A 70,179-nucleotide genomic window follows, 5' to 3' on the forward strand; every position below is an offset into this window, starting at 1 on the left:
GGAGTCCTCGGTGAGTGGAGGAGCTCCCTCCGCTCTGAACTAATTCTGAAGCAGGGAGCTGATGGTTCCCCGCTTCAGAATTAGTTTGACAGCGGGACATACCCCCAGGTGCTCGGGACAGTGGCACACCGCTTGGAATAAGGGACTGTCCCGCTGAACCCGGGACGGTTGGGAGGTCTGCCTTTATGACCGCACGATTGCAGGTAAACAGCCATTTTACATGCAAAAATGTGCGACCATTAACTACTTGACAACTGTGCCGATGCAGCTGTCGGGCACATACTGCCACTTTGTGGGGCCTTACCCTCGTAGTCCACAGAATTTGTCAGGTGCCATTGGTGTCAGTCATGTGGTGGATCCGGCACTGCAGTCATTTTTGTTCTGACAGTTGTACAACGGAAATGAACAACGCAGATGTAAACCGAACCTTAAACTTGTTGCACCATTTTGTTTCCTAGGTGATTGCGGGCATTACTGTTACACACCATTGGACAACAATTATCGCAGTTTAGTTTCCACCTAGTAGCGCAGACATGCCCATACCTCCCAACCGTCCCGGATTCAGCGGGACAGTCCCAGATTCCGGGCAGTGTCCCGCTGTATGTCCTGCTGTCAAACGAATTCTGAAGCAGGGAACCATCTTCTCCCTGCTTCAGAATTAGTTCATAGTGGACGAGCGGAGGGAGCTCCTCCGCTCGCCATTGGCTCCTCGGGCACAACGCTACTTTAAGCGCTGTGCTCGGGGAAGCCCTTGACATTACTGTCCATATATGGACTGTGGCTACTCCTGGAGCAGAATCCCTGGCCAGAGTCTGCAAGGGGACTTTCGCTCAAGGAGTAGCCACTGACGTCACTAATATCAGAGCTTCCCTCTAGAAGGGCTGGCTGGGGATTCCACTCCCAGAGGGAGTCCCAATGGCACTACCTACAGGGGGTGTGGGGGTGGCACTATATATGGGCATTAGCTACATGGGCACTGTCACTAGGGGGGCATTATACTGTATGGGGGGGGGGGGATTTGTTTGGGCATTATACTATATGGGGGCATCTGTGTTGGCTTTATATTGTATGGGTGCATCTATGGGGCATTATACCGTATGGTGTCCGTTATTTGGTATTATACTGTGTGGGGGGGCACTATGGGAGTGTGATACTGTGTGAGCTGGATCGGGTGTGTATGGGTGGGATTAGAGGCGTGGTTTAAAAGAAGAAGCGGTTGTCCCTCTTTGCGATACTTGAAAGTTGGGAGGTTTGGCCGTGCTTATTTTATATATCAGTAGATCCTATATTGTGACTCGTGTTTTTTATTAGGATAGCATGTAGCGGCAATGCAGCCCTAAGCATAGCCATGGGAATAGTTATCCATACACGGTAGTTGCCCTTTAAATGCAGCATTTCAGCCGTTTTTGGGGACTATACTTTTGTTAGGCATTTACAGGGCGGAGCTGCACCCGACGATATTAATTTACGTTTGCCCTATTTCAAAATGGTGACCTAATCTACTTGGTCATGTGACCTGCCCATTTATTATACGTCACCAGATGCGACTGGTGGGTGTCAGGCTTCTGATTGGATGATTTGAGGCGTCAATCACAGCCTCTTCCTGTTACTCGTACGTTCCTTGGAATCAGTTCGTTATTTGCTTCCTAGACTGTCAGTCTTGGGCGGTGCTCGCGGTGATTGGCTGAGAGGGCGGGCGCTTGACACGTCACAGCTGATCAGACGGGTGGAAGCAGCGGGACAGAGCGGACGGTAAGTGGGTCTTTACCGGGGTCAGAGTTCGAGTGTGAGCGCTTGTTTTGCGGAAAGGAGTTGCTGTGCGATCCCGTCCAGTAGGAGAATCTTCGTTTGAGCGCGAACGTGCATTTAGGGTGTTTCCCGCCTATGTGTCACTTGACGTCACTGGAACAATACATGACGTCAATGCCGGGTCTGAAAAACGTAAAGAACAGGATTGAGAGGCTCACTATGAAGGAGATTACTCGTTTAGGAGGAAACAATGTTATGCTAAATTTGTGTAGCGTTAATGACGTCATGACCTGTGGGCGGGGCTATACATCCAGAGGGTGAAGTTGTAAAATGATGTCCAAATGAGTTGCAGGTGACAATTTATACACGTCATCAGCCCTCAAGTCACACATAGTACAAGATGGCAGCCAGGAAGCAGTTGACATGAAGCCGTGGGCTACAAGTTTGGTGGCCAGGGCGTTACAGGTGGTTTAATACACTCAGGTTATCATAGGAGCTTAGCAAAGCTGTTAGGGGTGTGTCTGTCAACACGTTTGTTGGCTGTTTCCAATGACAACCAGCAGAATAGTGAGTGCAGCTCTGGAGTATAATACAGGATGTAACTCGGGATCAGTACAGGATAAGTAATGTAATGTATGTACACCGTGACTCCACCAGCAGAATAGTGAGTGCAGCTCTGGAGTATAATACAGGATGTAACTCAGGATCAGTACAGGATAAGTAATGTATGTACACAGTGACTCCACCAGCAGAATAGTGAGTGCAGCTCTGGAGTATAATACAGGATATAACTCCGGATCAGTACAGGATAAGTAATGTAATGTATGTACACAGTGACTCCACCAGCAGAATAGTGAGTGCAGCTCTGGAGTATAATAAAGGATGTAACTCAGGATCAGTACAGGATAAGTAATGTAATGTATGTACACAGTGACTCCACCAGCAGAATAGTGAGTGCAGCTCTGGAGTATAATACAGGATGTAACTCAGGATCAGTACAGGATAAGTAATGTAATGTATGTACACAGTGACTCCACCAGCAGAATAGTGAGTGCAGCTCTGGAGTATAATACAGGATGTAACTCAGGATCAGTACAGGATAAGTAATGTAATGTATGTACACAGTGACTCCACCAGCAGAATAGTGAGTGCAGCTCTGGAGTATAATACAGGATGTAACTCATGATCAGTACAGGATAAGTAATGTAATGTATGTACACAGTGTCTACACCAGCAGAATAGTGAGTGCAGCTCTGGAGTATAATACAGGATGTAACAGGAGCAGTACAGGATAAGTAATGTAATGTATGTACACAGTGACTCCACCAGCAGAATAGTGAGTGCAGCTCTGGAGTATAATACAGGATGTAACAGGAGCAGTACAGGATAAGTAATGTAATGTATGTACACAGTGACTCCACCAGCAGAATAGTGAGTGCAGCTCTGGAGTATAATGCAGGATATAACTCAGGATCAGTACAGGATAAGTAATGTAATGTATGTACACAGTGACTCCACCAGCAGAATAGTGAGTGCAGCTCTGGAGTATAATACAGGATGTAACTCCGGATCAGTACAGGATAAGTAATGTAATAACTTTACAATGTGACTACTTTTTATATAACTATTCTCTATACATAAACACTCATTTACCGCTTTGTGGTTTATGTACAAACCTGAACACATGTAAAAACGTATAGATGTATGAAAATATTATTTACTAGTTATACAATCGCAACCAGCGACCGTGCGGGAGCGACTATAAGCAATGACCTGATGGGTGTAACATCCTCTACCTTTCATTCTCCCCCAGAAATGGCTGCCATACGTAAAAAGCTTGTGATTGTGGGTGATGGCGCCTGCGGTAAGACTTGTCTACTCATCGTATTCAGCAAAGACCAGTTTCCTGAAGTCTACGTGCCGACCGTCTTTGAGAATTACGTGGCTGATATAGAGGTCGACTCCAAGCAGGTAACAATCGTGCTGAAAGATCACACAAGGATATGCCCAGGAACCCCGTCCCTTTAGTGTGTGCGTGTGCGTGTGCGCGCGCCCTTATAAGTAAAAGCTAAGAGTCCCATCCAAACTCATTTGCGTTCAGTTTTCCAGTGTTATGCTCCATCGTAGGGGCAGAGCGTGAGGAAAACGAAAGCGTGACGGCAACAAACAGCGCACGACGGAACTTATTGACTTTAATGGGTTTAAATATGACATAATCTCCGGCGGAGTCCCCTAACGGATCCTATGACGCTGATGTGAACAGAGCCTTAGAGATGTTCTATGTGTATTTAGTACCAGGATCTGCTCATTTATGACATAGGTGGTACCCCAGCCATTCTAGAAGGTCACGTGGGTGGGGGTCCTGGAATTGGGACCCCACCAGTATTGTGTGAATATCCCTTTAAGAATACTGGACAGATTATAGGGTTGTGGGGGGGGGGGGGGGGTCCTGATAGTGTAAAACCATTTCATAATAGGGGGGCTGAATGCAGACCAACAATAGATTTGTCTTTTTGGCAGGTGGAGCTGGCTCTTTGGGATACAGCCGGCCAGGAGGATTACGATCGTCTCAGACCCCTGTCCTATCCTGATACTGACGTCATCCTCATGTGTTTCTCCATTGACAGCCCTGACAGTTTGGGTAAGTAATACCCGTTATTTAGTGCATGAGTCTTTAAAATACAAGATTTATCCTCAAGTCTCCTCACATCAGTGGCCAAGAGGTTCTTTCTGTCATAACGACCTTATTTCTTATACTATTTAATATCACAGAGTGTAGTGACCATGGTATCACCAGTAGGGGCAGTCTAATTTATTTATACTGGACATTAAAGGGGTTTTCCAGCTATGACAACCAATGACCTATCCACCGGATCTGTACATGATCCGTGGGGATCCGACACCCAGATCAGCTGGTCCAGTGCCTCCATGCACCAGACGTACAAGCCGGAAGCAGTTGGCTCCGGCCACTGAATAGCGGCCGATCTGCAGTACTGTGAATAGTAGCGGGTCTGCAGCACGGCCGCTATGCTATGTACAGAGCCAACTGCTTCCGGGCTCCGTACATAGCATTTTGTGCCACAACATCCGGTGCCCGCAGGCCACCGGAGCGGCTTATCAGTGTCCAGGTGTCAGACCCGCACCGATGACATACTGATGACCTATCTGGTGGATAGGTCATCAGTTGTCAGAAGGTGGACAGCCCCTTTAAGAGCCCCTTTTTTGTGCTTCTAAAGAAAGTTCGATCTATTATACCCTTAAAGCTATTTTACGGCTTTCCTTGCCCAGTCACTCCTATGCTGTTGCCTGCTGTTGTTTTGTCTGGTTGCACAGAGAGGTGAACGGTGACAATCCATAAGGATGAACCTAACCACAAACTGTTGCAAAATCGTGCAGTAAATAAATTAAAAGGGGTTGACTCCTGAAGACCATCCTCTCCCATACACTATTAGGCCACATGGAGGTCATCGAGGGACACCAGAGCAGAGAGTTGCTGACAGAGGGTGTTTTTCGCTCCAGCGGACGTGGCCTGTCCATATATTTTATGGTCGCCCACTCAGCGTGTAATAATACATTTCTCCTATAAGTGATTTGAGGATGGAGGCTACTCCCTAAGGTTTGGTAGGTAGGGATTCTGCTTTGGGTCAGCCTAGAGTCCAAGTTACTGTCCTCCTTATTCCTTACACACCTTTAGATAGTTTTGTAAGACTTGGTGGATCTTGGGTTTCTATGATAAAATAAAATGAACTTTTTAAAAAAAAATTCTTGTTTCCAGAAAACATCCCTGAAAAGTGGACTCCGGAGGTGAAACATTTCTGTCCCAATGTGCCCATAATATTGGTAGGAAATAAGAAGGATCTAAGGAACGATGAGCACACTCGGCGTGAGCTGGCCAAGATGAAGCAGGTGTGTGACGCGGGACCTGCTCTGATATATGGTCTGGGGGCTGGAGGTTTTTCAGGGTATTTTATGGGAAGGGGAGGTTCTGAAGTTGGGAATATGGGAGATTCGGTTGTGTAGTAAGACGAAAAGGAAAATTACGTACATTAAAGGGGTCTCTGTGTTTGTACTACTTGTAAAGAGCGCGGGAGGTAGTCACCGAGAGCAGATCCCGGGCCCCGCAGTTATTACTGAGCAGTTTCTATCTATCCAGTGCCAGGTGTGGATATGTAGATCTCCTATAGGTTTATCCCTAATCCTGGACACTGAAAACAAACTTATTTCTCATACCTGGGGAAGCCCTTTAAATATAGAGTTCTTAAAGGGGTTCTCCAGGTTTAGAAAACACGGCTGCTTTCAGGTTGCGTGCGCTATTGTAGATCAATCCTATTTACTTTAATGGAGAAAATCTGCAATACCAGACACAACCTGTGGACAGGTGCGGCACTGTTTTTGGAAGAACGCAGCCATGTTTTTCTAATTCTGGACAACTCCTCTAACCCCCCAATGCATATTACCAGACCTCCATATGTGGTCCCTCAGATGGCAAGGCCTGACACTAGGCAGTCTCTCAAACTTTTGGGTACTGCCCATCAAGTTCGGCACCTGCAGATATTATTCTTTGGGGAGTGTGAAGGTCTGCGGGGTTCCCCTTTAAGGCATGGTTGGTGCTAGAAGGGATCAGCTAGTGTAAACCTGTGTAAGTGTGTCCCTGTTGCTGACGTTGTTTCCTCATACAGGAGCCAGTGAAGCCAGAAGAAGGCAGGGACATGGCAAATAGGATCAGTGCATTTGGCTACCTGGAATGCTCCGCTAAAACAAAGGACGGTGTGCGGGAAGTGTTTGAGATGGCGACAAGAGCTGCATTACAGGCCAAGCGAGGTCGCAAGAAGAACACGTGCAATCTCCTCTAAAGTGCGGCCGAACAGCAAAAGAAAGATAACCTCCCCCAACGCCCCCTCCCCATCCTTCCTCACGCATTCCGTCTGCTCCCCTCTTTGCCCAAAAGGCTCCAGGTCCGTTCTGTACCTTGGGCTGACGAGGGGGCCCGTGATGAAGCTGTGTACCACTCCTATATCAGCCACACTGCCTTATTGCGAAGGACCTTTCAAGAGGTCAGCGGGGGAGGCAATGCCAACATCTGCCGGCCCTTACCACCTCCATCATTCGTGGTCGGTGCCACGTTCTACATGTCCCATCCACAGGGACAGGACCACGTTCTTTAGGAAACTTTCAAGATAATGTCGGGCTCAGGTGCCATGCTGTCTAGAACTTTTGAAGGAGTTCTCAACATGGGGCGACGGGCAGTGCCATGTTCTCCATGACCTCTATGAGATAACCAGCGCTGGTTTAGGGGTACACGGTAGCAGAATTTTGGGGGATTTTATTCTGCTTCACAAAAACTGATTTTCCCTTTCTCTATATATACATATATATATGTCTCAGATGTTTGTACACGAGTGAGCCGGGCCGAGACGGGCAATTCGCTCTTCAGCATTTGTGCTACTGCAAGCCCAAGCGAGCCCTGCTGGGATCTGTAGTTCCACAACACCAAGAGCTGCAGGACGGTCCTCTCTGCCTGACAGAGAGGATCGTTCGGCTGACCGGCCCCGGTGCTGTGGGCCTAGAGCTTCTAATGTCAGGATGGGGTTAAGAAACAGGAAAAGGAAGCGGTCTTGCGGAGTTCCGAGCATCGGCTCTGATTGTTTCTGCGCCACATCATCTCCCCATCCTGTGTCTCCCTGATGTTTGGGCCCAGCCCTCGCTTTTTATTTCCTGTGTGTTTTTAAAGATGTCTAATTTTATTCCCTCTTTTTAAGGTTGATACTATCTTTTTTTTTTTTTCCAAAAAGATTTACACCCTTTCTCAGCAAGCAGAATTTCACAATAAAACTGTGTAGTCATGTTTAGTAAATCGCCTCCCGCCTCTATAATTACGGATTCTGTTTTATTTAAGGTTACAGTGTCCTATATAGAATGTAGATGGAGAGACTAAAAGGTTAAAGGTTATCATCCAGGAAGAAGAGGTACGAGGCACCACAGGAGGTTGTGTTCCCAAACCACTTACCTTATTAGAACGAGGTGACGTGCAACGGGTATGTGCGCATTTTTCTATCTTCTGATATTTTGTAGAGCCCTGATAGAAAATAGTATTTTTGGGGGTGCTGGGACCCGCCGCTAATCACAAGAATTAGGGGTTTGTGGTGCTCTACTGAGCATGTGCACGAGAATCATTGAAGTCAATGGAAATCTCAACAGCATAGCTTAGGCTTCAGATTTCTGTTGCTGTGCTCTAATAGGCGCAGAACAGCAAAAATACCGGAAACTCGGGATCCGCTGCATGACGGAAACCATCGGCACCCAACGGAACGCATTGGGTTTAACGGGTTCCGTTGGGTCTTTGACGTGGTTTCCGTTATTTTGATTGACATAATAGCGCAGCATGCTTTTGGAGTCAAGCAATTTGTCAGGCGAAAACCGAATTTGTAATGCCCCCTCCAATGCAGATGTGAACAGCCCCATAGAGACACCAACGTATGAATCCAAGAGCTATAATTTATAAAAGAGCGCCTTGGGTCCCTTTAGTCATGTGACCGTGAGATCCCCAGAAATCCACCAATCCAACCTTTGTATAAAATTGGATTCTCCCCTTGATAAAATCTGTTAAACCATCACTACTGTATGGCTATAATGTTTGGATCATTTCCATTTACGACCGTTGCCCCGACATTGGACTTAGTGGCCTCCCTTGGGACTTGGCAGGAGGACCCCCTATAACCAGACATTAGCAGGTGGGACCTTTTTTTAATATTAAGAGTGTTACATAGAAAACAATTTTTGGGCAGAAAAGATAATCCTAATACTAGAATAGTTATTAAACCTACTGGTATGTGACGGCACGATCAGAATATTTGTGGTTCAGCTCTATTCTGTACTTTTGTCACTGATCGAGACAGTAAAGTAGCTCCTCCTGTCAGCCACACCGTCTATTGCCAGGGAGCTTACAACAGGTCAGAAGCAATGCCAACATCTGCCAACCATGCAACGACTATAGGCTGGATTCATGGGGTATCCCAGGACAGTCAAATATACCAGTGAAGCTGTCAAGCACGAGCAAATCTTACAAGCGACCCCACGCGTTTGGTAGATGTTGAACGATTACATATATAGATCACTTCTGACCTATTTCATAGTAAAATATTGCTGTGGATTTCTGCTGAACAATCCATGAAACTGCAGGCTTCAAGTCTTCTGCAAACCTCCTTCTAACCGCTTCCTGCCTGCCCCCTTACAGGATCATGAAACTTCCTCATATGGTGCACGCTGAAGCTGCTTTACACAGAATGCTTGATCTCTCTAGTGATATCATTACAGTAACTTCTATATTATGACCGCAACACCGGAACACCCCCCCCCCCGCAGTTCAACTGAACCAAACCTAGGTCACCGGAAAAACCTCTTCTAAATTCGCTTCAGTAGAACCATGGAGGTGCGGGTCTTGCAGCTGTCTGAAACTGGTCTCGTTTGTGGTACTCTCAACGATGACTTGACGATGGATAAGTGTTTTCTAGGTTAGGCTGCGTTCACATCTGCGTTGTGGCTTCCGTTCTAGCGCATCCGTCAGAGGACCACAAGAACGGAAGTTAACGTTTCCATTAAAAAAAAAAAACTTGATTTCAATGGGTTTTATTTTTGCATCAGTTGTGCTCAGCTAGGCTTCGTTCCATCAGGTTTCCATTTTTTTTTTGGACAGCAGAAATACCGTATTCTGCGCTCCTGGTTTCCGTAAAAAATGACGTAAAACCTGACCGGAAGTAGCTTTCAGTATTTTGTTTTTTTTAACATTGAAGTCAACAGCTGACGGATACAAGCTGATATTCCATCTGTTTGTATTAGTTAGGCTCTGTTCACATCTGCGTTGGGGTCCCGTTCCTGGCAGGGCTTAATAGATGCCTGTCAGAATCCTGATATACTGCAATACATTAGTATTGCAGTATATCGTGCAAGCGATCTAACGATCGCTGGTTAAAGTTAAAATAAATGAAAAGTTCAAAAAACCCCCCCTTTCCCCCTAGAGCACCTTTGGCCATACATTTATTGACAGAGACAGAGGAGAAAAGGAGAGATGAAAGAGGAAGCCGAGAAGGACGTGGCAAACAGACACATGGGAAGGAACAGAAAAATATAAGCAAAAAGGAGCTCCCAAAAAAAGATGGAAAATCTAAAAGGAAGAAGAAATCCAAGCCGATGGGTGAGAATCTTGAAGGGAAGTCCGTGGAACAAAACAGAGGGCCGGCTCAATAGAAAAGAAGATAAATGATGAGGACAATATAAAGAGCGGAACTCGAGAAAAGAAAGATCTAGAGGAAGTTCTAGCTCCATCTTATAAGAAAAACTGATGGAAAAACACCAGATGTAGAAGAAAAAAAGGACTCCGACAAACGAGATAAGAAAGTGACGTCACTTCTGTCACAAAAAGATCAAATGAGCAACTCGATATTAGCAGAACTGATTGAAAACACAGTCAATCTAACCAAAGAAAATGAAAAGCGATGTCCGTGACATCAAAAGTTTTAAGAAAGGTCAGATCATATGGTCAGAAAAAAAAAGTTTAAAAAAGTGAAACCTGTGCTGTGGCTCCAAAAGACAGAAGAAGACCTCAACCTGCCCTCCACCAGCCAGAGGGCAGTCCCTGTCCCTTTAATTGTGGGCACATTTAGATATCACGTACTGGGGGAGGGCAAAGTGATGTTAGAAACAGATGCCCTCCGTAAAGAGCAGGGGGCCATTAAGATATTAAAGAAGTCAAAGTTAATAACAAACCAGGAGAATATTGCGGAGGAAAGATGTGCTGGAGTGGGCCAACCAATGCCCCTTCCTGGTCCACGGTTATGGAGCCTTCCACACAAGCCGCCACGTATTCTATGTAATGGAGCTGGCCAGCGGTGGAACTCTTTTTGACTACGTTGTGAAGACAACCGAGATGGACATTAGCACCATCAACTGGCTGCTGAAATAGTTTGTGGACTTCAATTCCTACATTCGAAGTGGATTGTCCACCGTGACATAAAACTGAGAAACATCTTACTGAGCCGAGAGGGGCACGTGAAGATTACGGATTATGGTCTTTCCCTTCATAACATGTTCGAAGGTATCAAAGTAAGTGGAAGATGCGGGACTGCAGGATTTGAGGCTCCGGAGATGATACAGGGCAGACTATACAATTCTGGCGTGGACTGGTTTGCTTTTGGCGTTACATTATATACGATGCTGACAAAAACCTATCCTTTTGACGGTCAAACCAGAGAAGAGAAACGGAGAGCAGTCATAGAAAACGAACCATCATATATCGGTCTTGGGCAAGAGAGCACAGGACCTATGGACTTAAGGACCTATGACGAAAATGAACGTCATGGTCGGCTGCTAGATCGTGTAAACACACGGTGTCAGAACTGTGCCGAAAGCTGATCGTCGCAGTCAGCGGCTGGGGGACCAAAGTGGTCCCAGCCTGGCGATGGCTGTGATTGGTCAGTCACTGACGACAGACCAATGACCGCTATCAATGTAGCAAAGGCAGGAGAAAAAGCCGGTACACGGCTCTGATCTCACTGCTGTCAGAGGTTGTGTCAGCCTGTCCTTCAGTTGAGTCAAAAAACAGATTTAACCCCTTCATATCTGCCCCTGTGATCCCTCCCCACCCATCCATATAACCCTCCTGTCATTTTGTGTGTCACAAATCAAATAATTTGATTATATATAGAGTTTTAGGTAGGGTTAGGTGTGGGGTGTTAGGTAGGGTTAGGTGTAGAGTATTAGGTAGGGTTAGGTGTAGGGTGTTAGGTAGGGTTAGGTGTAGGGTGTTAGGTGTGGGGTATTAGGTAGGGTTAGGTGTAGGGTATTAGGTAGGGTTAGGTGTGGGGTGTTAGGTGTAGGGTATTAGGTAGGGTTAGGTGTAGGGTGTTAGGCAGCATTAGGGTTGGATGTTAATTTGCGTTCGCTAGGTGTAGGGTTTTAGGTAGTGCTAGTAAGGGTTACGTTATTAGGGTTTCGGATAAAAAATATATATAAAAAAAATAAATATGTTAATATAGTTATAAGTTAGTGTATGTATATATATATCCACAATGTCTCAGCGGTTGTAATAGCTGAGGAAGCCTTTGCGATAATGTGTTCAGACACAGACAGTGCTAGTGCGGCTGATGAGCAATTTTTATTGCTGTCGTCATCCAGTGACAGCGATGAACCGGAAGCAAGATGGGGCCGGCTGAGCGAAAGTCAGCCTAGCACAAGCGCTAGTGAGCCCGATTGGCTGTCCACAGCCACATATAATCCCCAGATTCCTGATTTTACTTCTGTATCAGGGATTAATATAGATACCACCGGATAAAGTGCGGCAGATTTTGTTAAGTTCTTCTTAATTAGCGTAATGGTTATACAAACCAATTTGTATGCCCAACCACTTATGGCAAGTAACTCCACGTCTTTTTATGCCAGATCCAACATCTGGTATCCAGTCGACCAGGCAGAAACGCTAAAATCTTGGGGCCTTCTTTTAAATATAGGCATTGTAACAAAGCCCACTATAAGGCCATATTGGTCGACTGATGTCCTGTACGATAACCCCATGTATCGTGCAGTGATGAAACGCATACGTTTTTAGGCCATAATGTGTTTCATTCACTACATGGACAATTCCCAATATCCACCAGAAAGTGCCCCCAGCTATGATCGGCTCAATCTAAGTGGACGAATCATCTGGGACCTAATTTACCCACTACAAGACAAGGGGTACCACTCGTATATTGACAATTTTTATACAAGTGCTCCATTGTTTAAAATTGTATAAAAAAAAAAAAACAACGTGTCTTGCGGCCTGATTAGACGCAACAAGAAAGGCCTTCCAAAGGCGCTGGTGAACCTGAAGTTAAAGGCCAATGAAAGTCGGGGTCTTTGTCATGAGGACATCATGATCGTTAAGTACCGGGATAAAAAAGATGTCCTCGTGATCACCGCCATCCATGCTGATGAAAGGAGTCCTGTTTCTGTGCGAGGGACGAAGGCCACCATTACTAAACCGCATACAGCAGTACAATATACATATGGGAGGGGTGGACCTTGCCGACCAAATGCTGCAGCCCTATAGTGACGTTAGAAAGTCCAGGGTCTGGTACAAAAAATTGGCCATCCATCTTGTGCAAATGGGGCTGTATAATTCATCTACTATATACAGGAAACCAGGGATCTTACCTGAACTACCTGGAAAAGGTCATACAATGTTTTATTTTTGGAGACCAGGGTGGGAAGACCACGGCTAGAACCTCCAGCGAGGCCAGCAGAGTCGTTCCGGGACAGCAGTTTCCATCCCAAGTGCCCCCAACTGCTAATAAGAAACATCCCCAAAAAAGGTGTCGGGTGTGTTTCAAAAATGGAACAAGAAGAGACAGCGGCTACCAGTGTGATACTTACCCAGACAAACCGGGCCTCCGTATGCACGAATGTTTTCACATGTACCATTCGTCACTAGATTATTACATTTTTTATGTTATTTGTACACGCGTTTTGTCCCGTCAGACATTTGCATCACTTTATTCATTCTCGACTTAATTTTCACCCCATTTCTCATTACCACATTGGCCACTTATAATTTGGATTTCAGCAAAAGTCTAATCAAAATTAAAAATTCTCATCATACCCCTAGATGAATATCTTGAGGGTTGTAGTTTTATCCACTACTTGAATTATTTTTCTTTTGCCCTAGCCCCTCAAAGACTCGGCAGACATGAAATGGCGCCAGTAAAGTATTCAAGCTAGAATGATGCCATGAAAGCCCGGCGTGTATCGAAACAGCAGATTAGGGCCTCATTGGGTTGTTTTTTTTAGCACAGAAGTACCAGCGCAATAAAATGTGGGGCGCATTTCCTCAGTTTACTTTGCTTTGTAGAAAAAAACAATTCATGAAAGTGGCACATCTGTGAAAAAAAAAATACCTTGAGGGGGTCTAGTTTTCTAAATGGTGTCGTTTATGGGGAGTTTCTATCGTTCTGGCAGCTCAAAACCTCTCCAAATGTGCTGTGGGGCCTAAAACATTTTCAAGCAAAATATGACTCCTGAAAGCCACTGGGTGCTCCCTTCCTTTTGGGCCCTGCCGTGTGTCCAGGCAATGCATTAGGGCCACAATGGGGGTATTTTTGAAGACCGGAGAAACAGGGCGATAGATTTTGGGGGGTGTTTCTTCATTCTCATGGTCGCTTTACAAAGAAATCTGTCCTCAATATGACACATTTGTGAAAAAAGTGGAGTTTTATTTTTTTTCATCTCCTTTGCATGAATTCTAACAAAAAAACTGTGGGGTCAAAATACTTACAACAACCCTTAATAAATACCTTAAGGGGTGTAGTTTTAAAAATGGGGTGATTTATGGGGGTTGCCAACATTATGACACCTATGAGCCTGTGAAAACTTGGCTTAGTGCAGGAAAACCAAATGTACCTCAAAATTTATAAAATCATGAATAAATTTGTAAGTCTCCTAAATGCCTCAATTTATCTATTTTTTTCAAACATTCTGCCAAAATAGAGTAAAGAGATGGAAATATATATATATTTTCAAAAAGTGTACAGTATGTATATACATATGTGACATATTGCAGTTCAAAATAGGGAAAAATTTGAACTTTTACAAAATTTCATAAATTTTTGTATTTTTATTAGTTTATGCAAATCGTATCAGTCTACATTTACCACCTAAATAAAGTCTAATGTGACGAAAAAACAATGTCAGAATTACTTGGATATGCAAAACTATTACAGGGTTAGTCTGCGACAAAGTCAGACATACCAGATTTGAAAAATCAAGCCCGGTCATTAAGGTCCAAACAGGCCCGGTCCTTAAGGGGCTAAAGACGCTTTGGTGCACACGGGCTTCCCTGAGGCTGGGTGGGAATGACAACATCCGTCAGCACACGTTTTTTTCCACTATTAACTGGTCATAACTCGAGGCTGGGAGAACAGAGTCCCCAGTAAAAGTGCCCGCAAATCGTCTTAATGACTATCTGACCAAAGACTTTCCTGTGTCCTACATTGAAGAATTCAAGAGTCACATAGCGGAAAAAGACCAAGCCCACTTTAAGCACATCTGCTTTGTTAGACTTACACGATTATACAAATACATTGGACACTCTGATGTTATACCTCCAGCTCTAGCCCAGTAAATCAGGTAAAGATGTGGCTCTTTCAACTGCTGCATTCCACCATCCAGCAACTTCGTTCCACCATCCTGCAACATTTTTATCATGTTTAGGTGCACCATCCAGTAAAATTTTCCATCATACCTCGTTCCCGCATTCAGAAAAGTCCTACTTAGTTGTACCATCCAGCAACATGTCCATCATGCTGAATTCCACCATCCAGCAAAGTTATCCATCATTCTTCGTGCCAGCATCCATAAAAGTCCTACTTGGATAAACCATCAAGCAACATTTCCTTCATGTTGAGTTCCATCATCCAGCAAAGACGTCCATCATACTTCATTCCACCGTCCAGCAAAGTCCATCATACTTCATTCCACCGTCCAGCAAAGTCCATCATACTTCATTCCACCGTCCAGCAAAGTCCATCATACTTCATTCCACCATCCAGCAAAGTCCATCCTACTTCATTCCACCGTCCAGCAAAGTCCATCCTACTTCATTCCACCGTCCAGCAAAGTCCATCATACTTAATTCCACCATCCAGCAAAGTCCATCCTACTTCATTCCACCGTCCAGCAAAGTCCATCCTACTTCATTCCACCGTCCAGCAAAGTCCATCATACTTAATTCCACCATCCAGCAAAGTCCATCCTACTTCATTCCACCGTCCAGCAAAGTCCATCCTACTTCATTCCACCGTCCAGCAAAGTCCATCATACTTCATTCCACCGTCCAGCAAAGTCCATCCTACTTCATTCCACCATCCAGCAACATTTCCATCATGCAGCAAAGTCGTCCATCATACTAAGTTCCACCATCCAACAACATTTCCATCATTGTCCACGTCCATCATTCTGATGTGCCTATTTACATCCTATGGCTTCTCTGGCCTCCATCATCACCACCAGTTTCTCATCTCCTGCACGATGGACTCCAATGAAACCTCTCATCTTGTTAGATGGCAGTAGCTATATCACTTCTACCCTCAGGTAATGTAATATAATACAATCTATGCTTCTCTGTAGCGATAGTCCAACTGTTGAGAATATAGACGTTCTACTAACCCCATATTTATAATGACATCCCTATAAATAGAACTGACGTATGTTTTTTTTATCCACAATGCTTGTACAACACCTGGATGGCTCCACGAGCCTCATACGGCACAAGCTGGGCTTTCATCTTCTAGGATTCTTCTAAGATCAAGACATCCGAGAGGAGACGAGTCAGGACACAGATGTCCCAGGTATCGGAGATTATTCTGTTCCATTTAGTCTAGTTCAGGACAGTCTCCCTCATCCTTCCACCCCTCAGAATGTGTCGATATCTAAGATTAACCAGTATTCCCTTAGGCCTCATGCACACGGCCGTGCCCGTGATCACGACCCGCGATTGCGGGCACGCATGGCTGCAGGCCACAGCCTGCATTCTCGGCCCGTCCTATGGGAGCATCGACCGTAAAACGCAAAAGATAGGACATGTCCTATCATTCGCGGTACACTTCTACGGCACGGCCACCTACTCGTAGCGATACGGAGAGGTGTCTGTGGCAATAGAAGTGGATGGGTCCGTAATTAGAGAGAATTTTTACGGTCGTGTGCATGGGGCCTTAGTCCTAACAGCAGCACAAGCTTCCGGTCCATATTAATGCGACTACTTTATAATAAACACAAGGGGGCCAAACGTCCTTTTATAGTGAGGGGATCAAGTTAATTAGTGTTTAATTTAATTAATTAAAAATGCCATCTGTCCTAGTAATGGGGCAGAAATAAACCATTATTGTGCGGCTGGTAGGACGTAAGGGAAATTATTTTTACCACCACAACTGAACGTCTCCTTGAAGGCTGCACCTCTAACCTCAAATATGGCTGCTGACAACGATGTAAGAGGCGGTTTTATTTCCATGTAGCGTATTATCATTTCTCCTGATCGTAATCCTTCTTGGTAATTTTCTAGCATTTCCTCGATCCACAATTACGGAGCAGCTGAACATCCATCTGACAACCAAGCAGTCCACATACTCCTCCTAAGGCCCCATGCACACTGCCCGTAATCACGGCCCGCAAAATGCAAAAGAACGGACATTATTTTCAGAACATTTCTACGGCACGGACACCCATCCGTAGCGATACGGAAAGGTGTCCGCAGCCAATAAAACTGAATGGGTCCACAATTTTTACGATCGTGTGGATGGGGCCTAAGTGAGCAGTTGTCAGATCCGCTCTGATAATTCCAGGGTCTTCGTAGAAATACACAAGTAAGGAAGACGCCTACTCATCCAGAGATGTCCACGTTTCCATCCATTGTATGAATAATATGTCTCCTCATTGCACTCTCCGGGGTATGAAGACCGATCCTTCGCGCAAGATGAATGTCTCAGAGACACGTTTAATGCTCCTCAGACGCCTTCACTGTTTCTCCTGAAGAAGCTCACAACTTCTGTGTATTTTATTAACGCAGACAATAAAATCTATAATTCAATCATATGTGAGTGTGATGGAGTGGAACGACAGAAAGCACTAGGAGACCCCACCCATGAGTACTGACCACACCCCCATATCAGCCATAGTGCCTCCACTACATTAACAGCACTTTCAGAGTGACCCCCATTAACAGTGCTGGCAGACTACACCCAGAAACAATAATGCCAACTGAGTGCCCCCAATAAATAAATTGTGTCTCCATTCATGCAGACATAGAATTCAGCCATATATTTATAGCTGCCTGCAGTCGCCACTAGGAGGAGCTCATAACATACAGATGTATACACGTTCCACTAAAGTAATAAAACAACTGAACTTTTAACAATTCTGAGTCTCTGACATGTCATAGTGACATTTCAGACGTTTTGATGAGTGGGGGCTCAATAGAAAGCCTATGAGTCGGTACACTGTTTGCTCAGCTTCCGAGGACAGCCAATCAAAAACGAAGAGGCACAGCACTCAGTGCGTGGTGAGAACTTGGGTGACATCTCGAAGACTTTGAAGCAGAGTTGCACAGCGTAGCGGGAAGTTTGGCAGCCAGCAATGGATGACCAAGACCATATAATAAATTGACCCCTTCCAGGAGGTATGGACTTTGCCGGTAATATTCCCAGGTCGCGGTCTTTTGTATAGTCCCCAGTAGACGGTTGGCCACAGATCTCGGATACTGAACTGTCTCGTAGTCTTACAGATATGGGTTGGCAACAGGCGTGTCCAGTACACGGTATCAGGAGACCACGTCAGGTATAGGCCGGAGGTCAGTACACGGATAAATTATATCAAGTCGAAAGCCGGGTCAAATACAGGAAAATCAAATGGAGGACGTTGTGTCGGCCGGCGGCTGACGCGTGAGAGCTTCTTGTCTCAGAAACGAAAGGACTTTTTTGATCTATTTAAGAAACCCCTAAAGTTTGCTCTTTCGACGGGAAGGTAATTTTTGTCTGATCGTGAAGGTGTTAATAAGGTTACGAAACACGTAATAAAAACGGGCTCTAAACAAAACCATCTGTCATTCTTATCGAGGTATAAACAGCCATACAAGGTCTTCATGTTTCATGTCTGTAAAGGATTCCTCCAAATATCGAGACAAGAAGACGACGATGACATCTACTCTGAAAGTTTTGATTCTCTGGTTGGTGACAAGTTTGGTCCGTGCCAATGACTCATGCCCGGGTGAGTGATATGATATATTTTAAGATACAACTAAAGATATAGAACTTTACACGCAGGTCAATATAGTTTTGGCTATAAAAAGAATTGGATTGCAGTAGAGGGAGGAAAGCAAACCTTTACCCATAGAGACTATAGAGCCGAAAAACAGATATGTAAATGAGCCCAGAGGGAAAAGGGGTGAGGGGCGAACACAGAAAGCAAAGGGTCCCAGAACAAATCTCAGGATGGGCTGACTCCCCAGAGTCCTGTAACGTTAATGTCCGCCATTAGCGCTACCAATTATGTACGGATTAGTTTTAAAATATATCTGTATAGAGGCAACGTTTTTTCTGACCTGATTTTAACCCTTTATGACGTATATATGGGTCACGAGCGAGTTACGGATATATACGTCACAATGATCTTGTGGGTACTGCCACCGTACCCACGAGATTAGTGGAAGGAGTGCGGCTGTTATACATAGTCGAGCTCCTGCCGCAAGATTACAATGATCCCGGCAGTTTAACCCCTTAGATGCCATGGTCAATAGTGAATGCGAGTTGCGATGGGCTACTATCGGGTGCTTAGGTGACCTCCACCATCCCCACCTCCTGCTGCTGAATTGTTTTTGTGCCATTTAAAACTGCAAAACCGACCAGAGGCCGATCACTACCAACCACTAGTAGTGGAGGAGCTTTAATGATGTCACGGTCACATGATAGTACATTGGATGTAATACAGAGGTCCTGCACGCAGGGGGCGCTACTATCCGGGACATTACAAGACAGAGAAGGATTCACACAAGTAAGACTGAGTGTGTGAGGTTTAAAAGATATATGTGCAATTTCTTCTAAGTCAAAGTTGACTTGGGTGTAAAGGTGCCGATAGCCACTTGCGAGACCTGTAATGGCGGCCATATTGTTTGTCACCCAGCTTTCTCAGAAGGTGAATGTTATAATCTGTTATTGCCTTTTATAACCTACTCTCCTAGAGGTGAACATTGTGGGAATCGGAGGATCTGACAAGTTGACCATCATTAGAGGTTGTCCCGGGTTTCCAGGACCACCTGGACATAAAGGAGAACCTGGAGCAGCAGGACTGACGGGTAATTGTTATTATTTTTCTTTTTGTAAATTGTGTGATTTGCATGTGGTCTGTCATGTGGAGGTTCCTACTTCAATGTGGGAGGGGGGGCTACATAGAAACAACAGGGTCGTGACTGTGGGAGTAATATACCCAAGATTGACAGACATGAACAGTGAGAGGAGGCGTTGGCAGGGAAGATTCTACATACACTTGTATGCAAGTGGGTGACCAGGTGACCAAAAACATCTCTCTGTAGCCTCCAAAATGGCTGACCATTGTTTCAACATCATGACCCCAGTTACAGTATAAAAAATCAGTGGTCCTGTTGAGGTTTCCATCACTTATAACTGTGAATAGCGCAGTATGAAACGCTATACTTGCTGTTAAAATCACGAAAAACCTCGACAGAACTGCGTTATTGGGGTCTGACAGTCACAGTTTAGATCTATCATGGTATTATAACCTCCGTTATAACAGAAGACTTGACGCCAGTGTGAACATGACCTAAAAGAGCAAGAACATTTATGAGCACAAGAATAGAAAAATATAACTGCAGAGGAACCTGGAATAGGTGAGCGCGCATAGAATTCAAGCAACGTTTTATGTTTTTCAGGAACAGAGGGAAAGCCAGGAAAAGCAGGACCCCCAGGAGAAAAAGGTAAAATGCAAAGATTTCAAGGTCATCTTAGAGCGGTGGCTTTCCAGATGTTGAAAACTACAACTCCCAGCATGCCCTGGCAGATTCACAACAGCTCAAGAGCCACAGGCTGCCTGTATCAGGGGTCGTATTCTGAATCTGTACAACATGGATCTATAATTCTGTCGAATGCATGACACCGTGGGCTACACAGATCATTTATTGCGACAGGATTTTGGATTCTTTTAAAGGTGTTTTCTGGGAGTATAATATTAAAGAGTAACTAAACTTGCCAAAAACTTTTGACAAGTCAGAAGTTTTGATCCGTGGGGGTCCGAGCACTGGGACCCCCACCGATCGCTAACACAAAGCAGCAGAAGCGCTCAGGTAAGCGATGTGCCGCTTCGTTTCTGATCGTCTTTCCTCGGGAAGCTAAGCGAGCGGTGTACGGACTCGTAGGCTTTCTATTGAGCCCGTACACCGCAACGATGAAAGACAATCAGAAACAAAACGGCACATTGCTCAACCACGCGCTTCTGCCGCTTTGTTTTAGCTATTGTGGGGGTCTCAGTGCTCGGAGCCCCACCAATTAAAACTTCATAGTGACGTGTCAAAAGTTTTTGGAAAGTTTAGTTACCCTTTAATGGCCTATCGTACGGATAATCAGATCGGTGGAGGTTCGACTCCCGGATGCTCAACGATCAGCTGACCGAAGGGGCCACAGATCTCCAATGAGAGCCACGTCCCCTTTGTTGCTTACCAGGCACAGCGCCGTACATTTTGTAGTGGCTGCACCTGGTACTGCAGCTCAGCCCCATTCAAATGAAACCGGACCTCCTTCATGCGGCTGATTGACGGAAGTTGGACCACCACCGATCTGATATTGATGGCCCATCCTAAGGCTAGACCATCAATATTATAGTCCCGGAAAACCCCTTTAAATAAGTACGACTTCTATAAACACTCACAAGTCACTGCGCCATATTAAAATTATTATTCACATTTCAATTTGCTTGGACAGGTGAAGCTGGAAACACCGGAGCCAGAGGGGAAAAAGGTGCGTTCAAAACACATAAAAAGAGATAATGAATCATTCACCTTTTGTCTAAAGTCATTTACTCACATCTGATAACCCAGCGCTCTCATATGGTAGTGACTTAGGCCCCATGCACACGACCGTAAAACCGCGGACTGTCCGTTTTACGGACCCATTCAGTTCTATTGGCCGCGGACACCTTTACGTATCGCTACGGATAAGTGTCCGTGCCGTAGAACCGTGCCGGGAATTATGGAGCACGTCCTATTTTTTGTATTTTACTTTGTATGGGAGCACGGACCGAAAATGCGGGCGGCCGTCAGTGGCACGCTTGTGTGCATGGGGCCTTAGTCGGTGACCACTAACTGTCAAGCCACAGTGCCAACTGCCATCCTACGCCCATCTCCTACCATTGAATATAGATCTGTATCAATATCACTGATTATTTCTTGGAGAAGACGGAGTCGTTGGTATGCAGCAAGTATGAAAAATGAAGGAAAATAATGACAATGAATATTTTTACACCGGCCTCGTTCCCCAGGTGGTAAGATCCATCCATGATTTAGTCGTCTTCGTGTGATCCTTGTGTCTCTGGTGAGTGAAGGTCCGATTGTTAATGGAAAATAACTGCTGGGAGTTATATTACCAAATCTCACCATAAAATAGTATTATCTAATACAGGTCCAAAACAAAAGATCGGCTTGTGATATTATTAAAATGATTACTCATATTTTAATTCATTGCAACAGGTGAAACTGGTGTCCTAGGAATAAAAGTAGGAAATGGTGAGTAGAGACAAATAAAAGCTATGATCAGGGACTCTACTTATCTGCATTGCCTACTAGGAGTCTGCAATTCACCTCCTGCCTCATCAGATCCTTAGACCATTGCTCTGTCCCTCCCCCATGCTTTATACTGCAGCTCCTTTCAAATTGACTACTGTGTATAATGTTAGGTACAATAAGCGGAAGCTTGGAGAAGTACTTCAGCAACACAGAGTAAGGCAATGGACGTGTGATTTCTTATGTTTTTTAAAATATTAACTCTTTATTTGATTTATTTTTTTATTCTTTTTTATACTATTGCAGGTGCCCGGGACTGTAAGGAGCTGCAAGAACAGGGAGAAGTATTAAGTGATTGGTATACAATATTCCCTGATGGAAAGACCCCCCTGAAGGTGCTGTGTGACATGAGCACTGACGGAGGAGGCTGGATTGTAAGTTAGTAGATTGATTACTTATTGTAATGGTGCTCAGTCAGAAACAAGTTTAAAGGGTAAGTAAACTTTTAAAAAAAACTTTTGACAAGTCAGAAGTTTTGATCGGTGGTCGTAGGAGCACTGAGACCCCACTGATCGCTAAAACGAAAAGCCAGAAGTGCTTAGGTTCTGCCACTTTGTTTTAGCGATCAGCGGTGGTCTCAGTGCTCAGACACCCAGCAATGAAAACTTCTGACATGTCACTATAACATGTCAAAAGTTTTTTTATAAGTTTCGTTACCCTTTAAGGGTCCACAAAGCCCTCATCTATTAACCAGACTGGAGAGTGGCTACAGTGTCTTTCATGCTGGAGGACCTGAAACATTCTTACAGCAGCCCATTGTTTTAAATGGAAACTGTAATGCTTCATTTTCCCCAGCGGTGGCGCTGCAGAGAAATTGAACACTAGTGACAGCTTCCACCACCGATTACAGCCGATCAATGGGATTCCAAGCTTATAGTGAGGGGACCTGTCTAACGTAAAGGGATTGGTTTAAAGTGGACTACCCCTTTAAGTTACTGGGTTAGTAACGTACTGGAGAAAGATGGGCAATGTTACCAGAGCAAAACCAAGTCCAAGGAAACATCACATAACATGGCTGCCAAACCAGAATTAGAACATCAACCTGTCCCGAAGTAAGGCTTCATGCACACGGCCGTGCCCGTAATCACGGGCCGCGATTACGGGCACGGACGGCCGTTCGCATTTTCGGCCCATGCTCCCATACAAAGTAAGGGAGCCTGGACTATAAAAAGCAAAATATAGGACATGTCCTATCTTTTGTGGTACACTTCTACGACCTGGACACCTTCCCGTAAATAAATTTTTACGGTCGTGTGCATGGGGCCTTACAGAGATGCCAAAATGTGAAAAAGATGGTCAAGAGCGGGTCAAGTGGACTAGATAAAAAACATGGACTGGAGCAAGGGGAGGTCAGAGCACCAAAAGGTCAAGAGAACAAGGACAGGAATAAGGAGGGGAGGAGAAGAGGCCATATTGGTAACAATCTTCTAAACTTGGGAATAATGTCCCTTTCCAAACAAACTTCTGATCCTCCGTGTTCCTATCTAGGTTTTCCAGAGGCGCTGCGATGGGTCGGTGGATTTCTATCGTGATTGGTTTTCATACAAGATTGGATTTGGAAACCGCATGAATGAGTTCTGGTTGGGCAATGAAAATCTTCACACATTGACTTCCTCAGGTATTTCAGTTTTCTTTGTGCTGGTTGCGCGTGAGACGGCCCGTCTAGTGTGCCGGGGTAAAGGCCTTTCACACATTGTATATTTACCAGCTGTTACTCAGCGTTAACATTTTTCCATTGCTCATTCAGTTCTTCCTATACTCAGGTCTCCACTGTAAGGCCTCATGCACACGACCGTATTTTTGTCCACCCGTAAATATTGGCGTAAATACGGGTCATTGGTCACACGTATTCGACCCGTATTGCACCAGTATTTACAGGCAAGTTTTCTCTGCAAAATTACACTGCACTTCTCGGCAGCCCCTTCTCTCTATCAGTGCAGGATAGAGAGAAGGGACGGCCCTTTCCGTAATCAAAGTAAAAGAAATTCATACTTACCCGGCCGTTGTCTTGGTGACGCGTCCCTCTCTTGACATCCAGCCCGACCTCCCTGGATGACACGGCAGTCCATGTGACCGCTGCAGCATGTGATTGGCCTGTGATTGGCTGCAGCGGTCACATGGGCTGAAACGTCATCCCAGGAGGCCGGACTGGAGGAAGAAGCAGGGAGTTCTGGGTAAGTATGAACGTCTTTTTTTTTTTTTTTACAGCTTTATCTATATTGTGATCGGCAGTCACTGTCCCAGGTGCTGAAAGAGTTACTGCCGATCGTTTAACTCTTTCAGCACCCTGGACAGTGACTATACGCTGACGTCGCCTAGCAACGCTCCCGTAATTACGGGTGCACACACGTAGTCATCCGTAATTACGGGAGCCCCATAGACTTCTATGGACTGCCCGTGCCATAATTACGGCCTGAAATAGGACATGTTCTATATTTTTCAACGGCCCGGGCACCTTCCCGTAAGCATACGGGGAGGTACCCGTGGCCAATAGAAGTCTATGGGCCCGTAATTACGGGCGTTTTTACGGTCGTGTGCATGGGGCCTAAGTGGTCATAACTGAAAATATATATGTATGTGTGTGTGTATTTATGTGCACGGTTCAGCCATAACATTAAAACCATTGACAGGTGAAGGGATGACATTGATGATCCGGTTATAATGGCGCCTGACAAGCGGGGGGGGGGGGGGGTTTATATCGACAGCGAGTGATCAGTCAGTTCTTGAAGTTGATGTTGGAAAAAATGGAGAAGTGTAATAATCTGAGCGACTGTGACAAGCGCCAAACTGTGATGGTAGACAACTGGGTCAGAGCATCTCCAGAACATCCGGTCTTGTGGGGAGCTCCCGGTATACCGCAGTTAGTACCGACCAAAAGGGGTCCTAGAAAGGACAATCAGTGAAACGGCAACTGGGTCATGGACGCCCAAGGCTTACTAATTCAAGTAGGTAGTGAAGACTAGCCCGTCTGGTCCGATCCGACAGTAGAGCAACTGTACCACGAATTACTGAAAAAGTCATTACTGGCTAGACTAGTCAGAGCGCCCATGCTGACCCCTGTCCACCACCGAGAGCGCCTACAATGGGCACGTGACCATCAGAACGGGACCATGGAGCAAGGAGGCGCCTGGTTTGGTGAGTCACCTTTTACATCATGTGGACGGCCAAGTGCATGTGCGTCGCTCACCTGGGGGAAGAGATGGCACCAGGATGCATTATGGGACGAAGACAAGCCAGCGGGGGCAGGGTGATAATCTGGACAATGTTCTGCTGGGAAACCTTGTGTCCTGACATTCACGTTGAGGGGGTGACCCGTATCACCGACCTAAACTTTGCTGCAGACAAGTGCCCACTTCATGGCAGTGCCCTCTTTCAGCAGGATAATGCCCCCGCCACCCTGCAGACATTGATCAGGAATGGTTTAAGGAATATGTGGAAAAACATCAAGGTGTTGACATGTCTCCAAATTCCCCAGATCTCAATCCCATCGATCATCTGTGGGATGTGCTGGAAAAACAAGTCCAATCTATGGGGGCCGCACCTCACAATTTACAGGACTTAAAGGATCTGCTGCTACGTCTTGGTGCCAGATACCACAGGTACCTTCAGACGTCTTGTAGAGTCCATGCCTCGACGGGTCAGAGCTATTTTGTCGGTATGAGGGGGAACTCCAACCAAATGTGAAAATGACATCGTTTTTTACTTATCCCCAATAGATGCAAAGATCTGCGCTGTTTCTTACCTGCAGCTTTTTCAGGGTCTTCAGCGGGAACGTGGAAAAGGGCTTGTCAGTTACCATAGAGTTTAGCCCATAGGAGGCGCTGTGTGATGACTTTATATTCTGTTACATACACCTGGGTATTATCTGTGTGTGTTAATGTTTTACAGACTCCTGGATGCTGCGGATCGATTTACAGGATTTTGAATATACAAAATACTTTGCCACATATTCAGCGTTCAAAGTTCTTGAAGAGTCACAGAAGTACAAATTAGTTCTGGGGGCCTTCAAAGATGGAAATGCAGGTGAGAGACTTGACTAGTCAGACGCACAACCCATGCCAATGACCCCGATAATGATGGCAGCTACACTAATATCCGCGTACTGCATAACCACTGCTTTACCCACAACTCTCTGCCCCGCACTGGTCACTGAAACGGGACATGTACAGAATATAGCACTTTCAATATGAAGCCACCTGGGGCCCATATAGTTGACTGACTGAACTCTACTGAAACCCTAAAAATGCAAATGGGACTACAGACAACCCCAATATCGCACGTCTTTCATGACGCTGTCATAGGGTCCAGGAAGCTGAGATATGAGGAGCTGTGTGGTGAGAACTTCACACTGTAGCTTTAGCTGTTCCTATTCCTTTCTGTGAGATGGCCGCACACATCAGATTAATGTTGGACAAACCTGCCTATTTTGTGTGGACCGGCCAACCATTTAATGTGTATGGGCGCTTCCCGAATCTCCCCCTGATGGCAGATGTCGGGGGAGAGAAGGATCGAGCAGTAGGATTTCAATATGCCCGATCCTTTTGCACTCAGGGGAGATAAGCCGCTGCCAGAATACGTTTACGCTCGGCCAAGGGGACTGTGCACGTGTATAGGGGGATCTAGGGAAATGTGTATGGCCAGCCTTACAATGTGAAGACCCCACCAAACAGCACCTTATATCTCACCCTCCTGAACCCCTGTTATGTGGATGGAGTGGAGGATGGGGACAGCGCTGGCTTTTTGGTATGCATCAACTTAAACCTATTTAGCCTTGAAAAGGGACGACTAAGGCAACTAAGGCTGTGTTCACATCAGCTTTGTCTTTCCGCTGAGGGATTCCGTCTGAGCTTTCCGTCAGGGGAACCCATCAATGGAAAGGCAAACGGAAACCTTAGCTTCCGTTTGCATCACCACTGAATAGTGACGGAAACTTTGCTAATGGTTTGTATTTGTCACCGCTATGAAAGGGTTCCGTTTTTTTGATGGAATCAATAGCGCAGTCGACTGCGCTATTGATTCCATATAACTTCAGGGAGTAGCTAGTTTTTGGCGCCTTTACAGCTACCCAATCCCACCCCACATCTCCCACCCATCCCACACCACGCTGGGTTTGCTGTTGTTTCTATTCACACAACAGGGTCCGGGAGTCGGCCGTTAAAAACTCAGTCCGTTTTTGATGGGCGTTTTGCATCTGTTTTGTATCCTTTCCGTTTTTGAAGAATTTTTAAAAACAGATGGATTCATGTGTAGATAATGCCGCAGTGCCCTCTGTATATATAGTGCCACACAGCCCTTGTAGATAATGCCACTGTTCCCTCTGTAGATAGTGCCACACTGCTCTGTATTTAGTGGCACACACCCACCCAGTAGATAATGCCGCAGTGCCCTCTTTAGATAGTGCCACACCCCCCCCTGTATATAGTGCCACGCCCCCCTGTATATAGTGCCACACCCCCCCTCTAGATAATGACGCAGTGCCCTCTGTATATAGTGCTACACACCCCACTGTAGATGATGCTGCAGTGCCCTCTGTATATAATGCCACACTACCCCCTGTAGATAATGTCACACAGCCCCCCCTGTAGATGGAGCCACACAGCGCCACCTGTAGATTGTGTCACACAGCGCCCCCCCCCCTGTAGATAGATCCAACCCCACTGTATATAGCGCTATCCCCATTCCCCTGTAGATAGTGCCACTGAAGCTCCCTTTAGCAGCGGGATCCCCAGCCAGAGCATTTCCGACACTGTGGTCGGGGATTCCCTCCAGGAGGAGTCCCTGACGCCACTGTCCATATTCCGGATGTAACTCCCGGAGCCCCTACGGTTCTACTGAATAGAAGTCTAAAGCTGGCCGTACACATGAGATAGAAGTCGGCTGACATGGCCATAGTCCCCCGTTATCGTGTGTGTGTCCAGCCTTAGATTTCTATTAAATAGAACCGTAGGGGCTCCGAGTGTTACATCCGGAATATAGACAGTTGAACACGGGTTAATGAAAAATCACGCAAACGATCGCTCGCGATGGCCAGCAACAGACTTCTGTCTGCCGTAAATATGATTGTCCAGTTTAGTCTCTTCTGTTTCTAGTGGGATTGTTAGTACGAACGATCCCCCAGACTATTGTGTGGCCCCACCGATCAGGAGAGCAGGCTTACCTCGCCGTTCCTGGGAGCCACGTAGAAATGCTCGGCCACCACTCTATTAATTTCTATGGGGGTACTGGAGATAGCGCTCAGCAGCCACAGTAATGAATGCAGCGGTGATCAAACATGCGCACTACCGCGTAATTCCTATGGGGTTCCCAGGAACGGCAAGGTTAGCCTGTTTTCGTGATCGGTGGGGGTCCCACAATCAAACCCACATCAAACAGATATTTATCACCTATCCTGTGGATAGGTGCTGTGCGTTTGGTTCAATAGGACCGTGGAGGGTCCAGGTGTTATATGGGCAGTTAAACGCGGGTGCAATATGCCCGTCTTAATGTGGCCTTAATGGTATATATTTTTATGACTTTACAGGGGACTCTATGGCTTACCACAATGATATAAAATTTTCCACCATGGAACAGGACAATGATGGTCACCAAGGCAGCTGTGCGCAGAAATATAAGGGAGGATGGTGGTATAATAATTGTCGCCATGCTAATCTGAATGGACTTTATCTTCATGGCGTGTACAACAGCACCCCGAGTCATGGTGTCATTTGGAAAACTGGCAAGGGCTTCGATTACTCCTACAAACATGCGGAAATGAAGATCAGAAGAAACATGATATAAGATAGGAGACATCTGACATATTTGCATGTTCATATGAAATAATCGGCCAGAAAATCATCGCACATCTGCTACGTATATCCTCATAGACTGACGCTGTATTTGTCTTACTTTATAACCCGTGTGTATGTAAGACGACTGTAAAATATATTCCTGCAATATCTTTTTATACTTTTTTATGTTTCCCGCAAAAGAGAAGTAAATGCTGCCATTCTGAGGATTGCCCCCCCCTTAACTGGCACGTGATTAGGAATACCCCTACATATTGTGCAAAGAGGACAGGGGGGCGACCTGAAGCTCCTGGGTCCCAATACAAAATCTGTAACAGGGCCCCTCACCCACCATGTGCCATTTATAATACTAGTGTCTTCTTATGTAGCAAAGGGGCCCCAAACACCAGGGCCCATGTGCGACAGCTACTTCTGCACCCCCTATAGCTATGGCCCCCCTACATTAATACCGGCTGGCCGGCTGTAATGCTATAAACCAGTGAAAGACTCGTATTGATCACCATCCCGAGACATCATGATTTCTGGAATTAGAATAATCAATAAAAGTTAAATTTCAGTAGTCTGACATGTGAAGGGCCCGATTATCAGAAATTCAGGGCTATTACCACTGAGCAGTGTCTCCATCTCTAAAGCTCCCCATTAATCCTCCCTGTCACTTGCCTTGATGCTATGTCTATGCTTATGGGGCTATGTTACCATCATCGTGCCGGCCATGCCAATCCCAACAGTGCTACATAAGTGCCATCCCTTCTGCTACTCATTTCCCTTCTGCTACATTGCAGCAGCGCCGGATAGCCCAGTAACTGGGATTTTTTGGTTGTTATTATAAAAAATTATAATTTGAATACAGTAATTATATATATATCATTTTTTAGCCGTGTTCTGGATTAACAGAAGGGCAGTTTATAGAATGTTACTAGACTTCAGTCCCGGTAGAAGTGATGAATATCAGATCACTTCTGCATGTAGTGCCTGAGGGGCGGAGCATAACACAGGGATTGTGGGTTTGGTTTACTTTGAAGCCATGTGTCATGCTCCGCCCCTTAGGCATAGTATGAGTTTTGCTTGGAGCGGTTCTTTAAAGAATGTAAGTAAATCTGCTGTAGTGTGAGCCGCAATGAATAGACGAAGCCTCTGTCCATGGTAATAATAAACTTCCTGACTTCATTGTTCCAACGATTATGTGGAACTTCAGGAAGTAGGAAAATAGCAAGAAAGAACAATGCACATTGGGGTGGGGTGCCATTACATAACCGGTGACTGCGCCAGTTACCACAACATATGTATCATATTTCTACACATACTATAGCTGAGCATCAACCTGTCAGTGAAGAGAGAGGTCTGCACAAGGAAAAGGGTTAATATCCGTCACCTACTATGAGGACGTACTGGTTTACCGTGCTCTGGGTCACTGCGACGGCTCCCAGTAACGCTGAGGACTCATGTCCAGGTAGGTCGATCAGCTACAAACTGGGATCAATATATGTATACCTGTAGCTGTGTTCATCCTGATCTTGCTGGTTCTTATCCAAGTAGGGTAGTAAGAGAGAGGGAACAGGGGGAGGGATGTCATGCTACATAACAATGCAGATTCATATATTATTCAGAACCTGGCAAAAGATGGGTGACCATATTAATGGGAGCTGTAATGGCTGCTATAACCTTATACAGTGTGCCGCCCACATTGCCCCCAAAGAGTGCCAGCCAAACTGCCCCCATAATAATTGCCATCCGGTTCACTGGACTGAGGCATCAGCGCTGTACACTTGGAAGGTGGGTGATTATGAGCAGGCGTCTTTTATGGCACAGGAGCCATTGGGCCCCTCATGTAATAGGGCCCCAAGGGAATTTGCACCCCCTATTTCTCCTCTTTAGTGCATCACTGTGTGAATTACCATTACATATTAATGGCCTTTTCTTATCAGAAGTGAAGATTGTTGGACTTGGAGACTCTGACAAGTTGTCTATCCTCCGAGGATGTCCTGGAATACCTGGATCTCCTGGACAGAAGGGGGAACCTGGAGAAAAAGGTAAAAGTAAGGGCTTATTCACATGACCGTAGTATACGTCCATGACGGTTTGTAAAAAAAAAAACGGACGCGTGTATTTCAATAGGGCCGTTCACACGGCCATTGTTTTAATGGACTATGTGATGGGTCCTTCGAAAAATAGGACATATCCTATTTTTGCCGTTTTCATGGATCCCTCCATAGACTGAAGTCTATGAGGGATTCGTGAAAACGGGTCCCGCACGGGCGCGACTCAGATATATAAAAAACTACAGTTTTTCTGGTCCCAGTTTGCACTCAGTCATGTGAATCTGCCCTAAGATTAATGCAGAGACTATGCACCAAGGTTCATAGAGCAATATGGTACCCCGGACTGTATCGATGAATAACTGGGCAGGTTTACATTTCAGGAGCCTCGGAAAGCTGTGGAAGTACCAAATTGGTTGTCACCCAGCTTTCCTAGGAAAATATGTAACTGAGAGGTCTCGATCAACAAATGATCTCCAAGTCAACTTGAAGAGATGAAAAATATGGACAGATAATGAGGTCTACACAGCTTCAGACAATCTAAGCTCCTATTAGTGTTTTCGGCAGGGTGTAAAACTTCTCGTTGCCTAGCAACCACTTGACTTCCTGTTTGAGTGACCACTATTTGAGTTCATTTACAGTGTTAGTGATTGTGTTAGTGTCGTGTAAAGTTTTAGTTTTGTGCAAAACTGTCCCTTTAAATCTTAAATGTTGTTTGGTTTTTTTAGGAGAAAAAGGTCCCTCAGGAGCCACGGGGAAGATGGGATCAACAGGTCAAAAAGGTATGAAGATCAAGAACTGTGGAGCCCAGGCGGGGTTCTCCTTAATGTTGCAAATCGAATTACTGTTCCTTAAATAAATACTTGTAATCCCCATGAAATAATATATATTTTCTTAGACCTTTACATTGTGCCGTTCCTCTGTTATTCCTCCTAGAAATGCATGAATAAATTTACAACTGTGTGTTACCAGACTGACAATATCCAATCGGTGCTGACAGTCTCAGGCCCCCTTGACAAGGAGAATGGTAACACCTAGTTGTCAATTAATTAATCAATTTCTAGGAGGAATAACCGAGGACCGGCACATTATAGAGTTCTAAGAAAAGATGTTCCAGAATTGTTATTTCATGGGGAATACAGGTATTTACTAAAATAGACATGTCAGGAGAGGTGACGTGTCCTCGATAATGTCTATAATACAGTCCCACTATTCAGGACCCAATGGAACAGACCAAATTTGACCAAAGTTTCTATAGGAAGCAGATAATGTAATATCTATCATCTTTGTAAAATATTTTGCTGATCATATTTGCAGTTTCATTTACGTTTCAGTTCAGTTTTACTAGTGTAGAATACAATCTATGGCAGATTGGAAACTGTCAACAAGCAGGCTAGCTTGTGTACGTATCTATAGAAAATCATTAGCAAATGAAAATCCAAACTAATGGGGTTTACTCCACCTAAAGAGTCATGTTTTTGCATGGAATTGCGCTCTAAAGTGCTATGACTGCAGGGTGTATCGCTATTCTGTATGAATCTGGCCTAATTTTCACTAATAATTTTTTATTAAATACAGGTGAAAAGGGAGAACTTGCTACAGAGAATGTAGTTTATGGTAAGTGACAACGCACTATGGTTTTGATCAGAAACTGCTTTGAATTCAGTGTGAAAAGAAGGAGCTAGAGAGAAGAGACTATGCATTTCTATGAAGCCTGGGTGACTCTGTGACAAAATGATAGCTCAATAGCTACTAAAAATGGCTGCTGTAATCTAGGTACCTCCATAGCTACAAGAAAGAGAACAGGTCAGGTGCAAAACTGCCTGACAGAGAAGAACAGAGCACACAATAATATAACAAGAAGGCGTCTGAGCAGTTTTTGATCATATATGTATTTTAAAGAGCAATTAAAATAAAGTAAAAATAAGTATAACTTACAGGAATTCTCGACGAAACTTATACACAGTGTTATGCCTAGTGCATGGGCTGAAGGGGTGGGGCATGACACAAGGAATCTCTTTGCTGTCATGCTCCGCCCCCTTGACCCTCCACTAGGCATATCAGTTTTGCCTGGAGTGTTCCTTTATGTATCATTAGGAAGTCAGATTTCTCTGAAATATATATATATATACCTATTGCTAACAGTGCGGCAAAGAAGGAGACCACCGGGAATGACCCTTCACTTTATAGAGTAACTCTGCTTACAATTTCAGCTGCTCGGAACTGTAAGGAGCTCCAAGATCAGGGAGAAGTCCTCAGTGACTGGCACACAATATACCCAGATGGCAGCACCCCTCTCAAGGTGCTGTGTGATATGCACACTGATGGGGGAGGATGGATTGTAAGTTTCTTAGTCATTGTTTAGAGAAAAGTTTTGCGACTTTCTTTAGGTATTACTTCATCACCATTTTTAAGATCTCTGCTTGCTGTCTGTGGTTGAAAACATTCTTTCTTACATTCAGAACCTGAAAACTCATTCTTGAGTTGTGGTGCTTACACAGCTGCAGTTTGTTACAATGTATCAGCAGAGATCACCCGGGGCAAAGATCCTGTTTGCTGCCGTAGGTCTGAGACCTAAAAACTCTGGTCAAGCAGAGTGGCCTGTTGGCAATCCCCCCTTCTCCCAGCCCCCCCTAGCTACACCCCCTGGTGGCACAGTAGAACCCGAATCCATAATACGGCTGTGTGCATGAGCCCTTAGCGTGTATTCACACTGTGTTTGCAGTGTATGTGTGAGGTATAAGTTGGGGAGATTTCTCGACATATACCACTGTATAGGCATATAGGGCCATATGTCGCCCATAGGCTCCTATACTCAAATGAAAAATTTTACTGGATACCTCAGTATGGATAGCGTAGTCCACTACGCTATTATATACAGTTGAACAGAAGGTATACCATTGTATACCGGTCCAAAGGATGGCAAAATATTACTCTTTGGGCATCCTTCGAGTTAATAAGGCCCTATGGATATTTTTGGCGTATTGATACATTGTAACAAGTCTTCAGCTGTCTGAGCAGGACTAGGTCAGGACATTTTTTCAGCATTAGAATGTATACAATGCATGTTTCTATCTAGTAACAAGATCATGCAAATGGTTAGGAAACGCTCCTGCTTGCAATGATGCCATTCCCGAAATTGTAACACACAGGTCTCTTCTCCCATCTGTAGGTTTTTCAGAGGCGTTGGGACGGTTCAGTGGATTTCAGCCGAGACTGGAAGTCCTACAAGGAGGGATTTGGCAGCCGACTGACAGAGTTTTGGCTGGGAAATGACAATCTTCACATGTTAACATCAACAGGTTATATCCCATCAACTCAGGAACAGCCACATGACAGCCCACAGGCTCCCAGGGTGATAGCAAAGCAAGCTCCTCCTTAGCGCCTGTTCACATCACCGTTGCCCTTCCGTTGAGGGGTTCCGTCGGAAGTTTCGTTGGGTTAACTCCTCAACAGAAAGGCAAACGGAAACCTCAGCTTCCGTTTCCCTCACCATTGATCTCAATGGTGACGGAAAGGTTGCTAATGGTTTCCGTCTGTCACCGTTGTGACAGGGGACCGGATTGTGACAGTCGACTGCGCTATTGATTCCGTCAAAACGAAACACATGAACTACCCGAAACACATGCAGCTCTGTCCTCACTCACATGAATGGACAGTCCACCACATCCCACGGCAGCACATGACCCTTCTGAAATACTCTGCACTGCTCCAAGAATTCTAGTTTGGCTAACAAGAAACATTCGGATGATAACTCTCACTCTCTCCGCAGGTATTTGGGAGCTGCGAGTAGATCTGCACGACTTTGAGACAAAAAAATATTCAGCCAAATATTCATCCTTCAAAGTCCTTGGAGAATCTGAAAAGTATAAGTTGATACTGGGAAAATATAGCGGTGGAGATATCGGTGAGTGGTCTTCCAACTTCTTTAAAATCTGTTTCATTATGTGTTCGTTTCTGGATGACAACCAATATGGCCACCAATATGTCTCCCACAAGGGTTCTGGTCACTGAGACCAGTATGTAGGAATGTATATAGCGCACAGCGAAACATATTTGCCCTTCAGGCACCTGGGAAAGCTGGGTGACAACTCCTGTGGAAGCTGTAACGGCGGCCATATACCCAGGGGTCGGTTCAGAAGCACACACTACGATATTGGAATCGGTACTGAATACCAGGCCCATCCATTCACAGACAGATATCAGAGCTATATATATATATATATATATATATATTAGACCTCGCTCCCGCCCTCCGCGGTAACCTCTCAGACACCATTTTTATTTTTTCCCTTTTTCAGGCGACTCCTTCCGTTTTCATAATAATGGATTGTTCACCACCAAAGACCTAGACAACGATACTCATGGCAGCAACTGCGCTCAGCTATGCAAGGGAGGGTGGTGGTATAAGGACTGCCATAACGCAAACCTGAACGGACAATACTATCTGGGACCGCACAACGCCACAGCCACGGGCATCAACTGGAGGCTTGGCAGAGGGTATAACTACTCCTACAAAGTCTCTGAGATGAAGATCCGGGCTGTGTAAAGCGCAATGCACATAATGAGGAAACAAGATGAATCGTGACTGATAACAGAGAACAATAGATAACAGATAGATTTAAGCTTATTTTCCCATTTCTTAACCCACCATGTTATTACACGCCACTTCCTGTATACAATGAATGCATCACTTGTCTGTTGGGGGTAATACTCCACATTTATGGTATGGACGCCATAGACAAATCTGACCCAAATTTACTGCAGGATCCACACAAATTCCTGCGGTGGATTTACATTTTGATGTGCCGCGTGGATTAAGGTGGCCATAAACGTTAGATTAATGTGTATGGGGGCCTTCCGACTCTCCCCCTACGTCAGATGTCGGGGAGGGAAGGATCGGGCTGTTGGATTTCAGCATGCCCGACCCGCCATGAGAGGTGACAACTCCCCGCTTCCCGTTCAGAATACGGCCGAGCGTGCATGTGACTAGGGGGAGGGTTGGGAGGAATTGCCGTCAGCTGAACGAGTGTTTGTCTGACGGCTATCTAATGTACATGGCCAGTCTAAGTCCCATTCAATGAGAATAATCCGTGTGTGGAAATCCGCCGACTTTTCCAGGGAAACTTTCCGCCACGTCCGCACAGAGACACAAGAGGCGAATTCCGTGCAGAATCCACACGGAAATCCATGTGAAATCCTGAACGTGCGAACAGGGTCTTTGTGAGATTGGAGCAAGCAGTGAGCTCAGCTTGTCTCCAAGTCTAACTTAGGCTAGGGCCACACCGCGATCTTTGACCGCCCGGCCTAGCCCCTCATACACAATAATCTGACTGTCATTTATAATATTAGCAGTGGAGGTCCGTGATTGATATTTCATTGAGCAGCTTTTTGTTATCTGTACCAGCGGTGTATTATAGTATATACAATAAAAGTACAATTTTAACAAACTTTTTGTCCAATATGATTACACAGAAGCAGGAATCCGCGAATATCATGTATTTCATAAGTCAATCTATGAGGTCAATCTACCGAATGATTGGGCCGCACATTGCGTGAGTCTCCTTCCCCCGGGCAGTGTATATAATAGGGTAGAAGGGGATTTCGGACTAGATTATCTCAGGACCACCAGACTGAAATGACTCTATCCATATAGAACAAGGACACGTCTGCCATTACTGCAACCACCGGTCATAACAGCCATAAGGATTTTTATTTATTACCTATATATTTTCTGAACGTCACCAATATATAAAGCATCAGGACAAAAATATACAGTACACTAAACCTATATAGTCCAGGCTAGCAGATAATGCATACACAGGACAAGTCTTACACGTAGAAAAAGTGATATTAATAATTACAATAAGACAAACTAGTTGGGTGGTCCCTGTGGTGACGGCCTCCCGTCTGCAGTCCCACCCGATGCCGCTGGGTTCTTTTAGAATATGTGGGTGACCTTATCTGAGATGGGTATTTCATATTGATTGTAACCTATATTAATTAAATGGTAGGTGCTGCTGCTGGTGCGCAGTTTATCGCCGTGGCGGCCAAGCAGTGCTTTTTTTTTTTTTTTTTTTTGACTTTTTTATTACATTTTCCATATAAGTTTAACATACAGATATAAAATATCACCAGAAAAACAGAAAATAAACAAAATATGACAGTGTTCATACCCTTAATCGGGTATATCTGTGATACATATTATTGCCGTCATTTATAAGTCAAAAAACTTTATAGATTTTAAGTCCATTTCAGCTTTGATGACAGATTATACAGAAAAAACATGTAAACATCTAACATAGTAACTATGGTAGCCTCACTAATACTGTTCTCATTTACCTCCTCTCCTCTTTCTATTTATGTCTGTGCATAATGTGTTCCTCCCTGGTCATTTGGCTCTGTAATCTTTAGTTTCCCTAATGTCCCTTTAATATCCTCTATTAAATACCATTTAGTTTGCTTGAAACCCTCCATCGTTTTTGCTATATCCGAGTCTGACATTTGTACCAAGAATGGTTTCCATTTTTAAAAAAACTTCGCTGTTCCCTGTTCCTTATGTCTCAATGCCTCAGTTCTATCCGAATGTAGATATCTATGTAGTTGCTGGATTAATTGTTCCAAAGTCGGGGTGCTAATTTCCAACCAATTTTTCAGAATACACCTTTTGGCTATAAGTATTATTATGTGTACAGAAAAAATATGGAAAAAATCCTCCAGCTCACCTTGTCACAAGAAGGGTATGGAAATCAGCACACGGATCCTCGTGTCGGCACACGCAGGAGATACAGCAGAAACAGGGGAGTTGGAACCAGCGCTGAGAGTGCAAATTCTGTTAAAACGGGAATCTATTTCCAAGTTTTATTATGTCTTGGTTAAAATCGAAGCAAAGAGGCTACGAACAAAAGTTAGTGACAGGTAGGTATAGTCCAAGGTACAGAGAGAAAAGAGGAGATAGGCGGTAGCCTACGCGTTTCAGACCCTCGCTAGGTCCTTAGTCATGGCATCACAAGCCATGCTGTATTATTATGTGTGCTAGCGGCGGTATGTGTTGCATTATTCCCTCTTCTTCAGCGCCCATTAACGCTATTGAGTGAAACAATAACAACTCCGGATTCCATGGAATAGTTTTACCCCATAGCTTCCTAATATATTCCACTACTTCCATCCAGTATCTCTGGGTAGCCGAGCACAACCAGATACCATGGTATAAGTCTGTGCGCGGCTGAGCACACTTTGGGCAGGAATGTAATCTATCTGGGTTTCCATCTGTGGGCGGTATGTTAAAAGCATATATGGCTGCATGCATCAGTCTAAATTGCGTCTCCCTCCACACTTCATTAACCACATGCTTTCTCACTTTCTGCCAACCCTCCAGTAATTGTTCATTTATGTCTGGTGTTTTGAAAATTCGTCTCCAGTACAGAAATTTATTTTTATCTTCTAGCCGTACATAAATATCTTTTATTGCCCGGTATAATTCCGATAAGGATTTCCTAAGTGAATCTTCTCCCACTAGCGCATCGAAGGGGTTATCTATTATTTCCTTTTCTAAATTCCCCACCAGCTTCGTACAAAAAGCTCTAACTTGCAAATATTGCAGAAAATGTGTTTGTTGGATCCCGTATTCACTCCCTAGTTCTGATAGCGTCTTTAGTCGCGGTTCCGTCGCATGCAATACCTGTTTTACTGTGACTATCCCTTTATTTTTCCATGTCTTAAAAAGACTGCTAGACTTCCCCGCCGGGAACCGGGCATGGGACCATAGGGGCAAATATTTAGACAATTGGAAGGAGAGGCCCTGCTTTTTCCTCACCTCCTTCCAACACATTATTGTGTCGCGTAATATTACTGAGGATTTGACCTTTTGGGGTAGGTCTCCAAGCTTAGTATGTAGCAAAGCCCGGAGATCATAGTCTCCCGCCAGTGCCGACTCCAAGTCTCTATTCGAGTAGTGACTAGTTTTATGTATCCAATCCAGAACATGGCGGAAAAGGCTAGCTATGTTATAACCTCTCAAGTGTGGTATGTTCACTCCCCCTTGCCAATGATATCCTTGTAACTTTAGCAATGACACTCTAGGGCGTTTATTCATCCATATAAATTTCGTTATAGCTGAGTTAAAGGTATTTACATCTCGGTGCTTCAGCAAAAGAGGAAGTGTTTGCAGCGGATATAGTAATCTCGCAAAGGATATCATTTTGACCAAATGGCATCTACCAAACATGGACAGTGGCAAGGTCATCCATCTTTGTAATTCTTGTTTTATTTTGCGGAAAATGGGTTCATAATTCAAGTGATATAGGGTACCCGTGGTTCTTCCTATTTGTATTCCCAAATACCTTATCTGCGATTTTGCGATTTTAATTCCCAACTGTTGGAGGTTTACGTCTGTTGTGTGGTTATGATGCGTTAAACCTAAAAGTTCGCTCTTGAGCGTGTTGATTTTCAGCCCTGCTTGTTTCCCATATTCCTGAATCACCTCAAATACTCCAGGCAAATGTCTAGATGGGTGGGAGAGAAATAACAGAATATCATCTGCAAAAACCACTGTTTTGACTTCTACTTTGCCCACCCGAATTCCAGAATATATCTGTCCTCGCTCCAGAATCTGTATCAGAGGCTCCAAAGCGAGATCAAACAATAGCGGCGATAAGGGACATCCCTGTCGTGTACCCTTCGACAACTTAAACGTTTTTGACCTAATGCCCGGGGTGCAGACAGCTGCTGTAGGGTTTTTGTACAGTGCTTTCAGATAAACTCTAAATGGTCCTTGTATATTAAATTTGTCTAGGACCATGTCTAACCACCTCCACTCAACGTTATCAAATGCTTTTTCAGCATCTAGTAGCACTATCGCCGCCTGCTTGTGCGCCTCTATACCATCCATGACTCCCAACACCTTTCTAATGTTTGTGACTGCCGATCTACCCTTTATAAACCCCACTTGTGAGGGTCCCACCAAGAGTGGCATTATCTGAGCCAGTCTGGTCGCCATGACTTTCGATATCAGCTTGAGATCCTGATTAATTAAAGAAATGGGTCTGTAGGAGCTCGGCAGTAACAAATCTTTTCCCTCCTTGGGCAGCACTTTTATATAAGCCATATTTGCTGCTGCTGGAATATCTCCTCCCGTCAACAATGAATTGAAGTATGTTAGCAGCATCGGTGTTATTTGCTCCTGTAGTATTTTATAGAATTCCGCCGGGTAACCATCTGGTCCCGGCGCCTTTCCATTTGACAATGTCTTAATCGTCTGCTGCAGCTCTTCCTGAGTTATTGGAGTATTCAACTCCCTTAATTGATCCTGATTGAGCGTGGGCATGGTGAGATTGGCTAAGAACTGATTACCCTGTATATCCCCCTGTCCCGCTGTGGAAGCATACAGCTGCTGGTAGAATTCCTCCAGTATAGTATTTATTTTCTTGGGATCTGAATGAATTTGACCTTCATGGCCCCTCAATTTAGTAATATGCGTCTGTGGTCGAAACCCTCTAGATAGCCCTGCTAGCATCTTTCCGGCTTTGTTGCCGAACCTAAAAAGCTTGGCTTCATAGAGTGACCTCCCAAATCTTTCCTTATTTTCCAACCATGTTTCAAAATGCCTTCTGGCCTCTATCCATTTGAGTTTTTTGCTTATGACCGGGTCAGCTAGAAAAGTGGAGTATGCCGCTCTAAGTCTATCACTGCATTCTCTAAACCTTTGCTGTGTTTGTTTTTTCCTAAACGCTACGTACGATATGAGCCTCCCTCTCAATACCACCTTCGCCGTTTCCCAATAGAGTGCCTGGTCTGTGACGTGTTCTGCATTATCTATCGCATACTCCATCCACCATCGATTTTAACTTCTGCTGAAATTCTTCCTCCTCTGCCAGGTGAGTCGGGAATCTCCACTGCGTAAATTCTCCCCTAGGGTGTTTATCTATCAGTGTCAACCGTACTGGCGCATAATCCGATATGATCATATCAGTGATGTCTATTTGATCTACATGCTGCAGTAATTGTTGGCTCAGAAAGATATAGTCTATTCTAGACCAGGATTTATGATATGGCGAATAGTATGTGTATTCCTTATCGTCTGGATGACTATATCTCCACCCATCTGTCACTTGTGTAGCTTGCGAGAATTCTGCTAAAATACCATCCGCGGCAAGCGTCGCCGCTTGGATACTTCTTTTCCTATCTTGAGTCACACACTGCACTGAGTTAAAATCCCCTCCCACTAACTTCATTGCACAAGTGTCTGCTAGTAATGTAGTTTGTAGGGTCTGAAAATAGGTGCGGTTATTTGTGTTAGGTGCATAGATATTATAGACACTGATTTCTCCCAATTGCGTGTCCAGTAATAGACGCATCATGCGTCCCTCCGAATCTACTTCCTTCGAGCGCATAGTTGCGGCAAGGTTCCTGTTTATCAAAATCAGTACTCCGTTTTTCTTTTGGACTGCTGGAGAACCATAAACCTGCCCCACCCAAAATTTTCGCATCCTGAAAAAATCTTTCTCTTCCAGGTGCGTTTCCTGAAGTAGGGCCAGATCAGCCCTCAATTTACCGAGGTGCCTCAGGACCATCGATCTTTTGTGTGGGGACAAAAGCCTCTTAACATTCCATGTTACTACTTTCATATAGGACTCTTATGATATGTGGTTATTTTTGCACGTGACGTTTCTTCGTCCCCTAAGAGGAACCATTTTTTGACATTCCTTTCAATATGGCTACCATTCCACCAAAAACTCCAACTAACAGCCAACTTTCCTTTTCTGTTACCAGCTCCTGCAGTGTGCCATGCGTTTCTGCTACCTCATCCTCCAACATCGAGATTCGCTGTTCCACCTCGTCTAGGCGCATACCATGTTGCATAAGATCCGCCTGCATCTCCTTCAGGGAGGCTGCTATAGTGCTGGCTAGGGTATCCTGTATGTCAGGCGTAATGCGCTTGGCTACTTCCATAGCCAGCCTTTTGTAGTCTATCTTGACCGAGGTCGAGGGTTCCTCCCCCCCTTCCCCGTCCGACATCTCGTCTTCTTGTTCTGACGATGGGCGACTCACTGTCTGCTTATCTTTCCTGGTGACCGGCGGCATCACGGTAAGTGGTCACTTCACGATGTTTGCCTCTATCTCGGAGTCTACGTCTGATCAGGTCAGGTCAGTGTGTGTCTAGTTGTTGGGTTCTTGTTTGTGTGTGGACTCAACCACACAAGCCTGCAAAATGGCGCGTTCTCTCTCCCCTGTACTGTATTTGGCGCCAATATGGTTTAATCGATGTCCCGGCAACTGTACTGACCTCGGTGTCTTGCCCTACTGATTTCCGTGTCGCTCCTCTGCTGGAACTGTTTGGGCTATGAGGCCCCCCTCTTTTGTACCTTTTAGCGTGTCCGTGCCGTCTCGCAGCGAAAGTACTTCGGGGGTTGCTGTGGCGTCAGTGATGATATCGGGACTCCCTGTCTACACTCGGTGCAGTCTGCCGGTGAGACTTCTGTTGTTCCCCGATCGATACTGTAAGTGTGCTGGCTGTGTCAGTCGATTTTAATAGCGTAGGTCTGGAGAGCTCTTCTTTCACCCTCCTCGCATGGCAGCGCCGGAACCGGAAGTCGCCAAGCAGTGCTTAAGCGTGGCCCAGTTTTCCAGGTGCTGGCCCCTTGCTCACACCGCCACTAATTCGTTAAACATTGGCTGTGTTTTTTCACTCGTGGTTAAAGGTGAATGTTTAACTCCACCGTATCGGTCGGTACTGCCGATGCGATGCCTGTCACCCGTTGGACATACCTATAATTGGGCAATCCTATGGGTGACGGCCTTCCACCCGTGGTCTCATCCGATGCTTCTGGTGTTCTGAATATTTGAGTGATTTTATTTGAGATGAGCATTTTATATTGACTGTAACCTATATTGACTTTGTGCGGGATGGCGCTGTTGGCGTGATGCTTGTCGCCCTGCAGTGTTTGAAAGCTGCGTGGGTTACTTGCGCGTTTAACATCGACTACATATGCTTTTTCCATTCTTGGTTATATGTGAATGACTGGTGAAATGGGAGAATTCATCCCGTATAAAAAAAAACGGTAAATAAATTTGATAGGTTTGATTACTTACCCGGTAATGGTTCATTCTTCTGGACGCATTCAACGCTGTACCGGAAGTTGTGATAGTATGGGCCGAAGTTCCTGTTTTGGATATTAATATGCTTAAGATGTCTGACGTTGAGAACGCGGATGGTCTGTGCCGGATAGCATCCGGATGTGTCATGCGCCATTAGATACCGCCATTAAATTGGCGTATTTAGACCATGTGAGTAGAATCATCAACTTCTCCTGATGAAGGTTGCGAAACGCGCGTCAAGGTGCTCTGTGGGATGACTTCTCCCATTTCACCATGTCTGCTACAGTTTACCTACCGATGTGATATTTTCTGCGGTTCACTTCTCTAGGACTCTATAATTGATATATTTTTAGTACATTGTTTTCATGTTTTTATCCTGTCCGTTTTTGGGGGTAAACTAGTTTGTCTTTGTATTTATTAATAAATAGTAACTTTTTCTATGTGTAAGACTTGTCTTGTGTTTGCATTATTTGCTAGCTTGGACAATATAGATTTAGCACATCATCAATAAGGACGAATACGTTATTTGTGAAATAACCCAAAAAACTATAAAAACGAAACAAAAAACACAGTACAGGATCTGATCCATTAACCGTTTCCGTAAGTGTTTTCTTCTCCTTGACTTTATTGGCCCTTTTGTGGTTAGACCCATATGAGGCTCCAATGCCGAAACGGGAGCTTGAAGGGTCGGTGAGGGGTTAAAGAAGCCACAGGGACTTTGCTTTTTTTCCTAGCTGCTTTAGTATACTCAAAAAAGGTCATGGATTCAGTATGCAGAGAACAATCCCTGATCTGTCTGAGACTGTTTTGCCGGATTTCTAGCTTCCAGGCATGGTATGGGTTGGTATATATTTTCGGCTGGGCTTTCTGCCACTCATCCAGTTTTCTTAAAGACCTCCACAGGGTCAGGAGCTACCAGCTAAGGAACAATATGATGCTATCGATCGCCATGGTCTCCTTGCTGATCACATCTTGTCATACCGAGGACTCATGTCCAGGTGAGTTGCCTATTTCTCTACTCTTTGGTTTGGATCCCCTCTAAGATATATGATAGAATTGTAATATTACCTGTTATTATGATAATCTATCATCCTCATATTAAGGCTCATAAAGTAATTCCCTAATATAATAGTAAAAATAGCTCCAGACCACTTCATTTGAAGGTAAGTTCTACTATAGACTTCATGTTAAAGGGGGTTGTTTAGTTTAGTAAACCCATTTTAAAATAGGCTATTACAGAATTCTGATGTAATAAAGGGGGGTCTCTGCATTCAGGACCCTCATCTATCAGGGAAGAGGGTGGTTATAAAGAGTGACTCTCTGGAGGACTCAGCATATCCATGCATTACACAGACAGCTTTAGTGAACACCATGTAATGCCTCATTTCCCCTGTGGTGGCGCTGTGAGGGAATAGGGCACTTGCTTTCAGGTTCCTCTGCAGATTACAGTTGATCGCTGGAGTCCAAGCAGTGGATTACTCTTGAGTGAAGATGATGTTACTATATATTCTTCTTCAAGTGTTCCTGCTTGTGTCACCTAACAGACGTGAAGGTTGTGGGAGTGGGAGACTCGGACAGACTGGCCATCCTCAGAGGCTGCCCTGGCATTCCTGGATCTCCTGGTGCTAAAGGAGACAACGGGGCCGCAGGAGAGAAAGGTGAATATGGATAATACAGTAATAGGAAACGGGCTCCTTCAAAATTACTCCAATGCATTTAATATTGCAAATATAAGTTCTAGGAAAAAAAAAATTCAATAAAAGTGTGCAATATTTAATGGTTGAAATTTCCGTAAAATACCGAATAACTGTTTTCTCCTCCATTCATGTCTAAAGCTAATCCCTTAAGGACGGAGCCTATTTTGGCCATGGGGACCAGAACAATTTTTTGTTTTTTTGTTGTTTCCTCTTTGCATCCTGACACGACACATAACTTTTTTATTTTTTGTTTGGCGTCTCGTAGCTGTATGAGACTTCGTTTTTTTGCAGGATGAGCTGTACTTTATGTAGGTGCCATTTTTTGGTATATTTACATTGTCGTTTAATTTATATTCATTTTTATTTTGGCAAAAATGTAGAAAAAAACCCAGTCCCGCTGAAGTTTTTTTTTTCACAGCATTCATCGATCATTATAAATGAGGTTGTACATTTAGGGTATGTTCACACGGCCTATTTTCGGCTGTTTTTCGGACCCTAAATGCCCGAAAAACGGCCGAAAAATCGGAAGCAGAACGCTTCCAAACATCTGCCCATTGATTGCAATGGGAAATACTGCGTTCTGTTCCGATGGGCCATTTTGTTACGCGGCCGTTTTGAAGAATGGCCGCGTAAAAAAACGGCCTCGAAAAAGAAGTGCAGGACACTTCTTTGGACGTTTTTGGTGGTGTTTTTCATAGACTCTATTGAAAAAAAGCTGCAAAAACGGCCGTAAAAAACGCAGCGAAAATCGCGAGTGGCTTCAAAAACGTCTGAAAATCAGGAGCAGTTTTCCCTTGAAAACAGGTCCGTATTTTGAGACGTTTTAAACTCAGTGTGTGAACATACCCTTATCGTGCAGGTTGTTACGGTTGTGACGATACCAAATATGTGTATGCTAGCAATAAAGCCCGTTGTGTGAAAAAAATACAACGGGCCCTAGAAAAGTCTGCCCCCAAATGTGCCATCACTCTGCCACCTGTATGCCACCACTGTCCCCTGTATGCCACCACTTTACCACCTGAATACTTTTGTTCAAAAAATACAATGGGTTCTAGAAAACTCTTGTTGGTCAGTTCTTTGATTGTTCATGAAAGATTAAAATACAAAATGCAGAGGCATGTGCAGGGCGGTGATCCCCCCAGGGCAGGAGACGTGGACCCCTGCCACGTGTTGCTTCATCATTTTTGTAAGGGTTTTATATTTGTTTTTGCGCCCCTTATATCAATTATATTAACTGTTTCCACACTCTGACTTCCAGATAGTGATAGACCCCCGATACTCAATCCCCTTCTACTGGCACCACGTAACCCGCTCTACCCTCACGCTGGGTTTTGACGCCTTCGCAGTTTCTTCAGGCCGTTCTTGTTGTCTGTTCCTGAGTTGTCTTTGTGCTTTTCGATTGCTGAGACGGGCCCTTTTTTTGGGGGTCGTTTTTAGAGCTTCTGAAATATTTACATTACGTGTGCGCTGAGATTCTGCTTCGATTTGTTGTGGTGTCATATTATTATGTCGATCACGCAGACGCTGTAGCTCAGCATTTCCTTCATCTGCAGTTCGTTGTTGCCGCCTTGTTCTGTCATAATTGGCATAGCGGCGTTTAGCATCACCTTGTTTTCTGCCGTTAGCTGCCATTTTGGACATGGCATTGTTTATAGAAGTAATGTTGTTGTCTGCAGTGCGGTCACCCCCCATCCCCCGACACACACATCATGTGACCTATGGCATTCAGTTCACTGGGTTATATGACATCCATGGGGTAACTGAATAGGATAATGGTGGAATTCTTGTTATTATTATGTATGGACTTGTATGACATTGCTGCCTGTCTCTAGGTGATGTTATCCCCATAGCAACCAATCAGAGCACAGCTTTCCTTTAATCAAACTGCTGTGGTAAAATGAAAGCTGTGCAGTGATTGGTTGTTATGGGCAACAAACAGTTTCTCTTTTATACAGTTTGGATAAATCTGCTCACTAAAACAACATATTTATTAACCCCTTCCCGACATCCGCCGTATATCTACGTCAGGTGGAGGAGTATGCAGCGGGCTCACGGGCTGAGTGTGTCGTCTGTGTGTTACAGCCGACACTTCCGGGTAACGAGCACGATCCCGCTAATTTAACCTGTTAAATGCCGCTGTCAGTAGCGGCCGCCTGTAACGTCTCAACGGCCCCTCTGCGGCGAAATCGGGAGGGTGGGGTGCCGTTGGTTGCCACAGCAGCCTGGGGGCCTGCTGAAGGCCCCCAAGTCCGCCATCTTTGTACTCCTAAGAAGCCCTGGTATCGATGCATCCGTAAAAGTCTAAACTATTACAATTTATAATTATTTAGTCCGCATGCTGAACGCTGTAAAAATTAAAACCGGCAGAATTGCTGTTTTGTGGTGACTTCATTTCCCACAAAAAATGAAATAAAAAGGGATCAAAAGGTCTCATGTACCCCAAAATGGTACCAATAGAAACTACAGCTCGTCACGCAAAACACTAAGCCCTCATACCACTAAATCTACAGAAAATTAAAAAAGTTATGGCTCTCAGAATATGGCGACAAAACTCAGATTTTAGAAAAAAACAAAAGTGAAAATCCGAAAAATGGCTGCAGCGGGAAGGGGTTAAGGGAACCTATCACCAGCATTTTCACCACTAAACTCACAGCACCTGCAGGTAGTGAAATATTCTTCTTAGCTTTCCCACTTTTATTTAATCGCCCGTTTACCTCTAAAAAAATTGGCTCCAAAGTCACTGCCGGTTATCTGAAGAGGCTGAGAGGGGGCGGGGGTCACTACAGATTTAGGCCCCATGCACACGACCGTAATATTGGTCCGCAATTACGGACCGTAATTGTGGGTCAAAATACGATGCGGTTCCATGAATTTCTATGGTCCACGGACACCTTCTCGTATATTTACAACCCGTAGAAAGCATCCGTAAAAAATAGGACATGTCCTATTTTTTGATTTTACGGACCGTGCTCCCATACTTTAAAATGGGAGCACAGCCCGCAAATGTGGATAGCTGTCCGCGGCCGTGCCTGTAATCACGGACCGTGATTACGGGTACGGTCGTGTGCATGGGGCCTTATTGAATGTTGCTTACCAAAAGCAAACCTGTATATATAGTACGTTTTTATGGTTTCTTTGATTCTTAGGGCATAAAGGATCTACAGGAGATGCTGGAAAGATTGGGCCACAGGGACATAAAGGTTAGTGACGCCGCTTATCATACCATCAAATGTGAAACCTTGTGGCTAATAGTGGAGCTGTTGGCATTGCAAGGCAGCAAGTTCCATAGAAAACAATAGGCGCACATTGATTTCATCCAAACCTACTTTTACGTCTGACTAGAAGGGGCTCTGCATGAGTGATGTATTACCACGCTGCACCACCTCAGTGCCAACCGGAAACAGGTTCACTTAAAACCTAATGCCCACCCTAGAATACCTAAGGATAGGCCATCAATATTTCAGTCACGTAAAACTCCTTTGAGTAATTAATAGGGGGAGGGGATGAACATGTCAACTATCTGCTCATCTCTTCATAATGTGGATGCAGAGGCGTAGCTAGCGGTTTAGTTCGAGGTGGGGGGGGGCGCATATCTGAGTGGGCCCCTAACCAGTGAGCCCCCAACACATAGTTATAACTGCAGAGGCGCATCTGGCAGGGTCAGGCTTACGTAAACAGCGTAGTTGTCTGTTCAACTCCGTTTCTGTAAACTTTCTTAGAAGTGAATGGGTGTTACGGAAACAGCGCTTTTTACGTAACTTCCATTCACAGTATAATGCCCCCATAGCCTCCCCACACAGTATAATGCCCCCATAGCCTCCCCACACAGTATAATCCCCCCATAGCCTCCCCACACAGTATAATGCCCCCATAGCCTCCCCACACAGTATAATGCCCCCATAGCCTCCCCACACAGTATAATGCCCCCATAGCCTCCCCACACAGTATAATCCCCCCATAGCCTCCCCACACAGTATAATCCCCCCATAGCCTCCCCACACAGTATAATGCCCCCATAGCCTCCCCACACAGTATAATGCCCCCATAGCCTCCCCACACAGTATAATGCCCCCATAGCCTCCCCACACAGTATAATGCCCCCATAGCTTCTCCACACACCGTATAATGCCCCCATAGCTTCCCCACACACCGTATAATGCCCCCATAGCCTCCCCGCATAGTATAATGCCCCCATAGCCTCCCCACACATCATATAATGCCCACATAGCTTCCCCACACACTGTATAATGCCCCCATAGCCTCCCCACACACCGTATAATGCCCCCATAGCCTCCCCACACAGTATAATGCCCCCATAACCTCCCCACACAGTATAATGCCCCCATAGCCTCCCCACACACCGTATAATGCCCACATAGCTTCCCCACACACCGTATAATGCCCCCATAGCCTCCCCACACAGTATAATGCCCCCATAGTGCTCCTCACACCGTATAATGCCCCCATAGCTTCCCCACACACCGTATAATGCCCCCATAGCCTCCCCACACACCGTATAATGCCCCCATAGCCTCCCCACACATCATATAATGCCCCCATAGCTTCCCCACACACCGTATAATGCCCCCATAGCTTTCCCACACACCGTATAATGCCCCCATAGCTTCCCCACACACCGTATAATGCCCCCATAGCCTCCCCACACATCATATAATGCCCCCATAGTGCTCCTCACACCGTATAATGCCCCCATAGCCTCCCCACACAGTATAATGCCCCCATAGCCTCCCCACACAGTATAATGCCCCCATAGCCTCCCCACACACCGTATAATGCCCACATAGCTTCCCCACACACCGTATAATGCCCCCATAGCTTCCACACACACTATAATGACCCCATAGCTTCCCCACACAGTATAATGCCCCCATAGCTTCCCCACACACCGTATAATGCCCCCATAGCCTCCCCACACAGTATAATGCCCCCATAGCCTCCCCACACAGTATAATGCCCCCATAGCCTCCCCACACAGTATAATGCCCCCATAGCCTCCCCACACAGTATAATGCCTCCATAGCCTCCCCACACAGTATAATGCCCCCATAGCCTCCCCACACAGTATAATGCCCACATAGCTTCCCCACACAGTATAATGCCCCCATAGCCTCCCCACACAGTATAATGCCCCCATAGCCTCCCCACACAGTATAATGCCCCCATAGCTTCCCCACACACCGTATAATGCCCCCATAGCTTCCCCACACACCGTATAATGCCCCCATAGCCTCCCCGCATAGTATAATGCCCCCATAGCCTCCCCACACATCATATAATGCCCACATAGCTTCCCCACACACTGTATAATGCCCCCATAGCCTCCCCACACACCGTATAATGCCCCCATAGCCTCCCCACACAGTATAATGCCCCCATAACCTCCCCACACAGTATAATGCCCCCATAGCCTCCCCACACACCGTATAATGCCCACATAGCTTCCCCACACACCGTATAATGCCCCCATAGCCTCCCCACACAGTATAATGCCCCCATAGCCTCCCCACACACCGTATAATGCCCCCATAGCCTCCCCACACATCATATAATGCCCCCATAGCTTCCCCACACACCGTATAATGCCCCCATAGCTTTCCCACACACCGTATAATGCCCCCATAGCTTCCCCACACACCGTATAATGCCCCCATAGCTTCCCCACACAGTATAATGCCCCCATAGCTTCCCCACACACCGTATAATGCCCCCATAGCCTCCCCACACATCATATAATGCCCCCATAGTGCTCCTCACACCGTATAATGCCCCCATAGCCTCCCCACACAGTATAATGCCCCCATAGCCTCCCCACACACCGTATAATGCCCACATAGCTTCCCCACACACCGTATAATGCCCCCATAGCTTCCACACACACTATAATGACCCCATAGCTTCCCCACACAGTATAATGCCCCCATAGCTTCCCCACACAGTATAATGCCCCCATAGTGCTCCTCACACCGTATAATGCCCCCATAGCTTCCCCACACACCGTATAATGCCCCCATAGCCTCCCCACACACCGTATAATGCCCCCATAGCCTCCCCACACATCATATAATGCCCACATAGCTTCCCCACACACCGTATAATGCCCCCATAGCCTCCCCACACAGTATAATGCCCCCATAGTGCTCCTCACACCGTATAATGCCCCCATAGCTTCCCCACACACCGTATAATGCCCCCATAGCCTCCCCACACACCGTATAATGCCCCCATAGCCTCCCCACACAGTATAATGCCCCCATAGTGCTCCTCACACCGTATAATGCCCCCATAGCTTCCCCACACACCGTATAATGCCCCCATAGCCTCCCCACACACCGTATAATGCCCCCATAGCCTCCCCACACATCATATAATGCCCCCATAGCTTCCCCACACACCGTATAATGCCCCCATAGCTTTCCCACACACCGTATAATGCCCCCATAGCTTCCCCACACACCGTATAATGCCCCCATAGCTTCCCCACACACCGTATAATGCCCCCATAGCCTCCCCACACATCGTATAATGCCCCCATAGTGCTCCCCACACAGTATAATGCCCCCATAGCCTCCCCACACAGTATAATGCCCACATAGCTTCCCCACACACCGTATAATGCCCCCATAGCTTCCCCACACACCGTATAATGCCCCCATAGCTTCCCCACACAGTATAATGCCCCCATAGCTTCCCCACACACCGTATAATGCCCCCATAGCTTCCCCACACACCGTATAATGCCCCCATAGCTTCCCCACACACCGTATAATGCCCCCATAGCCTCCCCACACAGTATATTATGCTCCCATAGCTTCCCCACACATAGTATAATACCCCCATAGCTTCCCCACCCACAGTATAATGCCCCATAGCTTCCCCACACATCATATAATGCCCCCATAGCTTCCCCACACATCATATAATGCCCACATAGCTTCCCCACACATCATATAATGCCCACATAGCTTCCCTACACACCGTATAATGCTTCTCCACACACCGTATAATGAATGCCCCATAGCTTCCCCACACATAGTATAATGCCCCCATAGCTTCCCCACAAATATAATGCCCCTATAGCTTCCCCACACACCGTATAATGCCCCCATAGCTTCCCCACATACAGTGTAATGCCCCCATAGCTTTCCCACCCACAGTATAATGCCCCATAGCTTCCCCACACATCATATAATGCCCCCATAGCCTCCCCGCATAGTATAATGCCCCCATAGCTTCCCTACACACCGTATAATGCTTCCCCACACACCGTATAAAGCCCCCATAGCTTCCCCACATACAGTCTAATGCCCACATAGCTTCCCCACCCCCCACACACACACACGGTACAATGCCCCTATAGTGCCTCCCCACACAGTATAATGCCCCTATAGTGCCTCCCCACAATGTATAATGCCCCATAGCTGCCCCCACACAGTATAGTGCCCCATAGATGCCCCCACATCCAGTATAATGCCCCTACAGACATCTGCTCCTCCAGTCTCTGCTCTGTGTGGCTCTGCGCAGACACCCACGATGACGTCACTGCATCGCGCCACTCTCTGCTGAGCCGTTCACAGTCTGCATTACACAGTGAATGCTGGAGCAGGGAGCTGACTGTTCCCTGCTCCAACATTGGATTCAACTGTATCTATGCCCTGAGGATGCAGATACAGTTGAAACTGAGACATGCCACTGCTGGGGGACCATCCCAGCCCACCCCTGAGCCCCACCATCTCATGGGCCGGAGCCACAGACCCCCTGCTAGCTACGCCTCTGTATGGATGGTTCTACTAAAGGCAGGACTGTAATTAACTTTGGGACTAATACTATTTACTTGATCATTTAATCTCTAGGAGAGAAAGGAGAAGCTGGAAAGCAGGAGTCAGGACTGTACGGTGAGTGGAAATTCGGAAATTACTGTTGAGAGCAGGAAGAGTCAAGCAAATATGTGTAAGACAAACCAAGACATACCTCTGAAAATTGTAATCCTATATTATGGGACATTTTAAGTTCTGTCCCTGCTCAAGAACAGAAACACCTCTGCAAATCTGCATAGACCCGGCCCCTAGCGTGGTCAGGTTCGAGGGACAGTACCTTACAGGCTTTTTGGAATGTATATGTAAACTGTTGGTCATTTGCAGGGAACTCGTAATGTGTAAAAGTATCAGCAGACCCCACTGCCCACCCGTTTACAGGACCAAAAGAGATCACCATGTTGAGTATAATACAGGATGTAACTCAGGATCAGTACAGGATAAGTAATGCAATGTATGTACACAGTGACTCCACCAGCAGAACAGTGAGTGCAGCTCTGGAGTATAATACAGGATGTAACTCAGGATCAGTACAGGATAAGTAATGTATTTACACAGTGACTCCACCAGCAGAACAGTGAGTGCAGCTCTGGAGTATAATACAGGATGTAACTCAGGATCATTACAGGATAAGTAATGTAATGTATGTACACAGTGACTCCACCAGCAGAATAGTGAGTGCAGCTCTGGAGTAGAATACAGGATGTAACTCAGGATCAGTACAGGATAAGTAATGTAATGTATATACCAAGTGACTCCACCAGCAGAATAGTGAGTGCAGCTCTGGAGTATAATACAGGATGTAACTCAGGATCAGTACAGGATAAGTAATGTAATGTATGTACACAGTGACTCCACCAGCAGAACAGTGAGTGCAGCTCTGGAGTATAATACAGAATGTAACTCAGGATCATTACAGGATAAGTAATGTAATGTATGTACACAGTGACTCCACCAGCAGAATAGTGAGTGCAGCTCTGGAGTAGAATACAGGATGTAACTCAGGATCAGTACAGGATAAGTAATGTAATGTATGTACACAGTGACTCCACCAGTAGAATAGTGAGTGCAGCTCTGGAGTATAATACAGGATGTAACTCCGGATCAGTACAGGATAAGTAATGTAATGTATTTACAAAGTTACTAGGTTTTCTATGTAGATTAAATACCTACTGTGAAATGATGTCCAAAGGTGAAGATATCCTATAAAGGAATTTTTCCAGGACAGACTTTTTTGTCATAAGCACGGGTTGACATTTAGTACGAGATGCAGAAATAGCCAAGTGCAATCTGTAAAGCACAGAAAGAAAGATATATATAAAGTACCTGCAACTACATATTTATTACCTATATTTCTTCTTTATCAGCTGCCCGGAACTGCAAGGAGCTACTGGATCAGGGAGAAGTCCTCAGTGACTGGCACACAATATACCCAGATGGCAGCACCCCTCTCAAGGTGCTGTGTGATATGCACACTGATGGGGGAGGATGGATTGTAAGTGTTGGGCAGTAAAATAAACCTATAATAAAATCACTTAACGTAAACTTACACTAATATAGTAAATATATCAAGAAATTACACAACTAGCAATTCCCTAATATATGATTACTAGGTAAATTCTGATAAAATCACAGGTCTGGGGGTCTTGAGAATCTTTTGGGACAGTGGGTTGGTGCAGCGGAGGACCCCAGCTCCTGGCAATGCTGATTAGTGGAGGATATTCATGCTGGACCACCCAGCAGTTAAATGTATGAGGATGGTGGCAACAACTTACAGAAGCCCCGACCTCTCAGACTTTAACTGGGTCCATTTACATGATGATACCCCCAAAGTGCATGTGTTCCTAGCCCCATACATGCATATCCACTCCTCAATATAGGGTAAGGTAGTTACTATTGATGCGTTTTCTACTATATTCTAGAAGTGAATCTGCCGTTTTATTGTCAGGTTTTGCAAAGACGCTTGGATGGTTCAGTGGCTTTCTTCCGTGACTGGAATTCTTATAAGAAAGGGTTTGGGAGCCGTCTGACTGAATTCTGGTTGGGAAATGAGAATATTCACCAGTTAACGTCTGCAGGTAATGACACGCAGTATAAAAAGATTTTATGTGATCTTAAATTAAGCCTTATATAACCTCCGAGTTGTATAGCGCTGAAATATCGCCCCCACAAAAGTCAATGGGCCCCCATACTGTACCTCCATATGCCCCCGTCATGCCTCTGGTAACACAACTAAATTGTGTCATGTTCCTTTGGACCCCGTATCACAGAACTATTTACCCCCTGGAAGCAATGCTGTGTGCATGTGGCCTTACTCAGCGCTTCATTATCATATATATCATGTGCTTAGTGTCGTACACTTTAGGGGTCTCCTTTATTGCGGTTTCGAATAGGAATTATCCTCTCTTATATAAGTAAAGTTTACATGGGGATGTCTCATCTCGACCACTTTCGATATGTCCAATTAGAGCATATAGAGGGGGTCTTGTGTAGCCGGTTCGTCCATGAATTACTTGCACTGCCATACATTCGAATGGCCACATGTAATACTATATCTCACCTCGTAGCGGCCACTGCAGAGGAAGTGCGTGGCTGACAGCAGCTCTTGAAAGCCGGACCCAAGGAGGCGCTCGTATTGTCAGTGATGTGACAACCCCTTTAAAACACCGATCCTAGTGGCTACTGTGTTCTACCCTTTTTTAGCGGACCCATACACTAGAATGGGTGAGCCCGCAAATTCGAACAAGAATAGGACCTGTTCTATCATTTGTGGACGGACACACGGATCCGCAAAAAAACTCATTTGTGCATGGCCCTATAGAAATGAAAGGTTCAGCATGCTATCCGCAAAAAAAAAGAGGATCATGACTGATCTACTGATTCTCTACTCCGCAGGTACATGGGAATTACGCATTGATCTAGAGGACTTCGACGAAGTGCATTCTTTTGCCAAATATTCCTCATTTCAGATCCTTGGAGAGGAAGAAAAATACAAATTAAAGCTTGAAAACTTCAAAGATGGAGATGCAGGTTAGTGTCATCCAGGGGTTAGTCACTGCGTATACTCCATGCTTCTCCAGAATGAACCCCTTCTCTGCCACATTCACTTGTGCATTTAAAAGGTTAAAAGGCCGGTGTGGAAATAAAAGCAAGATGCACGGCGCCACGTAGTGCAGGTCAATCCAAGTAGGCAAGTTATAGGTCATACAATACTATGTTCACCTAAGTGCTGGATTTAAACAGTGATTGAACAGGGTTCAGGGTAAGAATCCAATATGTTCTGCTGCCAAGATCCAATCCGGTTAACCATAAGGTCACCGCAATGCAAATGGGAAATTCAAAGATAGAAAAAGAACGGATCATATGAGGCGCTGCTACATTACTAGTGGACAAAGGTACACGGAGATTTTAAGTAACATGAACTTAAAACATATATCTATTTAATAGAAACAACAATGGCTACGCGTTTCGACGCCGAACTAGCGTCTTTCTCAGACCTTTGTCCACTTGTAATGTAGCAGTGCCTCATATGATCCGTTCTTTTTCTATCTTTGAATTTCCCAAAAGGTCGGTGTATCTGCTGAGCTGGTGTATCTAACCCTGTCATGTGTGATACTGTCTGCTGAGCCAGTGTACCTAAGCCTTTTATGTATGATACTGTCTGCTGAGCCGGTGTACCTAAGCCTTTTATGTATGATACTGTCTGCTGATCTGGTGTATCTAAAATTCTCATGTACACAGAACTACATCCCCATCATGTATGTTATGGAATCGCATTATAAAATAACGCATGGTGTATTTTTTCTCCTTCCTCAGGTGACTCACTGGTTTACCATAACCTGATGAATTTCTCTACAAAAGACGAGGATAATGACCTAAATAAAGGGGATTGTGCCACAACATGCTCTAGTGGCTGGTGGTACAACAACTGCTACCACGCCAACTTAAATGGATTGTATCTGGTGGGGAAGCACAGCAGCAGCAAGACTGGCATACACTGGTACACTGGCAAAGGGCTCTCCTATTCTTATAAGAGAACTGAGATGAAGATACGGCCTGAAATCAACATGTAAAACAATTCTGTACACAAAGACCAGCTGGGCATACCATGAATTAATGATATATAAATAAAATTACCCACATGCGCGGAAGTCATTTCATCTGTTAATGACACATATACATATGAAAAGATCCTTATGCATGGTTCAGACAAATTTACTACTTTTTCAGGGATATGGGACGAGTGGAAAAACAATCCGCACTGTACAAAAACATGAGAATTGATGTGATATGACTCTGTAATTAAAACAAGAAATTCTTGAAGAAAGGACCTATTGAGTATACTTGAAATGTTATGTTTATTTTATTTTGTTGTTAACCCCTTAATGACCGCCGATACGTCTTTTTACGGCGGTCATTAGTGGGCTTTATTCTAGAGCGCCGCCAAACTACGTCGCTGCATTAGAATAAAGTAAACAGAGCAGGGAGCCGTGAAATCTCCCTGCTCTCAGCTGCCAGAAGCAGCTGAGGGCTGGGGGCGTCCCTGCTCTGCCGGGTGAGATCGATATTAGTATCGATCTCACCTGTTTAACCCTTCAGATGCGGTGCACAATAGCGAGCACCGCATCTGAATGGTTTTGCAGAGAGGGAGGGAGCTCCCTCTCATCTCACTGACACCCGGCGATAAAATCGCCGAGTGTCTGTGTCTTCTATGGCAGCCGGGGGTCTAATAAAGACCCCCAGGTCTGCCTGCAGCGAATGCCTGCTAGATCATGCCGCAGGCATGACCTAGCAGATGCCTGTCCGTTTTAAACGGACAGGCAGTAATACACTGCAATACAAAAGTATTGCAGTGTATTATAATAGCGATCGGAGGATAGTGAAGTCCCCTAGTGGGACTAGTAAAAAAGTAAAAAAAGTTTAATAAAGTTAATTTAAAAAAAAAGTGAAAAAAAAAAAAATGAAAAACCCAGCTTTTCCCCTTACAAAATGCTTTACTATTAAAAAAAACTACAATAAAGCAAAAAAGTTACACATATTTGGTATCGCCGCGTCCGTAACGACCCCGACTATAAAGCTGTTACATTATTTAACCCGCACGGTGAACGTCGTAAAAAATAAAATAAAAAACAATGGAAAAATTGCTGTTTTCTGTTAATCCTGACTTAAAAAAAATGTGATAGAAAGTGATCAAAAAGTCGCATCTACTCTCAAATGGTACCAATAAAAACTGCAAGTCGTCCCGCAAAAAACAAGACCTTATACAGCTATGCCGACGCAAAAATAAAAAAGTTACAGCTCTTCGAATGTGACAATGGAAAAATCTAAAAAATGGCTTGGACATTAGGGCCCAGAATGCCAGCAGGGGGAAGGGGTTAATGCTGATGAGGGGTGAATACACCTGATCGGTATATGTTCTTTTGATCAATTATCAAAGTATTGACACAGAATTTTATATTCCAATAATTCAACATTATACTTTTTCAATTTATGTATATGGAAATATGTGGTTATTGATCATATTTGTTCCTTTTGTGTTTGTTTGAAAAAATATCAATAAAAAAAAAAGATTGAACCATAAATAAAATTACCCAAAATGTTACACTGTGGAGGGGGACCCCATACGAAAATAGAAATGGGGTGCCCAATCTTGACCGCCCTGCCCTCTATTCTTCTATAGTAGGAATGACGCTTGTTTCAAAGCCTAGATCTAGAATAGAAAATATGAATGATTTTTGTTATTCTCACCCCAAAATATTTCACTATTTTATGTAATAAATATTAGTACAGTATGAGTTTATATTTGTGTAGATATGTCGGTATATATACTGTATGTGTAGTTCACTCAGCACAAAAAGTTCATCATATACATATCATATAATTTATTATATACATGCTGCTGATATATGGACCACAATATGACATCCTTGTTGTTGTTTGACATCAGACGTTATGGACGTTCTTCATACATAGACTTCAATGCAGGCAACCAGTCCATCAAAACATGTGTATGGATGTGAGTAATGAAGCACAGCGCATGGACACAGCCGCGGATTCCATGATGTCACCTTGCGATGTGCTGACCCCTGTGATCAGCACTTCAGAATTGAGTTTTCACTTATATTGTATTTATTGAGTTCTGCATAGTTACCATCTTTCAACAATTTCATGGGAAAAACATTTTTTTGCACATGAAATTTGCTTGCAGATACTGGCAGCGTTTCCATAATGACAAGCAGAGCACCGCCGGCCGTTGTACGGACGCTAATGACGGATCTGTGAAACACAGACCGCACACGGATGGCTTCTGTGTGCAGTCCGTTTCTTCACGGACCAAATTCAATAAAAGGCCCCAGACTGTTCCATCAAAAACGGGCAGGAGTAGGACCTGCACTACTTTTCACGGAACGGCCGCAAGGTTTCGTTAAAACAACGGAAGTGTGCATGGCCCCGTAGACATTAATGTGTCAGGGTGCTGTCAGTTTAAAAAACGGATAACAATACCAGCATGCCTCCATAGGTAGAGCCAGACATACAGTAATCACATGAAGGGTATGTGCACACGAGAACTGTCTTTTACGTGTGAAAAGACAGACTGTTTTCAGGAGAAAACAGCTGCGTCGTTTCAGACGTAAAAGCTCCTCCTCACATTATGCGAGGCGTCTTTGACGCTCGTAAATCTTGAGCTGCTCTTCATTGACTTCAATGAAGAACGGCTCAAATTACGTTGCAAAGAAGTGTCCTGCATATAATGTATATAAGTGTCCTGCACTTCTTTGCCGAGGCAGTCATTTTACGCGTCGTCGTTTGACAATTACTGGCCGTCGGCACAGTACGTCGGCAAACCCATTCAAATGAATGGGCAGATGTTTGCCGACGTATTGTAGCCCTATTTTCAGGCGTAAAACGAGGCATAATACGCCTCGTTTACGCCTGAAAATAGGTCGTGTGATCCCAGCCTTAGGCTATGTTCACACGGAGTATTTTGGGGGAGGAATATCTGCCTCAAAATTCCGTTTGGAACTTTGAGGCAGATTTTCCTCTCCCTGCACGCCGATTTTCGCGACGTTTTTCGCCCACGGCCATTGAGCGCCGCGGGCATAAAACAGCGCGAAATACGCTTTCTCTGCCTCCCATTGAAGTCAATGGGAGGTCAGAGGCGGAAGCGCCCGAAGATAGGGCATGTCGCTTCTTTTTCCCGCAAGGCAGTTTTACTGCTCGCGGGAAAAAGACGCCGACGCCTCACATTGAAATCAATGGGAGGCGTTCTCGGGCCGTTTTTTGCGACGCGGTTTCCGCGTCAAAAAACACGGCAAAATACTCCGTGTGAACATAGCCTTACTGTGCCAGACAGGAAACGTTGCATTAAAATGACAGCCTAAGGCCTTATTTACACGAACGTGTGCGTTTTTTGTGCGTTGCAGTTCCGTGTGTCGTGAGTGTTTGGTGTGTGGCTGCGTGATTTTCGCGCATATGGCATCCTTATGACATGCGGTTTTGAGGTTTAGAAAATTAAATGGAGGAGGTGATTTTATTTTTCCCTTCATTTCGTGAACAACTGTTGCGCGAATCACACGCAGCACACGGAATTGCGTCCACGTGCTGCGCGGGATTTTCACGCACCCATTGACTTCAATGGGTGCGTGATGCGCAAAAAACGCTCAAGTATGGGACATGCTGTGAGTTTCACGCAACGGACACACGCTGCGTGAAAAACACGGAATGTCTGAATGGCCCAGTTGACTTACATAGGTTCGTGCGACGCTCGTGATTTTCACGAGCGTATCACGGACGTGAAACACGTTAGTGTAAATAAGGCCTAAGACTGTCCCTATTAACAGTACCATTTAGTATGTGCCCATTACTCAGTCACCCCAATAACAGTGCCAGACAGTGCCCTATAAACTGTGCCCTACAGAGTCTCGTTATTGAAAGTGACCCTAATAACAGTGCCAGCCGGAGTGCTTTTATAAACGGTGCCAACCAGAGAGTGCCCTCATTAATATTGACCAAATAAACAATGCCAGGAGGCGTGCGCCCATAAACCGTGCCGTGTCAATATGTTTGTATTAAACTTTTCCTGGCTCCAGCGTTTCATCCTGCTGCTGGGAAGAGGCATGTGCGCGGCCATTTCATCTCCCCCTGCAGATCCAGTTCTAACAAATTTCCAGCTTTGAAGGATTATCCATGCGATTTAAGAAGTAGAAGTTAGAGGAGCTCTCGTGATATGTTAGTTCAGTTTAATTTATTAAAACATAGAACCACAATATGAGGGATAGTATGAGATTAGGAAAAAAAAAAGGTCTGATCGTTTTTACTGAAACGGCGACACTAGTTCATGGCTGTGTCTGGTATTCACTTAAATGAGACTTAGCTGCAATACCAGACACAACCATGGATTAGAGAGGCGCTGTTTCTGCAAAAAGATAAGACCCTTCCTTTCTAATCTAATACTAGGTTGTAGAATGACAGGATATCCTCATCATTTCCAGGGACACTGCCTCTGCATATATATATATAGTGTCAAATATGCACACAAAATGCTGCTGGGGATTGAAAGGCGCCCGGAACTAAGAAAAGGAACATGTTTTCCGGGAGGACGGGAATCAATAAAGGACAGGAAGTGACGTTGAGATCGCCGCTTATGAAACGGAAGTGTCCTGTTTTTGATTGAAGAGCCCGGGACCAGGGTTACCTCGCATACTGGGTGTCTGTGTCAAGTTCTAAGGGTCTGTAGGAGCGCGACCCCTCCCTGACTAACCTGCGGCCCGGTGTGGAGAGGAGCAGCTGCGCTCAGGATGTTCGCGGGACTGCAGGAGCTCGGCATCGCCAATGGGGAGGATCTGAAGGAAAATCTGACCAACTGCACCGAACCCCTGAAAGCCATAGAGCAGTTCCAGGTATTGTCACCTCACTCCCGGATAATGTCCCTGTCGCCCGACTGGCCGTCCGCCGGCTCGTGCCCCCTGTCCCCCGTCACGTGATCTCATCCACCTCTCTTTGGCTGGCCGTTGTTTTCCTTCTCTTCTGTGATAGGATCTGACGCGTTATTATTGCGGTTTTGTCGGCTCACCCTGTTGTGTTCTTCCAGACAGAGAATGGCATCCTGTTGCCGTCGCTGCAGTCGGCGTTACCGTTCCTGGATCTCCACAGCATCCCCCGGCTCGAGTTCCACCAGACCGTGTTCGATGAGCTGAGGGAGAAGTTACTGGAAAGAGTGTCCGCCATTGCGTCCGAAGGAAAAGCCGAGGACAGGTTTGTCTAGCGCTGCAGCTCCGTCTCCTCCGCGATATTTCCATGTTATCAGTGATGTCCGTCATCAAACATCAATCATTGCGTTGTCACAAAGTCTGTCTGCTTTTTAGATCTGTTTCTGGAAAAGCTGGGTAGCTCCCAATATGGCTGCCATTACTGTCACTCAGCTTTCCCAGGCTCTGGTTGGCTACTCTCTAGTTAGTTGATGATGATGATGATTATTTTTTTGAAGATACCGCAAGTTGGAAGAACTATTGGAGAAGTCTTTCCCATTGGTGAAGATGCCGTCCATCCAGCCTGTCGTGATGTGTGTAATGAAGCACTTGCCCAAGGTGAGGTCACTGCATTGTAAGTATTTTTGGCTATTTGTCCGTTGACTTCTAGTGACCCGTTCCCCCCCCGATCCCTCAGGTGCCGGAGAAGAAGCTGAAGCTGGTGATGGCCGACAAGGTGCTGTATAGAGCCTGTGCGGTGGAGGTGAAGCGGCAGATCTGGCAGGATAACCAGGCTCTGTTCGGTGACGAGGTCTCTCCTCTACTCAAGCAATACATCCTGGAGAAGGAGAACATATTACTCAGCAGTGACCTCTCCGTCCTGCACAACTTCTTCAGCCTCACCCCGAAGACCAGACGCCAGGGGGAGGTAAGAACTTGTCTGTACCCCAGGACATTGGCATTTTTATACTTTCTGCGACATTTTCTTCTAACGTTCTCTTCTCTTCTCGCCCCCGTTAGGTGGTCCATAAACTCACTCAGATGATTGGTAAGAACGTGAAGCTGTATGATATGGTCCTGCAGTTCCTGCGCACCCTCTTCTTGAGGACTCGAAACGTTCACTACTGCACCCTCCGGGCAGAGCTGCTTATGTCTTTACATGACCTGGATGTCAGTGAGATCTGCACAGTCGACCCCTGCCACAAGGTATCTGATCTTTCTAAAGATTTATATGTCCGAAATCTTTTACCCGTTATTAAATGGTTAATCCCATGTTAGACATTCCACAGGATATGTCTGATAGATGCGGGTCTCAGCTCTCGGACCCGCATTTATCTCCAGAACTCTGGTCACATGACACGCGTTTCGCCTGGTGAATCACGACTCTTCTCTCATTAATGCCTCATGTTGCTGGGTATAAACACAAACTCAGTAGGCTGTCTGGATGTCGAGATGATTCCCATTACATCAAGGACAGGATGATTAAAAAATATCAGTAGTCCCAGTCGACTGATCCCCTTTTTTTTTTTTTTTTTTTTTTAATAATATAATTTATTACAATAAGATTCAAAACAAAAATTATCAATATACGAGGATAAGTATCCCTGAACTTAAATACAATGTATTGAACCCCCCTCCCTTCCTTTTTTGAGCACTCGGAGAGGAACACAAAAAAATGCTTTATACTGAAGCTTTGCTTTCCCACATTGACTGCAGTATGAGATTGCCACTACAGCAGGGATCGTATGATTATAAACTACAAGGAACTAATCAGTCAGAGAGAGAAATGTATCAAGTAACTGCTGTCTATGTACTGAGGGGAAGGAGCTGTGCTGTAATTGTTTCTTGTTGTGGTGCAGTTCACCTGGTGCCTGGACGCCTGCATCCGAGAGAAGTTTGTGGACGCAAAGAGAGCTCGAGAATTACAGGGATTTCTTGATGGAGTTAAGAAGGGTCAAGAACAGGTTCTGGGGTGAGGACCACAATATGTTACTTCACTGTAATCTTCTTGCTAGGGGGCGCTAGTCTCCTGTGCTCTATCGGCATTCTTCTCTACACTTTATAAATGACAAAACTCCTCTCTATAGACTTATATGTTAGTGATTTCTCTTCTGTTTATGACAGAGACTTGTCCATGATCCTGTGTGACCCCTTCGCCGTCAACACTTTAGCTTTGAGCACCATCCGGAATCTACAGGAGCTGATCAGCCAAGAATCCCTGCCCAGGGTGAGTAACCTACATACAATGGGGGAATTTATTAAGACTGGAGTTTCATACGTCAGTCTTAATAATCTGAAAAGTTGGTATAAACTCATTCATTATTCATTGAATTAGCGCAGTGTGTTGTGCAGTAACTTTGTTTGGCCAGCAGATGTCGCCATTGGTAATAATTTCCTTTGGATGATAATAATAATAATGACAAACACTTTAATTTCTGTAAAAATGTCCACTAATTCTGTCAAGATGGTTTTGCTTTGCAGGACAACCATGAATTGCATCTGCTGCTTAGAATGCTTTCCCTGGGGCACGGAGCCTGGGACATGATAGACAGTCAGGTGTTCAAGGAGCCGAAGCTGGTAAGATGAAGCAGAGCAATGGAAAACACAGGTCATTTTCAGAGATGTGATGTAATCCCTTGTACATGTGAAGACTTTAATATAAACTTGTCCAGAAGTGGAGATTCCCTTGAAATAATTTAATTCCCTCTACAAAACGTCAGTAGGCGTGCGCCAGCTTTATCTCCACCAGGGTATCTTTGACATTCCCTTTAGTCCCCGTCTCACAATAGACTCCTAAATTGTTTCTAATCATTAGACTTTCTCTTTACAGGATTCTGAGATGATCACCAAGTTCTTGCCCATGCTGATGTCCTTAGTCGTTGATGATTACACGTTTAATGTAGAACACAAGTTACCGACAGAAGAGAAAGTACCCGTCACGTACCCCAATACTCTGCCGGATGTCTTTACCAAGTGAGTAATGTGTCATGCCCAGTCCAGAGCACATATATACAGGGTGTTAAGTCAGGAACCTTCTGGCACTAGACTAATGACCCATCACACCCTCGTCCTCATCCATCTTTAATACAACTGATTTGTTAAGATTTGACCAGGTTTTATTCTAAAAATTAGAAAGTAAAATGTTCCTGATATATACATTTTGCTTAGATTTTTCTTTATGACTTGTCAGGTTTCTGCAGGAGAACAGAATCGCCTGTGAGATAGGACTATATTACCTGTTACACATCACAAAGCTGAGGAATAAGAACTCTCTGCTCCGCCTGCTCCCCGCCATCAGTAAGTTCACCGCCACCATCTGTGGTCTTGTGCTTTGCAAAATCGGAATGCTGCTAATCTAGAATTCTGCCAGATCTGATAGTGATGTGCTGAGCAGCCATAACATTAAAACCACTGACAGGTGACTTGATGATCTGGTAACAATGGCGCCTAACGGGGGAGGGGGGGGTATATATCAGCGGCAAGCGATCAGTCCGTTCTTGAGGTTGACGTGTTAGACGCAGGAGAATTTGAGATATGTGAGGATCTGAGCGACTTTGACAAAGGCCAAATTGTGATGTGTAGACGACTGGGTCAGAAGATCTCCAGAACGGCCGGACTTGTGGGGAGTCCCCGGTATACAGTGGTCAGTAATTACCAAAAGTGCTCCAACGAAGGACAACCGGTGATCTGGTCAGGGGCGCCCAGGGCTCACTATGCACGTGGGGAGTGAAGGCTAGCCTGTCTGGTCCGATTCCACAGAAGAACTACAGTACCACAAATTGCAGATATGCAGCAAGCTGCGACGTTCTGCAGAGCAGTCAGAATGCCCATGATGACCCCTGTCCACTGCCAAACGCACCCACGATGGCCACATGAGCATCTGAACTGGAGCAATGTAAGAAGGCGCCTTTTTACATCATGTGGACGGCCATGTGTGTCGCTCACCTGGGGAAGAGATGGCATCAGGATGCATTATGGGAATAAGACAAGCCAGCGGGGGCAGGGTGATTATCTGGGCAATGTTCTGCTGGGAAACCTTGTGTCCTGTCATTCATGTGAATGTGACCCGTATCACCGACCTAAACTTTGCTACAGACCAGTGCCCCCTTCATGGCAGCGGTATTCCCCAATGGCAGTGCCCTCTTTCCGCAGGATAATGCCCCCGCCGCACTGCAGACATTGTTCAGGAATGATGAGGAACATGACAAAGACTTCAAGGTGTTGTCTTCAAATTCCCCAGATCTCAATCCGATCGATCAGCCGTGGGATGTGCTGGAAAAACATGGAGGCCCCACTTCTCATCTTACCGGACTTAAAGGATCTACTGCTAACATCTTGGTGCCAGTTTTCGGAGGTCTAAGGCCCTGTTCACACAGTTTTTTTTTGGCGCTGATTTTGACATGGATTCCATGTTGCAATCCGTACAAAATAACGCCCCAAACCACCTCCCATTAATTTCAATGGGAGGCGGAAGTGTTTTTCCTGCTCACGGTTTTTGCGACATGCCCTTCCTTCCCGCTGTTCCGTCTTTGAAACCAATGGGATGCTGCAAAAATCGTGGCAAAGTGCAGGCAGGTCAAAATCTGCCCTAAAATTCCTGAAGGAATATCGAGGCAGATTTTTTTTTAAATTTTTTTTTATTTTGTTTTTCTGCTTGCAAAATACTCAGTGTGAACCAGGCCTTATGGAGTTAATCTCTTAACTGGTCAGTGCTGTTCCTCCGTCACGAGGGGGATCTTACACCATGTTAGGTTAAGGTGGTTTTAATGTTCTGGCTTTACAGTGCGTATCGAGCTCTTGCAAACAAAATAAATACAAATCTATATTTCTTTATTGGACAATATTTTTTATTTCCAGAGGAGACGTATAATGACACGGCGTTCACAGACATCTTCCTGCACCTCTTCACCAGTAACCTCACGCTGCTGTCAGAGGAGTTCGCTTCAGAAGAATTTTGCACCCACATATTTAATGGTTTCTTCATTAGCGCCCTCACCAGGTAAGCTCCTCTTACTGTCACTGGTAATCCAATACTCCAAATACCATCCAGTCCAGAGACCTGCAGCTGCCATCGCCCCGTGATGAATGTACCAGGTTTTTTCGGACTGTTAATTGGCATCCGGTCCCTATAATCTTCTAATGATTTTTTTTTTTTTTAAATCTAGTCTTAAAGATGAACTTCTGATGTCCTAAATGTGTGAGGAGATCTGATTGGCGAAGTCTGTGATCTGACGCATCACTCTTAGCACACTGCCACTTAAATCAATGCCAGCAGCAGAAATCTCTGAGCCGTGACAAAGGGGTTAATCTCTGAAGTCCTGTCATTTTGGAAGTCCTTAATGGTTCAATATCGCAGACTTCAGCAATGTGATCCCTTTACGTGTACCTATGACTCATTAGAAGATCCTTTTAGCTAAAGTTCCCATTTCAGTTCACCCTGCTTTGTCCACATCTTACAGTATCCTATTTGGACCCAGGAGTTGTCATATTATTGGGCAGTTTGCTATAGTAAATCCATTTCCCGTGAAATAATGATTAGAACTGCGTGCTCCCGGTGTTACAATTTCTCTGGTCTACATGGCCTGTCCCTACACACTGTTAGCCATGATTGACAAGTGAATGGTAACACCCAGCGCTCCATTTATTCATACGTTTCCAGGAGGAATGACAGAGGAACGACACAACATAGCGTTCTATAAAAAGGCTCTCCAGCTGTGTCATTTCATGACAAGTGTTTACTAAAAACAGACGGTGTCAGGAGAGATGACCGGTCCTCTTTAATGTAAGCAATGACCCCCCCATGACATACATTGCGATATGCGTGCAATAGCCAGAATCTTTTGAGATCTGAAAATGTCAGTAAATTCTCTCATGTACTTAACACGGCAAACACCAAGTGACGTCGCTGTCCTTCTGGAAGGAAAATTTCTCCTCTGTGATCCAAGCAGAGTAAATGTTTGCCCAGCGTTGTGATAAATTCAGGTCCGGCTGTTCAATGAACGTCCGGCTGCTTTGTATGAGGGCTGTTGTGTCGTCGACCATGTAGGCAGTTTCATGGTATAATGGAACCTGTAACCTCTACTAACAAGGAGCCGTCCTATGACTGCAGGAATTCTAGATCCGGATGGATCCGCTGCTCGACTCGTTCTGTTTATTAGGCGATAATAGAAGGACTGGTGTGACGACTACTCCCCCTTCTTTTCTGTCAGAATACTCCTCATTTTAAAGATGGATTAGTTATTACTGAGACCGACGGGTTGCTATGGATGTGTCTCCATAGTAACCCAACTTTCTCACCAAGTCTCATTCCCATTGTCCGGGCAGCAGATAAAGGGGGTAAGTGACTTGGCATCTGTCAGGCCACGCCATTCTCCATGTCTGGTTCTAATAATAATCATCAGATTTCTGTATAAATACATTCTGATGGTGAAGAAAGATGTGGGTAATGGTGTAATACTGTGCACAGCCTCATGGGGGCCGTACACACATGTATAGCACTATTTTATGTCCAATTAATTAATCTTCACGAGTCCCTTCATCCTTTAATTATAATGTAAAACGTTCTATTCCGTTGCCATAGTGATGTTTCTGGGGGCGCTGGGTGACCATTGTGGCTGCCGTTATATTTTCTACAAGGTTTGTAATCCAGCTTTCTGAATCGGTCAGTACTAACTAACAAACGGTTGCATGTGTTTCTGAACCTCCAGAATGTAATAGAAGTCTAGAACTGGTATCTGCAGGTGTTTTATTGTTGGGGAGATACGTTCTAATTCTTACAATTCTTTATTTGAGATTTTGTCTTTTGTGACGCTGACCTCAATGTCGCTAATATAAAAAAATAATCTCCATTTCTGCAGGAAGGAAAACATTCACAGACACGTCCTCCGCCTGTTGCTTCACCTCCACCACAAAGTGACACCTTCCAAGCTGGAGTCTTTACAGAAAGCCTTGGAACCTACCAAAACAGTAAGTGGGGGGTAGAAGTGCCGCTATTGTGACCGTGCGGAGCGCCTGTCATTCATGTCTGCACTTTGCCTTACAGAGTGGCGAGGCCGTGAAGGACCTGTACAACCAGCTGAGCGACAAGCTCCAGCAGAAGAAAGCCAGCCCGCCACCCGCAGAGCCAGAGCCCGCAGCCATGGACTTGACCTTGCACAACGTACCCACCGCTCCGGCAGTTTAACATCTCGCATGGTACCACGTTTATTTTATAGTGATGGACGATCCTGAAGGTGCCAAAACGTTCTGTCATATAAAAGCCAAGGCCGGGCGACCGCTCTGTATCCCAGACTAGGAAGGTAAAACGGGAACCGAGCTGAAGCCTGATAACTGTGCTCTGCAATATGACATGAACGGTGTGTGGCATGGAGGACCAGGGGGCGACACGGGTGCGCTCAGACTCGAAACATGAAACTATTGTGTGGCCCGCTGCACCTGATCATACATTCTACATAGAGAAGAACTCACTCCACAATGCAGATCCAGTATTGGTGGAGTTACCAGCAATCTCCAACTCTCCACCCAGCTACATTCTAACTAACCAGGGCCCACGTCACGTCTCTCACCCTCCGGTCTCCTCGTCCTATCACTTCCTGTTCTCTTTTACCTGGGTTGTCAAAGGAACAGCAGAGTGGAGATGGTTGGAGATTGCTGCAGAATGAACCTTTGTTCTATGTGAGTGTTTTGTGTGTGTGATAGTAGGATGGCATTAGCCGCTGCCTGGTTGTGTGTCTGCTGATAGGATGGCATTAGCCGCTGCCTGGCTGTGTGTCTGCTGATAGTAGGATCGCATTAGCGGCTGCCTGGCTGTGTGTCTGCTGATAGTAGGATCGCATTAGCGGCTGCCTGGCTGTGTGTCTGCTGATAGTAGGATCGCATTAGCGGCTGCCTGGCTGTGTGTCTGCTGATAGTAGGATCGCATTAGCCGCTGCCTGGTTGTGTGTCTGCTGATAGTAGGATGGCATTAGCGGCTGCCTGGCTGTGTGTCTGCTGATAGTAGGATCGCATTAGCTGCTGCCTGGTTGTGTGTCTGCTGATAGTAGGATGGCATTAGCCGCTGCCTGGTTGTGTGTCTGCTGATAGTAGGATGGCATTAGCCGCTGCCTGGTTGTGTGTCTGCTGATAGTAGGATGGCATTAGCCGCTGCCTGGTTGTGTGTCTGCTGATAGTAGGATGGCATTAGCGGCTGCCTGGCTGTGTGTCTGCTGATAGTAGGATCGCATTAGCGGCTGCCTGGCTGTGTGTCTGCTGATAGTAGGATCGCATTAGCGGCTGCCTGGTTGTGTGTCTGCTGATAGGATGGCATTAGCCGCTGCCTGGTTGTGTGTCTGCTGATAGTAGGATGGCATTAGCGGCTGCCTGGCTGTGTGTCTGCTGATAGTAGGATCGCATTAGCTGCTGCCTGGTTGTGTGTCTGCTGATAGTAGGATGGCATTAGCCGCTGCCTGGTTGTGTGTCTGCTGATAGTAGGATGGCATTAGCCGCTGCCTGGTTGTGTGTCTGCTGATAGTAGGATGGCATTAGCCGCTGCCTGGTTGTGTGTCTGCTGATAGTAGGATGGCATTAGCCGCTGCCTGGTTGTGTGTCTGCTGATAGTAGGATCGCATTAGCCGCTGCCTGGTTGTGTGTCTGCTGATAGTAGGATCGCATT

General features: G+C 45.3%; 5 protein-coding genes across 7 annotated transcripts; all 5 read left to right on the plus strand.

Moving 5' to 3' along the window:
• Positions 1-1,644: 1,644 nt before the first annotated feature.
• On the plus strand, positions 1,645-7,603 carry LOC142659180 (transforming protein RhoA-like). The gene is made up of 5 exons (XM_075835018.1): positions 1,645-1,752; positions 3,563-3,720; positions 4,270-4,390; positions 5,525-5,655; positions 6,429-7,603. The coding sequence occupies exons 2-5, from the start codon at positions 3,565-3,567 to the stop codon at positions 6,600-6,602; spliced, it is 582 nt and encodes a 193-aa protein (XP_075691133.1). The 5' UTR covers positions 1,645-1,752; positions 3,563-3,564; the 3' UTR covers positions 6,603-7,603.
• An 80-nt stretch (positions 7,604-7,683) lies between these two features.
• Positions 7,684-29,400, plus strand: LOC142659179 (ficolin-1-like). Of its 2 annotated transcripts, XM_075835017.1 has the most exons (12): positions 7,684-7,784; positions 14,400-16,124; positions 16,835-18,291; positions 18,385-18,534; positions 19,505-19,618; positions 20,213-20,257; positions 21,258-21,293; positions 22,022-22,057; positions 22,361-22,488; positions 23,603-23,732; positions 26,003-26,137; positions 28,635-29,400. In XM_075835017.1, the coding sequence occupies exons 4-12, from the start codon at positions 18,417-18,419 to the stop codon at positions 28,889-28,891; spliced, it is 999 nt and encodes a 332-aa protein (XP_075691132.1). In that variant the 5' UTR covers positions 7,684-7,784; positions 14,400-16,124; positions 16,835-18,291; positions 18,385-18,416; the 3' UTR covers positions 28,892-29,400. The 2 variants fall into 2 exon arrangements, with proteins under 2 accessions (XP_075691132.1, XP_075691131.1); XM_075835016.1 differs by lacking the exon at positions 16,835-18,291.
• Positions 29,401-30,090: 690 nt separating this feature from the next.
• LOC142659178 (ficolin-1-like) lies at positions 30,091-36,404 on the plus strand. Of its 2 annotated transcripts, XM_075835015.1 has the most exons (8): positions 30,091-30,349; positions 30,825-30,929; positions 31,664-31,717; positions 32,514-32,552; positions 33,149-33,276; positions 34,108-34,237; positions 34,708-34,842; positions 35,237-36,403. In XM_075835015.1, the coding sequence occupies exons 1-8, from the start codon at positions 30,277-30,279 to the stop codon at positions 35,482-35,484; spliced, it is 912 nt and encodes a 303-aa protein (XP_075691130.1). In that variant the 5' UTR covers positions 30,091-30,276; the 3' UTR covers positions 35,485-36,403. The 2 variants fall into 2 exon arrangements, with proteins under 2 accessions (XP_075691130.1, XP_075691129.1); XM_075835014.1 differs by having other exon boundaries at positions 30,287-30,929; positions 35,237-36,404.
• A 7,391-nt stretch (positions 36,405-43,795) lies between these two features.
• Positions 43,796-56,945, plus strand: LOC142659181 (ficolin-2-like). Its single transcript, XM_075835019.1, has 8 exons — positions 43,796-44,029; positions 44,576-44,689; positions 47,875-47,928; positions 52,600-52,641; positions 53,928-54,055; positions 54,509-54,638; positions 55,456-55,590; positions 56,377-56,945. Exons 1-8 carry the CDS (start codon positions 43,963-43,965, stop codon positions 56,631-56,633), a joined length of 927 nt encoding a protein of 308 aa, XP_075691134.1. The 5' UTR covers positions 43,796-43,962; the 3' UTR covers positions 56,634-56,945.
• Positions 56,946-61,182: 4,237 nt separating this feature from the next.
• NELFB (negative elongation factor complex member B) lies at positions 61,183-69,347 on the plus strand. The gene is made up of 13 exons (XM_075835020.1): positions 61,183-61,460; positions 61,652-61,815; positions 62,048-62,147; positions 62,227-62,457; positions 62,550-62,735; positions 63,389-63,501; positions 63,654-63,756; positions 64,011-64,106; positions 64,360-64,502; positions 64,720-64,826; positions 66,387-66,528; positions 68,387-68,495; positions 68,572-69,347. Exons 1-13 carry the CDS (start codon positions 61,359-61,361, stop codon positions 68,710-68,712), a joined length of 1,737 nt encoding a protein of 578 aa, XP_075691135.1. The 5' UTR covers positions 61,183-61,358; the 3' UTR covers positions 68,713-69,347.
• Positions 69,348-70,179: the final 832 nt, after the last annotated feature.

This window comes from Rhinoderma darwinii, chromosome 8, assembly GCF_050947455.1.
Source record: "Rhinoderma darwinii isolate aRhiDar2 chromosome 8, aRhiDar2.hap1, whole genome shotgun sequence".
In the NCBI taxonomy this organism is placed as follows: domain Eukaryota; kingdom Metazoa; phylum Chordata; class Amphibia; order Anura; family Rhinodermatidae; genus Rhinoderma; species Rhinoderma darwinii.

Excerpts from the sequence above, each read along its gene's own strand:
- NELFB (XM_075835020.1), top strand. The coding sequence starts at position 61,359 with ATGTTCGCGGGACTGCAGGAGCTCGGCATCGCCAATGGGGAGGATCTG. Across the intron at positions 62,148-62,226 it reads TAATGAAGCACTTGCCCAAG|GTGCCGGAGAAGAAGCTGAA; the intron begins GTGAGGTCACTG and ends CCGATCCCTCAG. Across the intron at positions 66,529-68,386 it reads TTCATTAGCGCCCTCACCAG|GAAGGAAAACATTCACAGAC; the intron begins GTAAGCTCCTCT and ends CCATTTCTGCAG.
- LOC142659178 (XM_075835014.1), top strand. The coding sequence starts at position 30,536 with ATGGGAGCTGTAATGGCTGCTATAACCTTATACAGTGTGCCGCCCACA. Across the intron at positions 32,553-33,148 it reads TACAGAGAATGTAGTTTATG|CTGCTCGGAACTGTAAGGAG; the intron begins GTAAGTGACAAC and ends TTACAATTTCAG. Across the intron at positions 33,277-34,107 it reads CTGATGGGGGAGGATGGATT|GTTTTTCAGAGGCGTTGGGA; the intron begins GTAAGTTTCTTA and ends TCCCATCTGTAG.
- LOC142659181 (XM_075835019.1), top strand. The coding sequence starts at position 43,963 with ATGATGCTATCGATCGCCATGGTCTCCTTGCTGATCACATCTTGTCAT. Across the intron at positions 52,642-53,927 it reads GCAGGAGTCAGGACTGTACG|CTGCCCGGAACTGCAAGGAG; the intron begins GTGAGTGGAAAT and ends CTTCTTTATCAG. Across the intron at positions 54,639-55,455 it reads TCACCAGTTAACGTCTGCAG|GTACATGGGAATTACGCATT; the intron begins GTAATGACACGC and ends TCTACTCCGCAG.
- LOC142659179 (XM_075835017.1), top strand. The coding sequence starts at position 18,417 with ATGTCTGTAAAGGATTCCTCCAAATATCGAGACAAGAAGACGACGATG. Across the intron at positions 18,535-19,504 it reads TGCCAATGACTCATGCCCGG|AGGTGAACATTGTGGGAATC; the intron begins GTGAGTGATATG and ends CTACTCTCCTAG. Across the intron at positions 22,058-22,360 it reads AGGAATAAAAGTAGGAAATG|GTGCCCGGGACTGTAAGGAG; the intron begins GTGAGTAGAGAC and ends ATACTATTGCAG.
- LOC142659180 (XM_075835018.1), top strand. The coding sequence starts at position 3,565 with ATGGCTGCCATACGTAAAAAGCTTGTGATTGTGGGTGATGGCGCCTGC. Across the intron at positions 3,721-4,269 it reads TAGAGGTCGACTCCAAGCAG|GTGGAGCTGGCTCTTTGGGA; the intron begins GTAACAATCGTG and ends TCTTTTTGGCAG. Across the intron at positions 5,656-6,428 it reads AGCTGGCCAAGATGAAGCAG|GAGCCAGTGAAGCCAGAAGA; the intron begins GTGTGTGACGCG and ends TTCCTCATACAG.